Raw genomic sequence first — 72,089 nt, forward strand, 5'->3', positions numbered from 1 at the left:
TCGGTTAAGGTGTCAGGGGGCACCTCTAAGGTGCCCTCTGGGGTGTATGTTACAATAAAATGTACACTGGCATCAGTGTGCATTTATTGTGCTGAGAAGTTTGATACCAAACTTCCCAGTTTTCAGTGTAGCCATTATGGTGCTGTGGAGTTCGTGCATGACAGACTCCCAGACCATATACTCTTATGGCTACCCTGCACTTACAATGTCTAAGGTTTTACTTAGACACTGTAGGGGGACAGTGCTCATGCACTGGTGCCCTCACCTATGGTATAGTGCACCCTGCCTTAGGGCTGTAAGGCCTGCTAGAGGGGTGACTTATCTATACTGCATAGGCAGTGTGAGGTTGGCATGGCACCCTGAGGGGAGTGCCATGTCGACTTACTCGTTTTGTCCTTACCAGCACACACAAGCTGGCAAGCAGTGTGTCTGTGCTGAGTGAGGGGTCCCCAGGGTGGCATAAGATATGCTGCAGCCCTTAGAGACCTTCCCTGGCATCAGGGCCCTTGGTACCAGGGGTACCAGTTACAAGGGACTTATCTGGATGCCAGGGTGTGCCAATTGTGGATACAAAAGTACAGGTTAGGGAAAGAACACTTGTTCTGGGGCCTGGTTAGCAGACAATCAAAACCTAGCATCAGCAAAGGCAAAAAGTCAGGGGGTAACCATGCCAAGGAGGCATTTCCTTACACAACCCCCCCCCCCAAACGAAAGAGGAAGAGACTAACCTTTCCCAAGAGAGTCTTCATTTTCTAAGTGGAAGAACCTGGAAAGGCCATCTGCATTGGCATGGGCAGTCCCAGGTCTGTGTTCCACTATAAAGTCCATTCCCTGTAGGGAAATGGACCACCTCAACAGGTTTGGATTTTCACCTTTCATTTGCATTAGCCATCTGAGAGGTCTGTGGTCAGTTTGAACTACAAAGTGAGTACCAAAGAGGTATGGTCTCAGCTTCTTCAGGGACCAAACCACTGCAAAGGCCTCCCTCTCAATGGCACTCCAACGCTGCTCCCTGGGGAGTAACCTCCTGCTAATGAAAGCAACAGGCTGGTCAAGGCCATCATCATTTGTTTGGGACAAAACTGCCCCTATCCCATGTTCAGAGGCATCTGTCTGCACAATGAACTGCTTGGAGTAATCTGGAGGTTTTAGAACTGGTGCTGTGCACATTGCTTGTTTCAGGGTGTCAAAGGCCTGTTGGCATTCTACGGTCCAGTTTACTTTCTTGGGCATTTTCTTGGAGTTAAGTTCTGTGAGGGCTGTCACTATGGATCCATATCCCTTCACAAACCTCCTGTAATACCCAGTCAAGCCAAGGAATGCCCTGACTTGACTCTGGGGGTTTGGAGCTGCCCAGTCCAGAATAGTCTGGATCTTAGGCTGGAGTGGCTGAACTTGGCCTCCACCTACAAGGTGTCCCAAGTAAACCACAGTTCCCTGCCCTATCTGGCATTTGGATGCCTTGATAGAGAGGCCTGCTGATTGCAGAGCCTTCAAAACCTTCTTCTGGAGCTAAAGACAGCAGTATCGTTAAGATAAGCTGCACTAAAGGACTCCAAGCCAGCAAGGACTTGATTCACCAACCTTTGGAAGGTGGCAGGGGCATTCTTTAAACCAAAGGGCATAACAGTAAACTGATAATGCCCGTCAGGTGTGGGGAATGCTGTCTTTTCTTTTGCTCCTGGTGCCATTTTGATTTGCCAGTACCCTGCTGTTAAGTCAAAGGTACTTAAGAATTTGGCAACACCTAATTAATCAATCAGTTCATCAGCCCTTGGAATGGGATGGGCATCTGTCTTGGTGAAAGAATTAAGTCCTCTGTAGTCCACACAAAACCTCATCTCGCTCTTTCCATCTTTGGTGTGAAGTTTGGGGACTAAGACCACTGGGCTAGCCCAGGGGCTGTCAGAGTGCTCAATGACTCCCAATTCCAGCATCTTGTGGACTTCCACTTTATGCTTTCCTTAACTTGGTCAGACTGTCTGAATATTTTGGTTTTGACAGGCATGCTGTCTCCTGTGTCCACATCATGGGTACACAGGTGTGTCTGACCAGGGGTTAGGGAAAAGAGCTCAGCAAACTGTTGCAGGACCTTCCTACAATCAGATTGCTGTTGGCCAGAGAGGGTGTCTGAATAGATCACTCCATCAACTGAGCCATCTTTAGGGTTTGTGGAGAGGAGATCAGGGAGAGGTTCACTCAGCTTCCTGGTCCTCATCTGTTACCATCAACAGATTCACATCAGCTCTGTCATGGAAGAGCTTAAGGCGGTTCACATGGATCACCCTCTTGGGGGTCCTGCTAGTGCCTAGGTCCACCAGATAGGTGACCTAACTCTTCTTTTCTAGCACTGGGTAAGGGCCACTCCATCTGTCCTGAAGTGCCCTGGGAGGCACAGGCTCCAAAACCATTGCAGCCTTTTGGTCATACCAAAACTTCTGGAGCTGTTGGCTGGCCTCAAGGTTTTTACTTGCATTTTCCATGTACTCTGCCATCCTTGAACGTAGGCCAAGTACATAGTCCACTATATCTTGCTTAGGCTCATGAAGAGGTCTCTCCCAGCCTTCTTTCACAAGAGCTAGTGGTCCCCTTACAGGGTGGGCAAACAGAAGTTCAAAGGGTGAGAACCCTACTCCCTTCTAAGGCACCTCTCTGTAAGCGAAAAGCAGGCATGGCAAGAGGACATCCCATCTCCTTTTGAGTTTTTCAGGGAGCCCCATGATCATGCCTTTTAATGTCTTGTTGAATCTCTCAACAAGGCCATTAGTTTGTGGATGGTATGGTGTAGTGAATTTGTAAGTCACTCCACACTCATTCCACATGTGTTTCAGGTATGCTGACATGAAGTTGGTACCTCTGTCAGACACCACCTCCTTAGGAAAACCCACTCTGGTAAAAATACCAATGAGTGCCTTGGTTACTGCAGGGGCAGTAGTCCGCCTAAGGGGATTTGCTTCAGGGTATCTAGTAGCATGATCCACTACTACTAGTATGTACATGTTCCCTGAGGCTGTGGGAGGTTCAAGTGGACCCACTATGTCCACACCCACTCTTTCAAAGGGGACCCCCACCACTGGAAGTAGAATGAGGGGGGCCTTTGGGTGTCCACCTGTCTTACCACTGGCTTAACAGGTGGCACAGGAGACACAAAACTCCTTGACCATGTGGGACATGTTGGGCCAATAGAAGTGGTTGACTAGTCTCTCCCACGTCTTGGTTTGTCCCAAATGTCCAGCAAGAGGAATATCATGGGCTAAGGTCAGTATGAACTCCCTAAACTCCCGAGGCACTACCACTCTCATAGTGGCACCAGGTTTGGCTCAGTGTAAAGGAGTCCATCTTCCTAATAGACCCTATGTGTTCCTGTTTTCTTGTCATTGGACTCTTCAGCAGCTTGCTGCCTAAGGCCTTCAAGAGAGGGACAGGTTTCTTGCCCCTTACACAACTGTTCCCTTGAGGGTCCCCCTGGGCCTGGGAGCTCAACCTGATAAGGTTCTAACTCCAGAGGCTCAATTCCCTCAGAGTGCAGAACTTCTTCCTGGGAAGAGAGGTTCTCTTTTTGTTGTTGTGTTGCAGCTGGTTTCCCAGTTGTCTTTCCTTTTCTCTTGGTAGGCTGGGCCCTTTTTCCAGGCTCCAACTCTACTTTTTCACCCTGACCCTTGCACTGTGCCCTTGTCTCGACACACACCAGTTCAGCGATACCCAGCATGGCTGCATGGGTTTTTAGTTCTACCTCAGCCCATGCTGAGGACTCCAGGTCATTTCCAAGCAAACAGTCTACAGGGATATTTGAGGAGACCACCACCTGTTTCAGACCATTGACCCCTCCCCATTCTAAAGTTACCATAGCCATGGGATGTACTTTAGTCTGATTGTCAGCGTTGGTGACTGGATAAGTTTGTCCAGCCAGGTATTGACCAGGGGAAACCAGTTTCTCTGTCACCATGGTGACACTGGCACCTGTATCCCTCAGGCCTTCTACACTTGTCCCATTAATTAAGAGCTGCTGCCTGTATTGTTGCATGTTAGGGGGCCAGGCAGCCAGTGTGGCTAAATCCACCCCACCCTCAGAGACTAATGTAGCTTCAGTGTGACACCTGATTTGCTCTGGGCACACTGTTGATCCCACTTGGAGACTAGCCATTCCAGTGTTAGCTGGAGTGGAGTTAGAAGTGGTACTTTTCTTGGGACAGGCCTTGTCTCCAGTGTGGTGTCCAGGCTGATTACAGCTACGACACCAGGCCTTTTTGGGATCAAAGTTTTTACCCTTGTACCCAAAATTGGATTGTGAAGAGGCTCTGGGCCCACCCTCCTGTGCAGGTTTTTGGGGGCCTGTAGAAGACTCTTTACTATTTTTACCTTTGGATGTCTCAACACTCTTCCCCTGTTGAGGCTTTGTGACCCCTTTCTTTTGGTCACCCCCTGTGGAAGTCTTGGTCACCCTAGTCTTGACCCAATGGTCCGCCTTCTTTCCCAATTCTTGTGGAGAAATTGGTCCTACGTCTACCAGATGCTGATGCAGTTTATCATTTGAACAATTACTCAATAGGTGTTCTTTCACAAATAAATTGTACAGCCCATCATAATCATTTACACCACTGCCTTGAATCCAACTATCCAGTGTTTTCACTGAGTAGTCCACAAAATCAACCCAGGTCTGGCTCGAGGATTTTTGAGCCCCCCTGAACCTAATTCTATACTCCTCAGTGGAGAATCCAAAGCCCTCAATCAGGGTAGCCTTCATGAGGTCATAAGATTCTGCATCTTTTCCAGAGAGTGTGAGGAGTCTATCCCTACACTTTCCAGTGAACATTTCCCAAAGGAGAGCACCCCAGTGAGATCTGTTTACTTTTCTGGTTGCACAAGCCCTCTCAAAAGCTGTGAACCATTTGGTGATGTCATCACCATCTTCATATTTAGTTACAATCCCTTTAGGGATTTTCAACATGTCAGGAGAATCTCTGACCCTATTTATGTTGCTGCCACCATGGATGGGACCAAAACCCATCTCTTGTCTTTCCCTTTCTATGGCTAGGAGCTGTCTCTCTAAAGCCAATCTTTTGGCCATCCTGGCTAACAGGAGGTCATCTTCACTGAGGCTATCCTCAGTGATTACAGAGGTGCTGAACTAGGAGACGAGTGAATCTCCTACAGTACCACTAGTGTCATATGCACAATATCATAAGAAAACACAATACACAGATATACTAAAAATAAAGGTACTTTATTTTTATGACAATATGCCAAAAGTATCTCAGTGAGTACCCTCAGTATGAGGATAGCAAATATACACAAGATATATGTACACAATACCAAAATATGCAGTAATAGCAATAGAAAACAGTGCAAACAATGTATAGTCACAATAGAATGCAATGGGGGCACATAGGGATGGGGCAACACAAACCATATACTCTAGAAGTGGAATGCGAACCACAAATGGACCCCAAACCTATGTGACCTTGTAGAGGGTCGCTGGGACTGTAAGAAAACAGTGAGGGTTAGAAAAATAGCCCACCCCAAGACCCTGAAAAGTGGGTGCAAAGTGCACCTAAGTTCCCCAGAGAGCACAGATGTCGTGATAGGGAAATTCTGCAAGGAAGACCAACACCAGCAATGCAACAACAATGGATTTCCTGACGAGAGTACCTGTGGAATAAGGGGACCAAGTCCAAAAGTCACGATCAAGTCAGGAGTGGGTAGATGCCCAAGAAATGCCAGCTGTGGGTGCAAAGAAGCTGCCACAGGATGGTAGAAGCTGTGGATTCTGCAAGAACGACAAGGGCTAGAAACTTCCCCTTTGGAGGATGGATGTCCACGTCGTAAAGAGTCGTGCAGAGGTGTTTCCGTGCAGAAAGACCGCAAACAAGCCTTGCTAGCTGCAAGGGTTGCGGTTAGGGTTTTTGGATGCTGCTGTGGCCCAGGAGGGACCAGGATGTCGCCAATTGCGTGAGGGGACAGAGGGGGTGCCCAGCAAGACAAGGAGCCCTCTCAGAAGCAAGCAGCACCCGCAGAAGTGCCAGAACAGGCACTACTAAGTGGAGTGAACCGGAGCTCACCCAAAGTCACAAAAGAGGGTCCCACGCGCCGGAGGACAACTCAGGAGGTCGTGCACTGCAGGTTAGAGTGCCGGGGACCCAGGCTTGGCTGTGCACAAAGGAAATCCTGGAAGAGTGCACAGGAGCCGGAGTAGCTGCAAAACACGCAGTTCCCAGCAATGCAGTCTAGCGTGGGGAGGCAAGGACTTACCTCCACCAAACTTGGACTGAAGAGTCACTGGACTGTGGGAGTCACTTGGACAGAGTTGCTGAGTTCAAGGGACCTCGCTCGTCGAGCTGAGAGGAGACCCAGAGGACCGGTGATGCAGTTCTTTGGTGCCTGCGGTTGCAGGGGGAAGATTCCGTCGACCCACGGGAGATTTCTTCGGAGCTTCTAGTGCAGAGAGGAGGCAGACTACCCCCACAGCATGCACCACCAGGAAAACAGTTGAGAAGGCGGCAGGATCAGCGTTACAAGGTCGCAGTAGTCATCTTTGCTACTTTGTTGCAGTTTTGCAGGCTTCCAGCGCGGTCAGCAGTCGATTCCTTGGCAGAAGGTGAAGAGAGAGATGCAGAGGAACTCTGATGAGCTCTTGCATTCGTTATCTAAAGAATTCCCCAAAGCAGAGACCCTAAATAGCCAGAAAAGGAGGTTTGGCTACTTAAGAGAGAGGATAGGCTAGCAACACCTGAAGGAGCCTATCAGAAGGAGTCTCTGACGTCACCTGCTGGCACTGGCCACTCAGAGCAGTCCAGTGTGCCAGCAGCACCTCTGTTTCCAAGATGGCAGAGGTCTGGAGCACACTGGAGGAGCTATGGGCACCTCCCAGGGGAGGTGCAGGTCAGGGGAGTGGTCACTCCCCTTTCCTTTGTCCAGTTTTGCGCCAGAGTAGGGCTGGGGGATCCCTGAACCGGTGTAGACTGGCTTATGCAGAGATGGGCACCATCTGTGCCCATCAAAGCATTTCCAGAGGCTGGGGGAGGCTACTCCTCCCCAGCCCTGACACCGTTTTCCAAAGGGAGAGGGTGTAACACCCTCTCTCTGAGGAAGTCCTTTGTTCTGCCTTCCTGGACCAAGCCTGGCTGGACCCCAGGATGGCAGAAACCTGTCTGAGGGGTTGGCAGCAGCAGCAGCTGCAGTGAAACCCCGGGAAAGGTAGTTTGGCAGTACCCGGGTCTGAGCTAGAGACTCGGGGGATCATGGAATTGTCTCCCCAATGCCAGAATGGCATTGGGGTGACAATTCCATGATCTTAGACATGTTACATGGCCATGTTCGGAGTTACCATTGTGACGCTATACATATGTCGTGACATATGTATAGTGCACGCGTGTAATGGTGTCCCCGCACTCACAAAGTCCGGGCAATTTGCCCTGAACAATGTGGGAGCACCTTGGCTAGTGCCAGGGTGCCCACACACTAAGGGGGTCATTCCGACCCTGGCGGTCAAAGACCGCCAGGGCCGCGGATGACAGAAGCACCGCCAACAGGCTGGCGGTGCTTCCTTGCCCATTCTGACCTCGGCGGTAAAGCCGCGGTCAGAAAACCGGGGCCGGCGATTTCCCGCCGGTTTACCCCCGGCTCGGCGAATCCGCCATGGCGGTGCTGCAAGCAGCGCCGCCATGGGGATTCTGACCCCCTTACCGCCAGCCTGTTTCTGGCGGTTGTCACCGCCAGGAAGAGGCTGGCGGTAACGGGTGTCTAGGGGCCCCTGGGGGCCCCTGCACTGCCCATGCCACTGGCATGGGCAGTGCAGGGGCCCCCTAACAGGGCCCCATTAAGCTTTTCACTGTCTGCTTAGCAGACAGTGAAAAGCGCGACGGGTGCAACTGCACCCGTCGCACCCCCGCAACACCGCCGGCTCCATTCGGAGCCGGCTTCTGTGTTGCAGGGCTCCTTCCCGCTGGCCCGGCGGGCGCTACCTTGGGTAGCGCCCGCCGGCCCAGCGGGAAGGTCAGAATGGCACCAGCGGTCTTTTGACCGCGGTGCGGCAAATGGCGGTTCCCGCCAGGCGCGCCGGGGTCAGAATGACCCCCTAAGTAACTTAGCACCCAACCTGGCAGGGTCCCAGTGACACATACAACTAAAACAACATATATACAGTGAAATATGGGGGTAACATGCCAGGCAAGATGGTACTTTCCTACAAGGACACCTTAGGGGCTGTTCTGACTGGCCAGTGACTCCTCCTTGTTTTTCTCATTATCTCCTCTGGCCTTGCCGCCGAAAGTGGGGCCGTGGCCAGAGGGGGCGGGCAACTCCTCTAGCTGGAATGCCCTGGGGTGCTGTAACAAAGGGGGTGAGCCTTTGAGGCTCACCGCCCGATGTTACAGTTCCTGCAGGGGGAGGTGATAAGCATCTCCACCCAGTGCAGGCTTTGTTACTAGCCACAGAGGGATAAAGGCACTCTCCCCATGTGGCCAGCAACATGTCTGGTGTGTGGCAGGCTGCTAGAACTAGTCAGCCTACACGGGTAGTCGGTTAAGGTGTCAGGGGGCACCTCTAAGGTGCCCTCTGGGGTGTATGTTACAATAAAATGTACACTGGCATCAGTGTGCATTTATTGTGCTGAGAAGTTTGATACCAAACTTCCCAGTTTTCAGTGTAGCCATTATGGTGCTGTGGAGTTCGTGCATGACAGACTCCCAGACCATATACTCTTATGGCTACCCTGCACTTACAATGTCTAAGGTTTTACTTAGACACTGTAGGGGGACAGTGCTCATGCACTGGTGCCCTCACCTATGGTATAGTGCACCCTGCCTTAGGGCTGTAAGGCCTGCTAGAGGGGTGACTTATCTATACTGCATAGGCAGTGTGAGGTTGGCATGGCACCCTGAGGGGAGTGCCATGTCGACTTACTCATTTTGTCCTTACCAGCACACACAAGCTGGCAAGCAGTGTGTCTGTGCTGAGTGAGGGGTCCCCAGGGTGGCATAAGATATGCTGCAGCCCTTAGAGACCTTCCCTGGCATCAGGGCCCTTGGTACCAGGGGTACCAGTTACAAGGGACTTATCTGGATGCCAGAGTGTGCCAATTGTGGATACAAAAGTACAGGTTAGGGAAAGAACACTGGTGCTGGGGCCTGGTTAGCAGACAATCAAAACCTAGCATCAGCAAAGGCAAAAAGTCAGGGGGTAACCATGCCAAGGAGGCATTTCCTTACACAACCCCCCCCCAAACGAAAGAGGAAGAGACTAACCTTTCCCAAGAGAGTCTTCATTTTCTAAGTGGAAGAACCTGGAAAGGCCATCTGCATTGGCATGGGCAGTCCCAGGTCTGTGTTCCACTATAAAGTCCATTCCCTGTAGGGAAATGGACCACCTCAACAGGTTTGGATTTTCACCTTTCATTTGCATTAGCCATCTGAGAGGTCTGTGGTCAGTTTGAACTACAAAGTGAGTACCAAAGAGGTATGGTCTCAGCTTCTTCAGGGACCAAACCACTGCAAAGGCCTCCCTCTCAATGGCACTCCAACGCTGCTCCCTGGGGAGTAACCTCCTGCTAATGAAAGCAACAGGCTGGTCAAGGCCATCATCATTTGTTTGGGACAAAACTGCCCCTATCCCATGTTCAGAGGCATCTGTCTGCACAATGAACTGCTTGGAGTAATCTGGAGCTTTTAGAACTGGTGCTGTGCACATTGCTTGTTTCAGGGTGTCAAAGGCCTGTTGGCCTTCTACGGTCCAGTTTACTTTCTTGGGCATTTTCTTGGAGTTAAGTTCTGTGAGGGCTGTCACTATGGATCCATATCCCTTCACAAACCTCCTGTAATACCCAGTCAAGCCAAGGAATGCCCTGACTTGACTCTGGGGTTTTGGAGCTGCCCAGTCCAGAATAGTCTGGATCTTAGGCTGGAGTGGCTGAACTTGGCCTCCACCTACAAGGTGTCCCAAGTAAACCACAGTTCCCTGCCCTATCTGGCATTTGGATGCCTTGATAGAGAGGCCTGCTGATTGCAGAGCCTTCAAAACCTTCTTCTGGAGCTAAAGACAGCAGTATCGTCAAGATAAGCTGCACTAAAGGACTCCAAGCAAGCAAGGACTTGATTCACCAACCTTTGGAAGGTGGCAGGGGCATTCTTTAAACCAAAGGGCATAACAGTAAACTGATAATGCCCGTCAGGTGTGGGGAATGCTGTCTTTTCTTTTGCTCCTGGTGCCATTTTGATTTGCCAGTACCCTGCTGTTAAGTCAAAGGTACTTAAGAATTTGGCAACACCTAATTAATCAATCAGTTCATCAGCCCTTGGAATGGGATGGGCATCTGTCTTGGTGAAAGAATTAAGTCCTCTGTAGTCCACACAAAACCTCATCTCGCTCTTTCCATCTTTGGTGTGAAGTTTGGGGACTAAGACCACTGGGCTAGCCCAGGGGCTGTCAGAGTACTCAATGACTCCCAATTCCAGCATCTTGTGGACTTCCACTTTATGCTTTCCTTAACTTGGTCAGACTGTCTGAATATTTTGGTTTTGACAGGCATGCTGTCTCCTGTGTCCACATCATGGGTACACAGGTGTGTCTGACCAGGGGTTAGGGAAAAGAGCTCAGCAAACTGTTGCAGGACCTTCCTACAATCAGATTGCTGTTGGCCAGAGAGGGTGTCTGAATAGATCACTCCATCAACTGAGCCATCTTTAGGGTTTGTGGAGAGGAGATCAGGGAGAGGTTCACTCAGCTTCCTGGTCCTCATCTGTTACCATCAACAGATTCACATCAGCTCTGTCATGGAAGAGCTTAAGGCGGTTCACATGGATCACCCTCTTGGGGGTCCTGCTAGTGCCTAGGTCCACCAGATAGGTGACCTAACTCTTCTTTTCTAGCACTGGGTAAGGGCCACTCCATCTGTCCTGAAGTGCCCTGGGAGGCACAGGCTCCAAAACCATTGCAGCCTTTTGGTCATACCAAAACTTCTGGAGCTGTTGGCTGGCCTCAAGGTTTTTACTTGCATTTTCCATGTACTCTGCCATCCTTGAACGTAGGCCAAGTACATAGTCCACTATATCTTGCTTAGGCTCATGAAGAGGTCTCTCCCAGCCTTCTTTCACAAGAGCTAGTGGTCCCCTTACAGGGTGGGCAAACAGAAGTTCAAAGGGTGAGAACCCTACTCCCTTCTGAGGCACCTCTCTGTAAGCGAAAAGCAGGCATGGCAAGAGGACATCCCATCTCCTTTTGAGTTTTTCAGGGAGCCCCATGATCATGCCTTTTAATGTCTTGTTGAATCTCTCAACAAGGCCATTAGTTTGTGGATGGTATGGTGTAGTGAATTTGTAAGTCACTCCACACTCATTCCACATGTGTTTCAGGTATGCTGACATGAAGTTGGTACCTCTGTCAGACACCACCTCCTTAGGAAAACCCACTCTGGTAAAAATACCAATGAGTGCCTTGGTTACTGCAGGGGCAGTAGTCCGCCTAAGGGGATTTGCTTCAGGGTATCTAGTAGCATGATCCACTACTACTAGTATGTACATGTTCCCTGAGGCTGTGGGAGGTTCAAGTGGACCCACTATGTCCACACCCACTCTTTCAAAGGGGACCCCCACCACTGGAAGTAGAATGAGGGGGGCCTTTGGGTGTCCACCTGTCTTACCACTGGCTTAACAGGTGGCACAGGAGACACAAAACTCCTTGACCATGTGGGACATGTTGGGCCAATAGAAGTGGTTGACTAGTCTCTCCCACGTCTTGGTTTGTCCCAAATGTCCAGCAAGAGGAATATCATGGGCTAAGGTCAGTATGAACTCCCTAAACTCCCGAGGCACTACCACTCTCATAGTGGCACCAGGTTTGGCTCAGTGTAAAGGAGTCCATCTTCCTAATAGACCCTATGTGTTCCTGTTTTCTTGTCATTGGACTCTTCAGCAGCTTGCTGCCTAAGGCCTTCAAGAGAGGGACAGGTTTCTTGCCCCTTACACAACTGTTCCCTTGAGGGTCCCCCTGGGCCTGGGAGCTCAACCTGATAAGGTTCTAACTCCAGAGGCTCAATTCCCTCAGAGGGCAGAACTTCTTCCTGGGAAGAGAGGTTCTCTTTTTGTTGTGTTGCAGCTGGTTTCCCAGTTGTCTTTCCTTTTCTCTTGGTAGGCTGGGCCCTTTTTCCAGGCTCCAACTCTACTTTTTCACCCTGACCCTTGCACTGTGCCCTTGTCTCGACACACACCAGTTCAGCGATACCCAGCATGGCTGCATGGGTTTTTAGTTCTACCTCAGCCCATGCTGAGGACTCCAGGTCATTTCCAAGCAAACAGTCTACAGGGATATTTGAGGAGACCACCACCTGTTTCAGACCATTGACCCCTCCCCATTCTAAAGTTACCATAGCCATGGGATGTACTTTAGTCTGATTGTCAGCGTTGGTGACTGGATAAGTTTGTCCAGCCAGGTATTGACCAGGGGAAACCAGTTTCTCTGTCACCATGGTGACACTGGCACCTGTATCCCTCAGGCCTTCTACACTTGTCCCATTAATTAAGAGCTGCTGCCTGTATTGTTGCATGTTAGGGGGCCAGGCAGCCAGTGTGGCTAAATCCACCCCACCCTCAGAGACTAATGTAGCTTCAGTGTGACACCTGATTTGCTCTGGGCACACTGTTGATCCCACTTGGAGACTAGCCATTCCAGTGTTAGCTGGAGTGGAGTTAGAAGTGGTACTTTTCTTGGGACAGGCCTTGTCTCCAGTGTGGTGTCCAGGCTGATTACAGCTACGACACCAGGCCTTTTTGGGATCAAAGTTTTTACCCTTGTACCCAAAATTGGATTGTGAAGAGGCTCTGGGCCCACCCTCCTGTGCAGGTTTTTGGGGGCCTGTAGAAGACTCTTTACTATTTTTACCTTTGGATGTCTCAACACTCTTCCCCTGTTGAGGCTTTGTGACCCCTTTCTTTTGGTCACCCCCTGTGGAAGTCTTGGTCACCCTAGTCTTGACCCAATGGTCCGCCTTCTTTCCCAATTCTTGTGGAGAAATTGGTCCTACGTCTACCAGATGCTGATGCAGTTTATCATTTGAACAATTACTCAATAGGTGTTCTTTCACAAATAAATTGTACAGCCCATCATAATCATTTACACCACTGCCTTGAATCCAACTATCCAGTGTTTTCACTGAGTAGTCCACAAAATCAACCCAGGTCTGGCTCGAGGATTTTTGAGCCCCCCTGAACCTAATTCTATACTCCTCAGTGGAGAATCCAAAGCCCTCAATCAGGGTAGCCTTCATGAGGTCATAAGATTCTGCATCTTTTCCAGAGAGTGTGAGGAGTCTATCCCTACACTTTCCAGTGAACATTTCCCAAAGGAGAGCACCCCAGTGAGATCTGTTTACTTTTCTGGTTGCACAAGCCCTCTCAAAAGCTGTGAACCATTTGGTGATGTCATCACCATCTTCATATTTAGTTACAATCCCTTTAGGGATTTTCAACATGTCAGGAGAATCTCTGACCCTATTTATGTTGCTGCCACCATGGATGGGACCAAAACCCATCTCTTGTCTTTCCCTTTCTATGGCTAGGAGCTGTCTCTCTAAAGCCAATCTTTTGGCCATCCTGGCTAACAGGAGGTCATCTTCACTGAGGCTATCCTCAGTGATTACAGAGGTGCTGGACCCTCCTGTGAGGGAAGCAGCATCTCTGACTATCACATTTGGGGTCAGGGCTTGAGGTGCCCTGATCTCCCTAATTAGGACTGGAGGGGGGGAATTCTCCTCCAAGTCACTAGCTTCATCCTCTGGGAGGTCATCCTCAGAGGGGTTGGCTTTGTCAAACTCTGCCAGCAGCTCCTGGAGCTGTGCTTTGGAAGGGCTTATGCCAACTTTTTTTTTTTTTGATTTTGCATAGAGACCTTAGCTCCCTCATTCTAAGATGGAGGTAAGGTGAGAGGTTGAGTTCCATCACACTCTCTTCTGCATTAGACATTATGGGGGTTATTACGACATCCCGCCAAGATCTGACCGCCATGCGGCTGCCAATGCGGCCGCACCCCCGCCGCAGCCATTTGGAGATTCCCGCTGGGCCGGCAGGCGGAAACCTGGTTTCCGCCCGCTGGCCCAGCGGGGATCACGGCCGCAACATAGGAGCCGGCTGCAAATGGAGCCGGCGGTGTTGCGGCCGTGCGACGGGTGCAGTTGCACCCGTCGCGCTTTTCACTGTCTGCACAGCAGACAGTGAAAAGCCGCATGGGGCCCTCTCAGGGGGCACCTGCACTGCCCATGCCAGTGGCATGGGCAGTGCAGGGGCCCCCATGGGCCCCACGACTCCCCGTACTGCCAGCCTTTTCCTGGCGGTTCAGACCACCAGAAAAAGGCTGGCGGTCGGGGACTCGTAATCCCCTGGGCAGCGCTGCAAGCAGCGCTGCCCTGGCGGATTATATTCGCCGGGGCCATTGTGGCGGTAAACCGCCGGCCCCGGCGGTGCGACTGCGGCGCTACCGCCGCAGTCAAAATACGCCAGGAGGAACCGCCAGCCTGTTGGCGGTCCTCCCGTCGTTTTGGCCCTGTGCTTATAATACCGCTAGGGTCATAATGACCACCTATGTTTCTAAAAGTTGGAATACTTTTTAAGAATCTAAAACTATCTCTAGAACTTAATTCATACTTTCACAAAACTTTTAAACTCTAAAAGAAATGCAAACAGGGACTAACACAAGGCCCTAGCAGGACTTTTAAAAATTTAGAAAAATAGCTCAAATTGCAAAAATCAGTTTCTAATGACAATTTTTGGAATTTAGTCGTGTGATCAGGTATTGGCTGAGTAGTCCAGCAAATGCAAAGTCTTGTACCCCACCGCTGATCCACCAATGTAGGAAGTTGGCTCTGTATGCACTATTTCAAAGTAAGGAATAGTATGCACAGAGTCCAAGGGTTCCCCTTAGAGGTAAGATAGTGGCAGAAAGAGATAATACTAATGCTCTATTTTGTGGTAGTGTGGTCGAGCAGTAGGCTTATCAAAGGAGTAGTGTTAAGCATTTGTTGTACATACACAAGCAATAAATGAGGAACACACACTCGGAGACAATTCCAGGCCAATAGGTTTTTGCATAGAAAAATATAGTTTCTTAGTTTATTTTAAGAACCACAGGTTCAAGATTTACATGTAATACTTCAAATGAAAGGTATTGCAGGTAGGTACTTTAGGAACTTTGAATTAGCAAAATAGCATATACAGTTTTCACATAAATCACATATAGCTATTTAAAAAACTAGACACTGCAATTTTCAACAGTTCCTGGGGGGAGTAAGAGTTTGTTAGTTTTTGCAGGTAAGTAAACCACCTACGGGGTTCAAGTTTGGGTCCAAGGTAGCCCACCGTTGGGGGTTCAGAGCAACCCCAAAGTTACCACACCAGCAGCTCAGGGCCGGTCAGGTGCAGAGGTCAAAGTGGTGCCCAAAACGCATAGGCTTCAATGGAGAAGAGGGTGTCCCGGTTCCAGTCTGCCAGCAGGTAAGTACCCGCGTCTTCGGAGGGCAGACCAGGGGGGTTTTGTAGGGCACCAGGGGGGACACAAGTCCACACAGAAAGTACACCCTCAGCAGCACGGGGGCGACCGGGTGCAGTGTGCAAACACGCGTCGGGTTTTCAATAGGTTTCAATGGGAGACCAAGGGGTCTCTTCAGCGATGCAGGCAGACAAGGGGGGCTCTTCAGGGTAGCCACCACCTGGGCAAGGGAGAGGGCCTCCTGGGGGTCACTCCTGCACTGGAGTTCGGATCCTTCAGGTCCTGGGGGCTGCGGGTGCAGTGTCCCTACCAGGCGTCGGGTTCTTAGAAGCAGGCAGTCGCGGTCAGGGGGAGCCTCGGGATTCCCTCTGCAGGCGTCGCTGTGGCGGCTCAGGGGGGGCAACTCTGGCTACTCACGGTCTCGCGGTTGCCGGGGAGTCCTCCCTGAAGTGATTGTTCTCCACAAGTTGAGCCGGGGGCGTCGGGTGCAGAGTGTCAAGTCTCACGCTTCCGGCAGGAAACGCAAGGTGTTTGCAAAGTTGCTTCTTTGTTTCAAAGTTGTAGTCTTTGGTGAACAGAGCCACTGTCCTCAGGAGTTCTTGGTCCTTCTAGATGCAGGGCAGTCCTCTGAGGATTCAGAGGTAGCTGGTCCCTGGGAAAAGCGTCGCTGGAGCAGTGTCTTTAGAAGTGGGGAGACAGGCCGGTAGAGCTGGGGCCAAAGCAGTTGGTGTCGCCGTCTTCTCTGCAGGGTTTTTCAGCTTAGCAGTCCTCTTCTTCTTAGGTTGCAGGAATCTGAGTTCCTAGGTTCTGGGGAGCCCTTAAATACTAAATTTAAGGGTGTGTTTAGGTCTGGGGGGTTAGTAGGCAATGGGTGGGTACACCCTCTTTGTGCCTCCTCCCGAGGGGAGGGGGTCACATTCCTATCCCTATTGGGGGAATCCTCCATCTGCAAGATGGAGGATTTCTAAAAGTCAGAGTCACCTCAGCTCAGGACACCTTAGGGGCTGTCCTGACTGGCCAGTGACTCCTCCTTGTTTTTCTCATTATCTCCTCCGGCCTTGCCGCCAAAAGTGGGGCCCTGGCCGGAGGGGCGGGCAACTCCCCTCGCTGGAATGCCCTGGGGTTCTGTAACAAAGGGGGTGAGCCTTTGAGGCTCACCGCCAGGTGTTACAGTTCCTACAGGGGGAGGTGATAAGCATCTCCACCCAGTGCAGGCTTTGTTACTAGCCACAGAGTGACAAAGGCACTCTCCCCATGTGGCCAGCAACATGTCTGGTGTGTGGCAGGCTGCTAGAACTAGTCAGCCTACACGGGTAGTTGGTTAAGTTTCAGGGGGCACCTCTAAGGTGCCCTCTGGGGTGTATGTTACAATAAAATGTACACTGGCATCAGTGTGCATTTATTGTGCTGAGAAATTTGATACCAAACTTCCCAGTTTTCAGTGTAGCCATTATGGTGCTGTGGAGTTCGTGCATGACAGACTCCCAGACCATATACTCTTATGGCTACCCTGCACTTACAATGTCTAAGGTTTTGCTTAGACACTGTAGGGGCACAGTGCTCATGCACTGGTGCCCTGACCTATGGTATAGTGCACCCTGCCTTAGGGCTGTAAGGCCTGCTAGAGGGGTGACTTATATATACTGCATAGGCAGTGTGAGGTTGGCATGGCACCCTGAGGGGAGTGCCATGTCGACTTACTCGTTTTGTCCTTACCATCACACACAAGCTGGCAAGCAGTGTGTCTGTGGTGAGTGAGGGGTCCCCAGGGTGGCATAAGATATGCTGTAGCCCTTAGAGACCTTCCCTGGCATCAGGGCCCTTGGTACCAGGGGTACCAGTTTCAAGGGACTTATCTGGATGCCAGGGTGTGCCAATTGTGGAAACAAAAGTACAGGTTAGGGAAAGAACGCTGGTGCTGGGGCCTGGTTAGCAGGCCTCAGCACACTTTCAAATCAAAACTTAGCATCAGCAAAGGCAAAAAGTCAGGGGGTAACCATGCCAAGGAGGCATTTCCTTACAGTGGGCGTGTCATCCACTTGAGAGACTGTGGCCCTGCACTCACCAGGACCAAGCACAGGGCATGTTGCCCCCTCCAGAACCAGTGGGCAAGTCACCCACTTGAGAGACTGTGGCCTTGCACTCTCCAGGACAGAGCAATGGGCATGTTGTCCTCTCCAGAACCAGTGGGGAAGTCACCCAATCAAGAGACTGTGGCCTTGTACTCCCCAGGACCAAGCACAGGGCATGTTACCCCCTCCATAACCAGTGTGCAAGTCACCCACTTGAGAGACTGTGGCCTTGCACTCCACAGGACAGAGCAATGGGCATGTTGCCCCCTCCAGAACCATTGGGGAAGTCACCCACTCGAGAGACTGTGGCATTGCGCTCCCCAAGGACCGAGCACAGGGCATGTTGCCCCCTCCAGAACCAGTGGGCGAGTCATCCACTTGAGCGACTGTGGCCCTGCACTCACCAGGACCAAGCACAGGGCATGTTGCCCCCTCTAAAACCAGTGGGCAAGTCACCCACTTGAGAGACTGTGGCCTTGCACTCCCCAGGACAGAGCAATGGGCATGTTGCCCCCTCCACAGCCAGTAGGGAAGTCATCCACTTGAGAGGCTGTGACCTTGCACTCCCCAGGACCAAGCACAGGGCATGTTGCCCCCTCCAGAACCAGTGGGCAAGTCACCCTCTTGAGAGACTGTGGCCTTGCACTCCCCAGGATAGAGCAATGGGCATGTTGCCCTCTCCAGAACCAGTGGGGAAGTCACCCACTCGAGAGACTGTGGCCTTGCACTCCCCAGGACCAAGCACAGGGCATGTTGCCCCCTCCAGAACCAGTGTGCATGTCACCTACTTGTGAGACTATGGCCTTGCACTCTGCAGGACAGAACAATGGCTGTGTTGCCCCCTCCAGAACCAGTGGGCGAGTCATCCACTTGAGCGACTGTGGCCCTGCACTCACCAGGACCAAGCCCAGGGCATGTTGCCCCCTCTAAAACCAGTGGGCAAGTCACCCACTTGAGAGACTGTGGCCTTGCACTCCCCAGGACAGAGTAATGGGCATGGTGCCCCCTCCAGAGCCAGTGGGGAAGTCATCCACTTGAGAGGCTGTGGCCTTGCACTCCCCAGGACCAAGCACAGGGCCTGTTGCCCCCTCCAGAACCAGTGGGCAAGTCACCCTCTTGAGAGACTGTGGCCTTGCACTCCCCAGGATAGAGCAATGGGCATGTTGCCCTCTCCAGAACCAGTGGGGAAGTCACCCACTTGAGAGACTGTGGCTTTGCCCTCCCCAGGACAGAGCAATGGGCATGTTGCCCCCTCCAGAGCCAGTGGGGAAGTCATCCACTTGAGAGTCTGTGGCCTTGTACTCCCCAGGACCAAGCACAGGGCATGTTGCCCCCTCCAGAACCAGTGGGCAAGTCACCCTCTTGAGAGACTGCGGCTTTGCACTCCCCAGGACAGAGCAATGGGCATGTTGCCCCCTCTAAAACCAGTGGGCAAGTCACCCACTTGAGAGACTGTGGCTTTGCACTCCCCAGGACAAAGCAATGGGCATGTTGCCCCCTCGAGAGCCAGTGGGGAAGTCATCCACTTGAGAGACTGTGGCCTTGCACTCCCCAGGACCAAGCACAGGGCACGTTGCCCCCTCCAGAACCAGTGGGCAAGTCACCCTCTTGAGAGACTGTGGCCTTGTACTCCCCAGGACAGAGCAATGGGCATGTTGCCCTCTCCAGAACCAGTGGGGAAGTCACCCACTCAAGAGACTGTGGCCTTGCACTCCCTAGGACCAAGCACAGGGCATGTTGCCCCCTCCAGAACCAGTGTGCAAGTCACCCACTTGAGAGACTGTGGCCTTGCACTCCGCAGGACAGAACAATGGGCATGTTGCCCCCTCCAGAACCAGTAGGGAAGTCACCCACTCGAGAGACTAGCATTGCGCTCCCTAGGACCAAGCACAGGGCATTTTGCACCCTCCATGACCAGTGGGCAAGTCGTCCACTTGAGAGACTTTGGCCCTGCACTCACTAGGACTAAGCACAGGGCATGTTGCCCCCTCCAGAACCAGTGGGCAAGTCTCCCACTTGAGAGAGTGTGGCCTTGCACTCCCCAGGACAGAGCAATGGGCATTTTGCCCCCTCCAGAGCCAGTGGGGAAGTCATCCAGTCGAGAGACTGTGGCCTTGCACTTCCCAGGACCAAGCACAGGACATGTTGCCCCACTCCAGAACCAGTTGGCAGGTCATCCACTTGAGAGACTGTGGCCTTGCACTCCCCAGGACCAAGCACAGGGCATGTTGCCCCCTCCAGAACCAGTGGGCAGGTCACCCTCTTGAGAGACAGTGGCCTTGCACTCTCCAGGACAGAGCAATGGGCATGTTGCCCTCTCCAGAACCAGTGGGGAAGTCACCCACTCAGGAGACTGTGGCATTGTACTCCCTAGGACCAAGCACAGGGCATTTTGCCCCCTCCAGAACCAGTGTGCAAGTTACCCAATTGAGAGACTGTGGCCTTGCACTCTGCAGGACAGAGCAATGGGCATTTTGCCCCCTCGAGAACCAGTGGGGAAGTCACCCACTCGAGCGACTGTGGCATTGCACTCCCCAGGACCAAGCACAGGGCATGTTGCCCCCTCCAGAACCATTGGGCAAGTCATCTACTTGAGAGACTGTGTCCCTGCACTCACCAGGACTAAGCACAGGGCATGTTGCCCCCTCCAAAAGCAGTGGGCAAGTCACCCACTTGAGAGACTGTGGCCTAGCACTCCCTAGGACCAAGCACCAGGCATATTGTCCGCTCCCGAACCAGTGGTCTGGTTTCCGCATCTGGCTTATGTGCCCCCCTTCTCCTGAGGTGCCTGCCTATTTGCCAACCGATGCCCCTGCAGTGTTCTCTCCGTATTGATGCAGGCAACACGTGGGGCCTTGGACTTTGTCCTGTGGCTATGTGGCCCACGCGAACTGAGGACTGGGCAGTGTCCCTTTTTTGTACATTTGTACATATCTGTTGCAATGGCAAAATTATTATTTCTACTGTGTTGATCTTATTACAATCACTTTGGTCAATTCCTGTTGTCCTTGCATTATTCAGACGATTTACGAGGATTAACTTGTTTTCTTGGGCAGCTAGTTGTGTGTATGGTGTGTGTGTCTGGGGTGTGTATGGTGCGTGTGTGTGTCACTCTCGTTTTCCTCCCCCCCTTCCTTGTGTGCTAGGTGGCTGTACACACCGTCGTCATCTTCGCCGGCGTTGGTGTTTGTGGTGGAGCAGGACATAGAATATCATCGGGAACACTTGCAGTTCTGGTTCCATGGTGCTGTGGTTCTTCCCTGTGTCTCCAATGGGGACTCCTTTCACTTCTGTGCAGTTTTTCCACCAGGCTTTTGATGTCATTGGTAACGCCCCGGAAAAGTTTGCAGATTGTGTTGTGGTAATATGGTGTGCGGAACTTTGACTTCCGCCTGGCTTTAGGTGGCTACTGCGTGGTGCCTGTTGTTTCCACCCTGGTGGTCGGTGTGGTACATTGGCTGTCTTTCGAAGATCTATCTGCCGTGGTCATAATTTGGCAGTAGTTACCGCCAGCCTGTTGGCAGTATTACCTCCACTTTATCACCGACCGCCAGGGTCGTAATGAGGGCCTCAGTCTTTTTGGACTTGTAGTACTTTTGTAGTCCTGAGAGAGGATTTGGCTGTGGCTCCAGGGATTCCTTTGCTTCTGTGACAAATGCTTTAAAATACTATTTCACTGTCACACTTGTGAGAGTGGTTCTCCATCTGTTTACTATTGCCGGAGCTGGCTTAGGCCCCCAGCACCCTCGCTGCTCTTGTTGTCTGCACTTTCAGAAGTAGAGAACTCCTTTTGTACATTTTGGACACCCAACCAATGCCACATTGATCACAAGGTCACAGGCTAGCTGAGAGCTGTCTTGGGTTGAGGCCCCTGAAGTTTGAAGCTAGGCTGGTGTGAGAAATTAGCCTCTTTATAGCATGGTTATCCCATTTTTGGCCTATTTGTCAGTGTTTGTCAGTGTGTTATTACTGTCTCACTGGGATCCTGCTAGCCAGGACCCCAGTGCTCATAGTTTGTGGCCCACATGTAAGTATGTTTTACTGTTTTGTCAGTATGCTTGACTTGTCACTTGAGTCCTGCTAACCAGAACTCCAGTGCTGATGCTCTCTCTGATTCCAAATTTGTACTTACATACTGGGAAACCCAGTATTCCACTCCAAATTGGCATACTGAACTCCCCTTATAAGTCCCTAGTATATGGTACCTAGGTACCCAGGGCATTGGGGTTCCAGGAGATCCTTATGGGCTGCAGCATTTCTTTTGCCACCCATAAAGAGCTCGTACAAACACTTCTTCAGGACTGCCAATGCAGCCTGAGTGAAATAGTGCAAGCTCTATTTCACAGCCAGTTTCACTGCACCAGGTAACTTATAAGCCACCTATATGTCTAACCTTCAGTTCCTGAAGGCTAGGTACAGTTACTGTGTGTGAGGGCACCCCTGCACTAGCAGAGGTGCCCCCACATTGTCCAGGACCAATTTCCCAGACTTCGGGTGTGCGGGGACACCATTAGAAGCGTGCACTACATATATGTCAATACATATATGTAGCTTCACAATGATAACCCCGAATATGGCCATGCAAGATTCCAGCAGTACTCCTCTGCGACCTCTGCTTCACCCTCTACCATTGGATCAACGGCAGAACTGCTCCAGGAACTCTACAACTTGCAACAAAGTATCCAAGAAGGCTACTGCAACTCTGTAACTTCAGCTCCTGCCAGCAACCACAACAGTTTACAGGTTGTGCACTCTCCGAGGACTGCCTGTCTTCATCCTGCACCAGAAGGACCAAAGGACTCTCCTGTGGAGTGACTGAGTCACTTCCCTGCTTTAGTAGGCACCTCTCAGCAGTGACGAACGGTACTCTGGGACCCCTCTCCTGACAACGAGCATGGATCCTGGAACACAGGTGGTGGACCGAAGCGACCCTGACTGTCCAAAGCTCTAACTGTCCAAATTTGGTTGAGGTAAGAGCTTGCCTCCCTGAGCCAGACAGTACCCCTGTGCACTGTGTGTTTTGCAGCTCCTAGGGCATCTGTGTGCTTCCCCATGGAATCCTTTGTGCATAGTTCAGCCCAGGTTCCCAGCACTATATCCTGCAATGCTCAGCTCCCTGAGTTGTTCTCCGGCAGCTTGGTATCCCTTTGTATAGCGATGACTGTGATTTGCAACTCCTTTGTCCCTGTGTCCTGGGACTCCTGTGGGTACTGCTGGGTCTTCTGAGGGCTCTCTGAAGTGCTGAGAGCCCCCTCTGTCTCCCTCTCCTGGGTAGAGTCGACCTGGTCCTGCCTGGACCCGGCCAGAGCCAATTTTATGCGAAACACATGTTTTGCATTTACCTAGGCTTGTTGGTGGAATCCAGCGACGCAAACTAGACTGCATTCATCCATTCAGCATGGGACATCTTAGGCACTAACCAGGAACCCACATCCATCTTCTTTGGTGCAATACTGACTTTGTCTTCTCACTGGTGGTTCTCCTTTTGCACCTTCATCCGGGTTAGCAGGGGCTCCTGTTCTCCCTGAACTCTTCAGTGCTTCTTGTACTTGTCCCCTTCTTTCACAGGTCTTCAGGTCCAGGAATCCATTGTTGGTGTCTTGCAGTCTCTTCTGGTTCTTGCACTGTCTTTTACCACAACTTCTAGTGTGTTTTAGGAAACTTGCTTTGTTTTACTCCTGCTTTCCTGGGCTCTGGAGTGGGGTATTTTACTTACCTTTGGTGTTTTCCTACACTCCCAGTGTCCGTCTACACACTATGCTTGCCTATATGGGAAACCACATTTTGCATTCCACTATTTTATATGATTTGTGTTCCCTGCAGGTCCATTGCAACCTATGGTGATTTTCACTATTTGCACTATTTTCTGACTGTTTACTTACCTATTTTTGCTTACTAGTGTATATATTGTGTAATTTACTTACCTCCTAAGGGAGTATAGTCTCCAAAGTATGTTGGCCTTGTGTCGCTAAAATAAAGTATCTTTATTTTTGGTAACACTGAGTATTGTCTTTCATGTGTGTGAGTATTGTGTGACTACAGTGGTACTGCAAGCGCTTTGCATATCTCCTAGTTCAGCCTTGGCTGCTCTACCTACAGCTACCTCTGGACAGCCTAGCTTCTAGACACTGCTTTCATTTCACTAATAAGGGATACCTGGACCTGGTATAAGGTGTAAGTATCTGAGGAACCCACTACAAACCAGGCTAGCCTCCTATAAAAGGCTACTATGCACAGTAGCCATGGTGCTAGTCATCACTTAAAACATGTGAAAGCTAACAAGTGTCTCCTTAACAGTGTACCATTTGGAAGGAGAAAAAAACAAAAGGGCACAAACCCTTCTTAACAATCATGGCGATTCTTGATTACAGATGTTGGAAGATACAATGATTGGTGAGCAAGGCACCCAACATATCTTGAGCCAGGATGGAGAAATACCTAGGCATATGAACATTAGAGCTAAAGAACCCAAATAATGAATAAGGTTGTCGAAAAATAATGCAAAAATCAAGGACAAAAAGCTTCAAAGTGTGTGATGAAGATGATGAAAAATTAGGGAATTAATGTGTTGGCGTATATCCATCAAAATGCAAAGCCTCCTTACATTTTGTTCAAGCAGGGCATGAAATCACAGGAAAAGAGGTTAGAAACATCTTGGTTTGTGAACTTTAGACAGCGAACACTGGGAAGGCATTCTCCTTTGAAAGGCACAGAATTAAAGCTAATTGCTCCTTCTCCTTTAAGTGACTTGCATCTTTCTTGTCTGACAAGAAAGACCCTCTGTTTGGCATCCTTTCCAAGTTCACACACCTTATCCAATGCACTACCAAGCTGGTGTCCTCACTGCCCACAGGACAGCTCTCTGACTGGCTGTGATGATGCCAACAGTGATAGAACACAGTGGAAGAAGACACCACAACCTGCACTGAGTGTGAGAACCAGAGACATATCAAATCCTCCATGAACACAGAACCCTGTGAACTCACCACTCCTTCTGGTATATCTTCAGTGCAGTCATAAGAAGATCTATCAATCTGGTCAACATAAGTGTGTGGTATGTTAGTAGTAGAAAGATGAGTGCTACATATGTGTCATTACACCAAGGAGGGTAAAGATAGTATTGAACCTGGCCCTATTTGTAGGGTCTCCCCCAGATTTTTGCCTTCTGTTTCCCAACTAGTGTTTGTTGGCATTAAGCCTCTGTAAATAGTTTGCCTGCTAACCAGTGGTAAAGTGCTTGTGCTTTCTCCCTAACAAATACTACACATGGCATATACCTGATTGGCATATTCATTTCTTAGTAAATCCCTAGTAAATAGTACTACAGGTTCCCATATTCTGTAAATTAAATGCTGCTAGTGGGCAGCAGCACTCATTGTTCCATCCACTAAAGAAGCCTTGTGAAACATGTCATAGGCCTGCTACTGCAGCCTGTAGTGCAGTTTTAAACTGGCATTCAGACATGGCAAAAAAACACTTTTGCAGGGCTAGCGCTTCCTTTTTAATACAGGTAGGTCACTCCTAAGGTAGACACTAATAAACTCAAAGGACAGAGTGCACTCTATTTAAAATGTAGAACATGTGTGCTTAGGTTTTACATGATCTGGTAGTGAAAATCTCCTAAAGCCTATGTTCACTGCCTTAAGTCACAATTCTCCCTAACACTGGTGTACTCTATTAGATTTAATAATTGTGACTTTTGATTTGGAGCAGGTAGAGATGTGCTTTCTATACTCAATGAATTGAAATGTAAAATCCTCTTTAATGGTAAAGTTGGATTTTAAAGCTGAGTTCTGAAAATGCCACTTTTATGAGCAGGTTCAAGACAGATTTTCATATGGTTGGGTCCAAACTGGAATGGCAATGCAAGCAAAAAAATGATGGATTTAGATCCAGATCTGTGACTGGGGTAAATGTTTGACATTTTTCAGAATTCTGTCCATCATCTGTTATCTTTCGAATTCAAGCTAGCTTGGCTGGTAAGTGGTGATACCCCAAAACTGCTTTCAGGTTGCTTGTTCCTGGTCCATGGAGGACCTGGCCTGGCAGTTCGGGCTGGATTGTTCTGTGGCTTGAATGTGAATTTACCTAAAAAAAAACTTTCTCTTGATGTACATCCATTTACAGTAGGTTTTTATGCATTTCTCTGAATACCATAAATCAATAAACACATGACTTTCTTGGGTAAAAATGCATACAGTTGTCATGGAGTCATAAATACAGTTCCAGATAATGAATGTAGGTAGGACTTGACCTTGTGTGGACACAATGTAGGCCAGTGAGTATGTGTTCAGCTGTCTGGCCCGAGGGATGCGTGGTTGTTGCGTGTGCTGTGTGTGCTTTGTGTACTGTGTTCTGATTGGTTAAGTGTACCTAACTATATTTGGCATCTAATTTTATGGTGTTTTTGGGCATGCACGCACCCCTCTAGCCAAGTGTGTTTTATTGGGGCCAATCCTCGTGGACCATTGTGGTGTTGCTGCGCCTATTTGTGGGATCTGATCTAAGTTTTCCTGTTTGTGTGTGTGTTTGTCTGCCAGCTATGTGTTACCCCGCCTGTCACCTGCCAGTCAGTAACTTCAGGCCTAGATCTCACAGCCCGCCTGACCATGTACCTACGTGCCAGAGTTGACGGAGAGTTCACAACAGGGGAATCAAATAATGGTGATGTAACTTTCTTCATGTATATGAATCTATTACTCCAATATTAGCCATTCCCAGAGGAGCAGCGCCAAGACAGATTTGCATATGGCTGGGTTCAAACTGGAATGGCATGGCGAGCAAAAAAATGATGGATTTAAGCCTAGATCTGTGACCGGGGTGAATGACATTGTTCAGCGTTCCATCCATCATCTGTTCTTTTTGCACGTTTACAAAGTTGGCATTTTCTTGCCCTAATCATTCCTGCCTTCTGCCAGTGTGCTGAGCCACAAGACTATGAATGGCTCTGGTGTTGGGATTTGTGTATTCCTCCCAGACAGGGGCATAAGGGGATAGGTGTGAATAGGATAGGTCATCCTGCCAGGATGGCTGAGGGCAGAGCTGTTTCCTGCTCCACTTAAACACATCAAAAGGCTTGCCTCCAGGATACACAGAATAACCTGACACCAGCCTTTTGTCACCCCAGACTTCTTGGAGCCTTGATAGGGAAAGGGAAGAATTTGTAAATATTGGACCTCCAGAGCCACTCTTAAATACACTCCAGGACCTGTGTTCATTACAGAAGAAAGACTGCTTTGCTTCCCAGAGCACTGCCCTTCTGCTACAAGAAGCATGTCTTGCTGCTTGAGGATTGCTTTGCTCTCTGAGAAGGAAGAGATACCTTACTCCCTTCATTCCAGGCTAACCTGAGTGACTTAATGAGTTAGTTGGCCGACCTCTGGTCTGAGCTACAGAGACACAACAAGCTCCAGAGGCATCATTGCAACTGCCCAGCTGACCTGCTACACTAGACTGTGCCTGCAACTGGACCGGCTTGAGCCCTAATGGCCTCTGCTAGAGTAAGCCGCTGATCACAAGTAGTGCCTCCCCAGGTACTGATCCTTAGGTTGGCATCCGTTGAGCTCCTCCTGTGAAGAAAGGTGAAATCCTGAAGGTCTGGGTTCTTCGTGACCATGAGCAGGCCACTTCACATCAAGACTCTGCCACACCTGACGACTGCCATTGCGAAGCTATGGTCAACCTGATTCTTTGCGCTAAACTGATCGCCACCAATGACTGACAACACGAAAGCTGCATTTCCTGCTACAGAAACCACAGCCTGTGGTGACTGCCTATGTGAACCTCCAGCAACAACCGTTTGTAATACCCAGCTTTCTATTTGCACTACAGTGGCAACCATCTGTGACATTTTACCTTACTCCTCGCAGCCTCCTCCAATTGAACAGAGCTCTTCACACCGGCCTTTGAGAAGGTAACATTTTCAGCATGACTAACCTGCTCCATGTATCTGACCCATGCTTCATAGCGGTAAGCTGTGCTTGTGAGTCTCCTGTGGTTTAGCACAGCCAGATGACCAAGAGTAATACTTTTTGCTTTTAAGCGCTATATCTACAGTGTTACCGATTGAATTTTTGTCATCCCTGTCTCCTTTTATTTATTACAATTTTCTCTATTTTCTCTAATTTTTACCTAATTTAAGATTTTTCTTGTGTTTCCACTTTATTACTGTTTGTGTGTTGATTACATACTTTACACATTGCCTCTCCGTTAAGCTCCTCTGCTTTGTGCCAACCTAGCAGAGGGTTAAGCACAGGTTAATTTATTCACTTTTGTGAAACATTCTGACAAGGATTGTGGTTGTTGCTTGAGTGGGACATCCAGTCCCCTCAACCAGTAACCCAATTTCTTACAGGTAGGTTGGTCACAAAGACAGGAGTATTTCAGCACCTTTTTAGGAGCAATTTATCTAAGCAGAGGCAAGGACCAAATGGATGTTTACATTATTTAGAGTTTCCCAGTGTGTCAATGGGAAATTGTAGGTGAAAGTGCTCCTAATGACACATTTGACTTTGTATTGGTAAAAAGTAATGGCAGCCTGCTAGATACTTTTTTGTTTCACAGAAACAGACTCACATGGTGAGTATTGCTATCTGTAAAAAGAAAAGGCAATGGTCCTGTTAGGGTTATTGTTGTTCTTGTTCACTACCATTATGCATTTCAAAAACTGGCAAAATCAGATTTAGAAGGTCTGTCCTAAATAAGTAGGCCTTTTGATGCTGGCAAGCTAGCAGCCTAATTAATGAATGGACTGCCACCCGGGGTTTTCGATAGTGGAGCTAGCTAAGGCTCTACTGTCTCAGGTCAGGTGGTTCTACTAAAAGTTTCATGCCGCTTTACATCATATTTCATCTGCTGGGTCCCCTTAAAAGATATTTATATATGAGTAAAACATCACATTGGGCTGGACACCCATGATCAGGGGGCAGGGATGTGAAGTAAGGAAAAGAGAATGGATACCAATGCAATTACGTAGTATTAAAGAATCAGGCAATATAGGGAAAAGGTGGGAGGGATTGAAAGGAGCAGCACAAGATGGAGAGAGCAAGAAACATGTGCACCCCCTGAGAATGCTTACAAAAGACAGAAAAATTGTTTCCTACATGCAAGGTAGGTCAGCAGTATAAGAGTTCAAGTTACCTAATCATAACATTCTGAGACTGAAATGCTCCTATATGGTTCAAACACATGACTAGGATGAAACTCTACTGAATCGGGAGCTAGGAAGGTGGATAGTCATCAAAATCATCCAGTTATGAGCAAAGGACTGACCCAAAGGCTTCTTTCAGTATGTAGATTTGAAAGAATAGGTCTGGCCATCAGACAGCTAAAGCTGACTGCAGACGAGTCCTAATGAGAGCTGGTATCCGTGTATGTTTGTGTGTGTGTGTGTGTGGCATGCACTTTACCAAATCTAAACCTGTTGACTTTGCTGATGCTTGCTTTAGAGGAAAATTATATAATAAAAATGCAACCATTGTGCACTGGCCAGAATTGTGCACACGGTTTGACATAACAGACACGCTAGCATTTTGGATTAGCAAGTGTGTAACTAATACCATGGTGCTTTATTGCAATTGTGGAAAGGCTACAGCAGGCCAATGGCTGAAGAGGGCTTTCTCCAAAAGCTCCTGGAAGTACTCAAGTACAGTATATATATATATATATATATATATATATATATATATATATATATATATAGATATATATTATGGATCCTCCCTGATGACTTCGCAAATAATAATGAGCTTGTACATGCAGATGCAGAGCTCTGATTGGCTGCCAACACTTCAACCAGGAAGGGTTGACAGCCATCTTGGCACTCGGCTTCAGGACTAAAACAATCACCTTTTAAAAAAAAATGTTGCTGCAATTTTATCCAATGCAGAGGAGCAGCCTGACCCCCCTCCCCCACCCTCACGGCCCCAGGGGCTGCCACCTCCTCAGGGCTGATTTTGTAAATTAATGCAGGAGGGCTGCCTTGCCTCCCCGCAGCCCCAGCTACCGCCACCACCTCCCTAGGGCTTTAAACAAAATACATGCAGGGGCCAAGCAGGGAGCTGCTATTTAAAGCAGCTCCCTGCTTCTGAGGGCAATTTTGGCTCCGCAGGATGCAGGGAGCCAGCTAGGACGCTGGGGCCTTGAGACCCCCCCTGCGGTCCTGTAAATCTCTCACTCTCTCTCTCTCTTTCTCTCTCTTCCATCCCATAATGGAATGGAAGGGACAGAGAAATTGATTGTCATTGCAATGGTCTCTCCATACAATGGCCTCATAGAGTCAGACTAGCAAGATGTTTGGTACCAATGTTATAGTTACATTTGGATGCAGAGCTGAACAGAGTCACTTCTGGCCTAATGGTCAAGGTCTTGTGCTGTCATTCAGTAGGCTGAAGGTTCAAATTCTAGTATCCCCTGGCAGTGTGTCTGTTTTTTTCCTAGTGTTTTTACTGTTAAACATTCCTAGTGATGGAACATTGAAGACTCTTTACCCTCAAAATCTGTGGGTTGAATGTCATAGCTAAGTGTGAGCACTGCATAGTAAGGAGTCACCTCTGATCTAGCGGTTAGGGTGTCAGACTTCTCTCTCTCTCAGGATGCGGCCCACCCACCACGCACAGCCAAAGACCATGCGTGGCACAAGGTTGGGTGGTTGTAAGGGGTTGGCAACAGGGCCTGGCCTGAGGTCAGTCCTGGCAGCCAACCACCACCACCGCCAGAAGGCCATGCAGGGTAGTGGTTGGATTAAAGGACAGTAATGGAATTTACTATATGTTAAAATACATAGAAATTCACTAAAAAAAACAAAGGTTACAGGGACGTTATAGTTAGGAAATGGAATTGAAAAACAGAAACAGAAAAAACGTACAATACAATAGAAATTCACCTGTTATAGTTAGAGTTATCTCAAGTAGCTATAACTTATGCCCTAAGGTAACTATAAATCACAAATCACAGCACTCATGACACCTTTGATAACATCATTGATAATATCAATGTAATATTTGCAGTAACATTTTTGATGAAAAAACGGTGCTTGGTGGGTGCACAAGGCACTTTTGTTTCAGCCCTTTCTTGACTATCTGGGACCGCCAGGGAGCCCTTAAGGGCTCCCCGCAGGCCCTATTTATTTATTTATTTTTTATTTTACACAAAATGCCCTTCCGGGCTACCTGTCACTGCTGGGGAAGCCTTAATGCTTCCCTCGCAATGCCAATGCTTCAGCAAGCAGGGAGCTGCTTTAAGCAGCAGCTCCCTGCTTGCCAAAGCATTTCATCTCTGACCCCTGCCCGTGTGCAGGGGACAGAGATGAAAGCTTTTCATTTTGACAGAGGGACCTGCTTTACAGGTCCAGCTGTCAAAACCTGAAGTGTGTGCTGCCTCTTCAGCTCACTTTTGCAGCTTTCTACTTTCTCCCATTGTAACGCGTTTTAGTTTTTTTCTTCCTCCGTCTTTACCATATGTGTCTTTTAGTCGCAGCAAATGCTTGGGGCGGAAGAATAAGCACCGGCCCTAAAAAATAAGTGACGGTGCTCAGCACCGGAAAGAATAAGCACAAATTAAGCACTGGCTATGTCCCAGAGGTGGGCACCCCGGGACATAGCAGGAGCTGGCCCTGAGGGGTGGTGGTCCCCAGGGTCATGAGAGGCTCCTTGAGGGGGGATTATAGTTACTTGAAATAACTCTAACTATAACTGTTGAATTTCTATGGTTTTGTGAGAGTAAATTCAGAATCTAACTAGAACACCCCTGTAACCTTTGTTTTTTTAAGTGAATTTCTAAGGTTTTTATAATTATATTTCCTAACTATAACATTCCTGTAACCTTTCGTTTTTTCAGTGAATTTCATTTTTTTTTTTACGTAAAATACTTTTCATTACTATATACTAATCCAGGCCCTGCTACCAAAGCCCTAACCAACCAACCCCAGTCTGCGCATGGGCTTTGGCCATGTGCAGTGGGAGTTGGCCGAAGGGCCTGTCTCTCTGGGCGCAGGAATAGGTGTGAGAGGGTGTCTCTGGGTGTGAGAGTGGCCGTGAGAGTGTCTGTCTGGGTCTGAGAGGGTCTATGTGGATGTGACAGTGGGTGTGAAAGTGTCCATTTATGCTTGAATAAATGAAAGATTAATTCACCTTCACAAAGGATTTCAGATCATTTTTCAACAAGGAATCATGGAGTAAACACACTTGTTTTGCCTTCGCCATGCCCAGGAGTTAGGATAATTTGTCCTTTCCAGAAGTGGAGCTTCATCTGGGGCACGTGCTACATTTATATTTGTAAGTGCTTCCTGCTGAGGTTTAATTTCTGTGAAATAAGCATCATGGCCACAACAGAAGCTCACCTGCTACTTTAACCAACATGAGTCCACTGTTTGCACAAAATGTTTACCCAACTGGAGCACTTCCTACTGGTTAATTGATAATTGCTACCTCATTGGGTAAATGTGACCCCCCCTCCTCCAGGCCTACCTCGGACCCAGAGACTCCATCCCCTGACCTTCAATAAATGGAGGAGGGAAGATCGGTGCGCCCCTCCCGCGGCCGATCTTGGCCTAGGAGACCCCATCCCCTGGGGCCTGGCCATCTCTCCTGTGTCCCCCACGGGCCACCCAGTGTGTATTGGGACTATAAGGGGAGCCTGAAGGCCCCGTGGTCCCAGCCTGCTCACTGCCTGCTGTGGGAGCCAGCAATGCTGTCCCAGACAGGGAACTGCTAAATATGCAGCTCCCTTCCGCTGAGAGCCTCTCAGCAGGCTGGAAAACCTCTGCTTCCAGCAACCGAGAGCTGTTTGACCTCTCCTGCTTGTCAGTCAGAGCTAACAGCTACGTCCAATGGGGACGCACTCTGGGACATAGCAGAACCTGGTCCTGGGGGGTGGCAGTCCCCAGGGCCATCTATGGCTCCACCAGGAGGGCCGAACAGCCCCCTTCAATGTTGTATTTGCACCGGTGAGGTGGTAGTCCGAGCTGCCGGCGGACCCCCTTCATTCTTTAAATTCAGCCCCAGGGAGGTGGTGGTCCCTACTTAATTTATTTGAATAGCCCACGGAGGTGTCATTCCCCATGGCTGCGTGGGTGAATTGGCCCCCTGCATTCATTAATGCTTTAGCCCCGGTTGACGGATCTCCCCAAAACTTTCCAGACAGCAGCTGAGTGGGCATTGTATTTTTTCTTCAACCAGCGCTAAAGATATAGGCAAGTAAAAAAATATTTTTTCTAAAGAAACTAAGGCCCTCATTACAACCCTGGCGGTAAAGTCTGCTGACCGCCGCACCGACGGCTGCCAACATACTGTGTCCGCAGCAGAAATCCGCTACGGGTATTATGACCCACACTTAGAAATCCTCCACAATACAGACACCCACACAAGTCCACTACACCGTTACGCCAACAGGAATATGCCCACACTATCACAACCCATGAATCAACGCAGCGGTCATTCAAGCGCGGTAAACCACTGGCGGAACACACCGCCGATCTCAAAATACACACACACTTACAAAACACAACCACATTGGCCAATTCAAAATACACACACCTGCCACACATACACACACCACACCCACACACCCAATCCAATATAAAACACACACCCACATTACCCACAACCCCTTACAATGAAAATGTTTGAAGAAGCAGAGAGACAGAAAGGCAAAGACCACATCAGCATCCAGAGGCACATAACACCATCACTCATACACCATCCTCGCACAAAACACCACACACCCCAAAACATCAGCCCACACATCACATCACACATCACTCACACCACATCATGGCACCTCAAAGACACCCCAGGTTTTCTGAGGAGGAGCTCAGGGTCATGGTGGAGCAAATCATCCGGGTAGAGCCACAGCTATTCAGATCACAGGTGCAGCAGACATCCATTGCTAGGAAGATGGAGCTGTGGTGGAGAATTGTCGACAGGGTCAACACCGTGGGACAGCATCCAAATACACGGGATGACATCAGGAAGAGGTGGAATGACCTACGGGGGATGGTACGTTCCGTGGTCTCCAGACACCAGGTAGCCATACAGAGGACTGGCGGTGGACCCCCACCTCCTCCCCCACAACTAACAACATGGGAGGAGCAAGTCTTGGCAATAATGCATCCTGAGGGCCTCGCAGGAGTAGCAGGAGGACTGGACTCTGGTAAGGCAAATCTTTACTACTATATCCCCACCCTACCTGCATGCCACCACGAACACCTACCCCTACCCTCACACCATCACTCCATCACCTCACATATACCCCACCATCACAACCCACCCTTCCCAATACCAAGCCCTGCATGTTACACCAATGCATGGACACCCATCACAGACCTGCATGGACACCCATCACCAAAGCATGTCCAAGGGAGACACTCACCCAGGGCACACAATCACCACTCACACAAGGGCCCAGGCGATATTGCAAACACAGTAATAGAGGGAAACGCACTCATTTCAAAAGATGGCACACACAGATACAATAACAATGCATTTATACCCCAACAGGACCCCTACACAACGTCACCGGACAGGGGGTGCAAGCCATATCCAGTCACCCCACAGAAGAGGCCCACAGTGACGACAGCAGCTCTGCACGCCTGGATCAAGATGACCAGCCGGGCCCATCAGGGTCCTCTGGACAGTCGGTTCCCCTGCCACAGTCTCAACCCACCACAGACCCTCCCCCTCTCAGGAAACACCACCTCAGCACCCACCCAGCGGGCCCACCACTACAGGGACCCCAGGCAAACCCACTAACCCAAGCAAATCTGGGACTTGGGGTCAGTGGCAGTGGGAACACAGTTGAGGGGACAGAGGCACAGGATAAGAGGGGAGCTGGGAGGGCTGCTGTGCGACGGGGGAGGACAGGCCCAGGGAACCAACCCTCCACGAGGTACTATCAAACATCATTGGAGCATACCACCATTCCCAGGAGATCATGTGCACGGTACTGGCCAAGTTTCAGGAGACCCAGCGGCTGCAGGGGGAACAGTACCTGGGGATCAGGGAGGACTTGAAGTCCATTAACACCACCCTGGTCACCAAGGCAGGGGTGCTGGCAGACATGGCCAACACCATGAGGGACACAGTGGCATACCACCGGGCCCCTGACACCAGCCCAAACAATGAACAGCCTTCCACGTCCGCCGGCGCTAGTGGACAAGAGGTGCCACCACAGGACCAACAGGCCACCAGCACCCCACCCCCTGCAGAAGGAGAACCAGCCCGCAAACGGTCCCTGCAATCCAGGCTGCAGACAGAGAACATTGCCAAGACCCCAGCCAGGAAATAAAACTCTCCTGATTGTCACCCTTCTGTCCCACTCTGTCACCCTGTCCACCTTGAACTGACATTGCTCCTTTTATTAAGCCCCATTGGACAATGCGCCTGTGATACCGAGAGACTGGACTCTACTATTAACTTTCCTCCACATCACCCCAGCCCCTCCCACATACATCTATACACATTAGCCCATAAATAAACACCCTTGAATCACAAACCAATATGGAGTCAGTCTGTACTTTTACAAATGTATAATTACAACTTCATCCACAAATACCAATGTAAATGTTCCTTTTACACACCAATGTATGACAGTTGTTGGGCAGCAGTAAATATAGCAGAAGGCAGAATGAGGTACCCAGATCTGTGAAATGGAAAGCCAAAGTGAACTGCAGTGTCCATACACGGAGGTTAAGAGGCTGACTTATACAATGTCCTACAGTAGTCAGATATGAGATGAGCAGTGCCAGTCTCTTACCTGTGTGTCACTGGAAGTACTGCATGATGATGTTGTTTCGGTTGTCAATATCTTTTTCCTCTGCTTCCTCTTCCTCACTGTCCACAGGCTCCACGGCTGCCACAATACCATCTTCAGACCCATCCTCCTGCAGAAAAGGCACCTGGCGTCACAAAGCCAGGTTGTGCAACATGCAGCATGCCACGATTATCTGGCACACCTTCTTCGGTGAGTAGTATAGGGAGCCACCTGTTAGATGGAGGCACCGGAATCTGGCCTTCAGGAGGCCGAAAGTCCGCTCAATAATACGCCTAGTTCGCCCATGTGCCTCATTGTAGCGTTCCTCTGCCCTTGTCCTGGCATTCTTCTCTGGGGTCAGTAGCCATGAGAGGCTGGGATAACCAGAGTTACCTGCAAATGTCGAGGGAAATCTGTTAGACACACACTAACCTTTAGTGACTACCCCATACCCAGACATCTATTCATACTGTGTGGGGACCTTTGGCTCACCTATTAGCCACACCCGGTGCCTCTGGAGTTGGCCCATCACATAAGGGATGCTGCTATTGCTCAAAATGTAAGCGTCATGCACAGAGCCAGGATACTTGGCATTCACATGAGAGATGTACTGGTCTGCCAAACACACCATCTGCACATTCATAGAATGGTAGCTTTTTTGATTTCTGTACACCTCTTCATTTCTGCAGGGGGGGACAAATGCCACATGTGTACCATCAGTGGCACCAATTATGTTGGGGATATGTCCCAGGGCATAGAAGTCAGCTTTCACTGTGGGCAAATCCTCCACCTGGGGGAAAATGATGTAGCTGCACATGTGTTTCAGCAGGGCTGACAACACTCTGGTCAACATGTTAGAAAATATTGGCTGAGACATCCCTGATGTCATGGCCACTGTAGTTTGAAAGAAGCCACTTGCCAGGAAATGGAGCACAGACAGGACTTGCACTGGAGGGGGAATTCCTGTTGGATGGCGGAAAGCTGACATCAGGTCTGCTCTAATTGGGCACACAGTTCTCGGATTGAGGCACGATCAAGTCTGTAGGTGATAATGATGTGTCTGTCTTCCATTGTCGATGGGTCCACCAGGGGTCTGTACACCGGAGGATGACGCCATCTCATCCTCTGCCCCAGCGGATGTGCCCTATGGAGGAGAATGGTGAGCAGAGGGTCATGTACCACATGGGTTGTGTTGGAAAATGGGTTATTGGTAAGGGCAGGCAGGTACCTACACTTAGCAATAGGCCACTAACCTCCACTTAGGTCCAGTTAGGTCTCAGTAAATTAAACCCAGGACGAACCAGCAAATCAGGCCCGGTCGCGGTTGAGGCAAGGCGGCTAGAGTTGCCGCGGCGGGTCGGTCCCTCTATGGAGGTTTTTTTCAAAAGTTGTCCAAACTTCTGGGGCTTCTCCCAGATGTCCTTTTAAGGTTCTTTTGGGGTCCACAGCTCACCCCAAGGGTCTAGAAGTTCTGAGATGGTCCTTGGGGGGTGTGGACTACAACTCCCAGAATGCACCTTGCGCAAACTCCTTTTTGGCCACTGGACAGTGGTCAGCTGGTTGCTTTCTTCAGGAGTTGATGCAGGGGACTCTGGATAGCAATTTTTCACCTGTAGCAAACAGGGAGTCCCTCCTTGAACCAGTTGAAGCCAGGCAAAGTCCTTCTTGTGGTGAAGCCCAAGTGTGCAGCTGGTGCAGTCCTTCTGAGTGCAGGTTCCAGGTGCAGTCCAGGGGTCCAGCAGGGCAGTCCTTCTTCTTCTGTTGTTCTTCCTTGTTGGATGTGGTAGGGAACTGAGGTGTGGGTGCTGGTCTGCCAGTTTTATCCTTGCTCCTGGGTGAAAAGCAGGGGGGTCCTGGTTCTCCAATCAGGTGCAGGGTCCTTCCCCCTGTGATGACCACTTCCTGGGAAGTGTGGCAAAAATCAATCCCAGGAGGCAACATTCTCTAAAAATCCATCATGGCTGAATCTGATTTTTGGAGGTTACATCTGGCTGAGCCCACCCACTGGTGTGGCTAAAAATCATAAACACACCCCTCTCCTGCCCTCTCCTAATTTAATCAAGGGGGCACCTAGTTGTCTGGGGTTACAGGATGTGGGGGTGTTGCTGGTTGCTCCAAATGTCCTTCTCTGCCTTTGAAGACCAGTTTGGCAGCCCTCCCCCTTCCTGCCTCACCATCTGCTGAGGGGAGATTCCCTCCAACAGGCACATTCCTTTGTGTGAAGCCAGGCCACTTCACACCTAATCAAGGCAGCTTGGCCAAGCTTGCTAGATGCTGGCCAATCAGAGCACAGCAGCAAAAACAATGCAGGGCTGAAATTGGCAACTTTTTCAGGTAAAGTTGAAAACTCTTTACCTGAACAAGTTATATTAAATCCCACAACTGGAAGTTGTGGGATTTATTACAACAATTAATTTGATACCAAACTCTTGGTATGCATCATTTAAGGAGACTTACAAATTAAAATAAAGTCTCCCCATTCTAGCCTATGAAGGCCATTTATTACAATGAGGGAAAAACGAATTTGGCTGTTTTTACCTCACCAGGGCTTATAAAACTATTTTTATAAAGTCCCTGCTTATAGTTACATGGCACCCAGCCCTAGGGGCACATAGGGCACACCTTAGGGGTGACTTATATGTAAAAGTAAGGTAGTTTAAGACTTTGGAACTACTTTTAATTCCAAAGTCGAATTTGCATATAACTTTAATTTAAAAGCAGCCAGCAAGGCAGGCCTGCCTTTAAAATGACACTGGGCACCTCAGCAGTGCACCTATGGGTGCACCACCTATGCTATGGTCCCTAAACCTACATGCCCTACCATATACTAGGGACTTATAGGTAGGTTAACTTAGCCAATTATAATTAGCCTAATTTGTATATCCCTTTTACACAGAGCACAGGCCCTGGGACTGGCTAGCAGTACCCAGGGCACCATCAGAGTCAGGAAAACACCAGCAAAAAGTGGAAAATGGGGGCAAAAAGTTAGGGGGCCTCTGCAATCAGCCCTGTTTTCTCACAGGTTGCACAAGTGTTTTTGCTGTAATGTGAGTAAATCCGTGTGTGGCGTACTTTGTCCGTATTTCTGCCAAAATGTGCTGTGACGCAGTTAGGTGCCATGTGCTCCCCTGAAATGGCGGCTGCCTGACCTGTAAGGAGGAACAAGGGGAAATGAGGTAACTGCGCTGGTATTGTGCAGCGTCGTGGTAGGCGGTCGAAGACTGCCACGCAATTTAGCATTGGATATCATTGGGCCCTATGGGTTCCAGGAGCCAATGATGATGTACGCCAGTGGTGGCGGTGCGCACCGCCACGGATGTGACTGCCATTTTCTTGCTATTCACTCACTTGATACCTGACCTTCAACAGGAGAGAACCTACACTGCAAGTGCTTCTGAGACCTCAGTCTGGAAGCGACAATGGCTCATGTGTCTGGGGAAAGGGCCCCTGCCTTCACAGCGGAGGAGTTGGACAAACTGGTGGATGGGGTCCTCCACCAGTACACGCTACTCTACGGTCCTCCAGACAAACAGGTGAGTACACTGTGAGCATGATGCGTGGGCCATGAATGTATGGAGTGGTGCGGATGGAAGATACATGTGGGGAGGGGCTGAGGCCTGCATGTGAGGATGGTGAGTGTATGTGCGTCAGGGCATGGGTGTGAACTGGTGGGCAGCGAGGATGACAGTCCGGACGGGAGAGTAATTTCCTTTCATCCTGTACCTCTCCTCTAGGTTAGCGCACACCAGAAGAAGGGTATTTGGTGTGCCATCGCCAAGGAAGTGCAGACCCTGGGGGTCTATCATAGACGGAGCACCCACTGCTGCAAGAGATGGGAGGACCCGCGCCGCTGGAGCAAGAAGACAGCGGAGGCCCAGCTGGGGATGGCCTCCCAACATGGAAGGGGTGCACATGACCTCCCTGATGTTCCAGATCCTGGTGGTGGCATATCCGGAGTTGGATGGGCGCATGAGGGAATCATAGCAGCCACTAGGGGGTGAGTACAGTCTCATTCTTGCCCTGCCATAATGTCTTATCCGATTGTCACTCACAATGATTTTGCAAAGTATGTCATGTTTCTTTATTGCAAAATGCTAAAGAATTTTTTTTTGAAAATCATCCACTTCTTTTAAATTAGGCCATTCAGCTCTTCTTGCTTCAGGCAAGAATAGCGTTATTAATTGTGTGCATTATTAATATTTAAATCTTTCAGAGTTGCAGTTTTGGCTTTTCAGCGAATAGCATTTTGTTTAATTTAACCTGTATGTTTACATTTACCATTACATTTATAGGCTTATCAATTCTGTTGTGGAGAATGCTGTTGGTTAAAAAGCCTGGGATAGCTGAATGTGTCAGAGATGAGTTGGGACCAATATGAAGCTATTGCCTTGTGAGGAACAAGCATGCCAATAACTCACCTCATTTGTCATACTACTCACCTCTCTGTTACATATTTTAATAACTTTTGAATTATCCCGCAATCATGTCTTCCTCCTCCTTTCCTTCCTTTCTTGCAAGTGTTGGTCTCAGTGGTTCATATTTTGGAATGTGCTGTTGTAGGACTCTTACCATGGAGGCAAGACTGCTGGTTTCAGGCAGCAGCAGCACCACATGAAGGGGACTGAGTCCATCCTACACCATCAGGTAGCTGTCGACAGAAACCCTTCCAGCTATTGAGCAGCACCTCACCCAAACCTGAAAGGTAAAGTTGATTTGTGGCAGCCTAATGAATGACACTCTGACTCCTCAGGGAAGTCGTTGTTGGCAGATCCTGCCCTTTTCTCTCATTAGTACAAACCTCACACAAGCACAGGCAAACAAAGAGATGCAGGACAGTTTTCAATGTAGACTCCAATCTATGATAAAGTACATGAGCTGCAACTATTAGGAAGATGAAACATAGCACAGTTAGAATTGTTACAATAAGTGAGGAGCAAATTAACAATCCCGGCATATTGGAATAAACATGTGCCTAAGGATTTCTACCTATCCTTTTCTAGCGTCTACAAGAGAGCATAGCAGTGACAGCCCCTCTCTGCCCGTACTAGTCCATGGAAGGAACACCCACCCCTATGCCTGAAAAAAAAGGGTCTACCCGTCGTCTTCTCGGTTGGCTGTAGAAACTGGTCTGAGGTCAGCAAAGTGGCAATGAAGTGATGCACAGCATAGGATGACTCCTTTGGCTGGAATGACCTCTTTAACCTTCTTTTTGCCTCTGTGATGTTTTTATAACAAAATGTGTTGTGTTCGGAGAAACAAGCCTAATGTGGTAATGTGTATAGGTTGGCTGCACACTCTTGTGGCAGCAATACTAGATAGGTTATCATGTACAGCCCTGGGCAAAGGTACATGGTGAAATGTTGTGCAAGGAAAGTAATAACAAGACTTAGAAAAATAAAATATCCTGCTAAAAGTAAGCCATGCTAAAATGAATTTAAATGAGTAAATGAAAATTAATCATGTAACTAAGTAAAAGGGCACAGGCCGCAGGCCTTTGCTAAAATAAGTGTGTCCAAGCAAGGCACTAAAATGAACCCACAACACCCTCTCCATAGTGGGGACAAGAGTGCAGGGTCTCAGACCTACACTTAGAACTAGAATACTAAAAGGATACTAAAATATACATAAATGAGATAAAAAATGTTAAGCTGACAAGCAAATCAGGCAGAAAAGGCAGTACAAATTAAAAGAACAATTTGGAATTTAAATCAAGAAGTCCAAAGATCTAATTCAGCAATAGTCATGATCCTGCAGGAATTCTCAGATGTCATCAATGGAGATGGAAGCCAGGAAGGTCCCCACTTCGGCAGGTGATAAGGTGACCAGCTCGTCAGAGGTAAGATCTATGGAGCACACATGAAAAAGTGCCTCAGCCATAGATCCAGCTGGGGGGGCAGCATTCCGTGTAGTGCCAGATGGAGAAAGAGTGATGACATCCACAAGGGGCAGCTCAAAAGATGCCTCATGTATCAACTGCAGTCTCAATGGGTATGTCCGTGAATGAACCCTCATCAAGAACATTAACAGATTTGTGTCCAAAGAAGGTAGGAGCTGCACAGCAAGGGGCACTTTCGATGCACATTTAGATACGCTCCACAAGCAACAGAAAATTGGCTGAACAAAGGTGAGAACCAGACTAGATCATAGTGACCAATTCAATTCAAGTTCCTCTAGCAGTTACTCTCCGAAATACTGCATCATGCGGTCACAACACAGGTGGCCAGGTGGGAGCTCCAACACTCCGCTTTGTTGAGATGGGACAGCCATCGCAAATCAAAAATAGCAACAGCAGAATACTGCCAATTAGTGCCAAAGTTATTGGGAATCTAATAAGACACTTATAGTGAGTGAATGGTTGAAGGTATACCTCCAAACACGGTCTGGAAAGTGCTAGCAAATCCAGAACCAACAGCCTTTAAAAAATACACAATCCCAGCATTATTAGTTACATTAACAATCCTGCTTACCAATTCTCCAAAATGTTTGAGGAAGTTGATATCTAATAGGGACTGTATCTCTGTGGATGACCTTGCTGCTTGGAGGTCATAGGTCTCTGGGGCTGATGTCAGAGCCACATGTTTTTGAAACAGAAGAGCCTTCAGTCTGCTCAGCTTGCCAAAATTTACGTTGCAATGAGAGGCCACAATTCTGCTACATTTATCTCATTTTAGTGGGGGGGGGGGAGATAACACATTGCCACAGCAAGTGACAATTTGGGAAACTGAAAGCACACAGGTGATTCCAGGTTTCATACCACACCAGCCCTCATCACTCACCACTAAAAAGTATAAATTTGTAAGTATCTGAAACACTGGGCGAATCAATGAAACAGGAGTACCCTTCAGATTGCTAGCCAAGTTCACCACGGCAGCAACCAGAAGCCCTCCTAGATCCTCCTTTTCAAAAAGATATCTCCAAAAGTCTAACTGACTACTTTCTAACAAATAAAAATACAACCTCATCCCGTGGTGATAAGGGATCACTGCCTTTCGGCCACGGTAGGGGTCAGAAAGGTACTCATTAAGGAATTACAAGACTTAGAAACAAAGCTCCGAAACGCAGAGAATGCAAACGACAATAGTGAACCCGCACTAGCAACACTGCACCTGCTTAGGGCTACTCACAAGGAGACAGACAATAGATTGAGTAAACATGATCACAGACACTACATGGCCAGACAACACTCTGAAGGTGACAGATCTGGTAGATTATTAGCTTGGCTGACTCGGCAGCCATCACAACCAACACCCATTGGCGCAATACGCTTAAACTCCGACACCATCGTTAATACCCAAGCAGGCATAAATGACACCTTCTCCACATACTATCGCACCCTCTATACACCCCCTCCACAACCTCCAGAGCAACATCTTATCAACACACTATACCTGGTCCCCCAAAATCAACTTATCCTTGACAACACCGCCACCCTAGACGGCCCCATCACTATTGAAGAGCTGCGTCTTGCACTATCACAAATGGCACGTAAAAAAACACCCCGGTCAGATGGCCTACCGATAGAATATTACAATTCCCACGCCGCCCTCTTACTACACCCACTTACAGAAGTATTCAATGAAGCACACCATAAATTACAACTGCCGGACTCAATGTGCGAGGCACTGATAGTCGTCCTTCCAAAAACGGGCCGAGACCCTCTAGATGTCAAATCATACAGGCCGCTCTCCTTGCTGAACACAGAATGCAAATTATTAGGAAAAGTACTCGCAAACAGGCTCCTCTCCTATTTACCGTCCTTAATACACCATGATCAATCCGGCTTTATTCCTGGCAGAAGCACTTTCCTGAACATTAGGAGACTCTTACACATAATACACAGCAATACAAACCCGGAAGCAGTGGCCCTTTCCCTAGATATAGAAAAAGCATTCGACACACTCAGTTGGAACTATCTTTTACACACACTTAAAGCATTTGGTTTTGGTGCCGGTTTTATTAACTGGATCAAAACGCTTTACTCCAGGCCCACTGCCCGTGTCAAAAATGTACGAGTTATCTCTGAAGCATTCCCCATAGGCAGGGGCACCAGACAAGGCTGCCCATTATCCCCATTGCTATTCGCTATCGCTATGGAGCCACTAGCGATTAAACTACGGAGCTACGCACACATATGGGGTATCCCGGAGTCTAACTCCCACCACATTGAATCTTTGTATGCAGATGATGCCTTAATATATCTGCGCGACCACTCGGCCTATATGACAGAGGTACTGCAGATGCTAGACTCCTTCGCCTTCGCCTCTGGACTGCACGTCAACTGGTCCAAATCAAGCATATTCCCTATCTCTCCGTCCCCGGTAGCTCACCATACGACGCTACCGCAATATAAATTACCCTGGTCGTATATAACCTTTAAATATCTGGGAGTGCAGATCTATCACTCCATTACAGATCTAAAAGAAGGAAATATAGATAGGGTCCTTGGCTCCATTCGCGGCTCAATACCCTTCTGGTGCTCACTCCCCCTGTCTCCAATGGGCCGTGTGGCGATAGCCAAGATGGTCATCCTCCCAAGGTTTTTGTATTACTTCACAGCTCTCCCGCTGTGCTTACCACGCTCCTTTTTTAACAAGCTGCAATCAACACTAACTGATTTACTCTGGGGTAAAGATAGACGCAGAGTGGCGTTGTCAATAACGCAACACCCGTAGGAGATGGGTGGACTGGGAATGCCTAACTTTGAAAGATATTATGCAGCCGCTCAATTATCATGGCTGTCCACATGGTTACGAGACACCCCGTCGGTTGAAAGCAGGATGTTACAGACACACACAGCACCACAGGGTCTGCTGCTCTCGATACTAACTAGCAATCCCCATACGTCACCCAGACTAATATTACTAGAGGCAGCCCGATTCTGTTGGCGCAGATATGTCCAAAATAAGACCACATCTCTCCCCTACTTGCCTCTGTTGCCACTGCTTCAATTGCCGGGCACCCAGACCCTGTCAACACACCATGATACACGTGAAATGAACACGCTCCAATTAGGTGACTCTAGCTCCGCGATGCATACTTTCGCAGAACTGGTGACCGCAGGCATTATGCAAAATGGGGCCTTTCTAACATTTAATGCCATAAAGCTATTGCTCAACAATATCTGGGGCGTTGGAGACTCGGAACCTCCCGAGTCCTCGTTACTCACCACTATCCTAACCATTGGCAGTTCAAAGAGCATTTTTACCACACTATATAAAGCATTGCTCGAAGCAATATGCACAACACTGCCACACGCGAAGGCGCGCTGGAACTCTGTCCTTCCTATCCCACTACCACAGAAGACCTGGGTTACCGCCCTCGCAACCATCAAATCAATATCCCGGAACCCTCGCCTACATTACACCCAATTTAATTATCTTCACCAATCATATTTATCACCAGCCCGCATCCAAAAAATCTACCCCAATACAACACCAACATGTCCTAGATGCGCTACACCAGCAGCTGACTTCTACCATATGGTTTGGAGTTGCCATTCCATAAACTCGGCCTGGCAACGAGTGACGGAGATCACAGCAGAGATCTCATCTCACACCTTGGTACCCACACCTGACTCCTGCTTACTCGGCATACGACATCGAGCCAAAGCAGACAAATATACGCACAGGTTTATAGACCTGGCATTTGTGGTGTATAAACGTTTGATAGCAACACATTGGAAAGCTCCACATGCCCCCTCCCACGCGACATGGCTACATGATTTACATAGCCGATCTCAAGCTGAAGCCCAGACACTTCACTTGCTACAACACAGAGGTCTCATTCTTGCGTGCCCAGAGGTTTGGGACACGTTCGTGGTAGCAATAGAGGCCAGAGATGACATGTATTCCCCGTGAACAGCATACAATACACAAACACCACAGCTTGGGCTGACACTGTCAATACCTTAGCCACACGGCATCAACTCTGATTGTCCTCAAATGCACTCATCGCTAATATCCTCCTTCTTCCTCAAAAGATATCTCTTAGCTGTGCCCAGTCACACCCCACGTGTTAATACATGCATGTGACATACATTTATAACATGTAAAATATCCCTACCCCTGAACCTGTCAACACCACAGACACTTTTTATATCCTTGAGGTGATCTCCACCTTAGTTACGGATACCGTCAGTGATTGGCCAGACCCCTTAAGCTGCAATCAGTTCCCACAATAGCTCGCACGCTAAATGCTACTGTACCCTCCTTTTACCCCGCCCTTAATTTCTTCGCATTCTTAGGATTGGTTATAAAGGTTCTCCCTTCCAGTTATCCTCGTTCTCCTCTTTCCATCCTCCCTTCCCCTCCTTTCTCTGTGACACCTTACAGTGTAGCAATGCTGTGTAAAATGATACAAGTGTATAAACGGACTGCAAAATAACGTACAGCTATTGTATTGTTGTATGTAGAATGTGTTTAATAAACAGATTTAAAAAAAAAAAAAGTTCACCACGGCTGCATTACATATGCTGTGCAAGGACACCTGTTTACAGATCATAGAATGACTAACAGAAGTCTCACATTCGCTTCCCCTGAGAAAGACCTCTGTCTCACCATTGAGACAATCGAAAAGTAACCCCCACACCACATGAATGTAACTGTCTCCTAACCCCTCCAATTTGCCTACATGAAAATGATTTAAACACAAAGGGGGTCATTCCGACCCTGGCGGTCCATGACCGCCAGGGCCGGGGACCACGGAAGCACCGCCAACAGGCTGGCGGTGCTTCCAGGGCCATTCTGACTGCAGCGGTAAAGCCGCGGTCAGAAAAGGGGAACCTGCGGTTTCCCGCCGGTTTTCCCCTGGCCCAGGGAATCCTCCATGGTGGTGCTGCTTGCAGCGCCACCATGGGGATTCCGACCCCCTTCCCGCCAGCCTGTTTCTGGCGGTTTACACCGCCAGAACCAGGATGGCGGGAACGGGTGTCGTGGGGCCCCTGGGGGCCCCTGCACTGCCCATGCCACTGGCATGGGCAGTGCAGGGGCCCCCTAACAGGGCCCCATGAAGATTAGCAGACAGTGAAAATCGCGACGGGTGCTACTGCACCCGTCGCACCCCTGCAACACCGCCGGCTCCATTCGGAGCCGGCTTCTATGTTGCAGGGGCTTTCCCGCTGGGCCGGCGGGCGGCCTTTTGGCGGTCGCCCAGCGGGAAAGCCAGAATGGCATCCGCGGTCTCCTGACCGCGGAGCGGCCATTTGGCGGTGACCGCATGGCGGGCGGCGACTGCCGTCCGCCGCGGTCAGAATGACCGCCAAAGTGTGTTGGAAAGTTTAAATGGGCAGATCAATTACTCCATGTCTTACCCATATGGATGATGTACTTCCTGCCACAGTAAAAGGCAACTTTGCTAGCTTCTTGTTGTTAAACGTAATGTAACTTGCCTCTTTCTCAGTCATCATCTTTTGCTGATGTGTCAAATTAAATGCATCAAATAACTTCTTGAAGTTAATGTACTGCCAGGCACACAGCTACATTTAAGAACTTGTAAGGTCCACCCCAACTGAATAATGGACCTAGAATGACTCTGTCCATGATGTAAAAGTGACATGTCATTTTGAATGATGTCTATTGCAGATGAGACAATGTTATTCAGTGTGTAAATGTGGTTGGACAATGTGTTCACACCATTATTGACATTGGCTGGAGCATTCTCCATGTTTGCCTTATCAATCTGTCTTAAATGTGTAACTGCTTCCATTTGTGAAAGCTTCCATATCTCATTAAATATAGCATACAAAAATGTTTTGAGTGTGGGTTTCTAGGACCTAACAAAAAATCTTGTAAGTATAGATCTTCTGAACAGAGACTAAGGTGTTCTTTTACACCTGTCAATGTAGAAAAACGTAACCACTGTTGGCACAGTTTGCCCACACTATATGTTGAGTGTTGTGCAGTGATGTAACAAGGGTCTGGTTGGCTTGCTCTAAAATGCAACCAGTTTAGAGTTTAGAGTTTTCAAAATATGCATGACAAGCATTTGTGTCCACTGGCCACAATAAACACCTGTCGGGACGTGAAAGTGATGAATTAAAGGTACCATTCTGAACCCAACTATTGAACTGTTCTTTTGTGACATTTAAAAGCTTTTGCCAATTGTCAAATTTTGAAAAGGTGGAAACACTGGGCGCATTCAATTCTTTTATTTTTGCTAACCCAAGGCAAGTTGTTTCCTGGACGGTCATTTAAAAAGATCATTTGTAGAGGAATAAGACATGCCCTAAGTAAAGCTTCCCTACCCTGTATTTGCCAATCTTATGTTCCCCACAGACTCTTTAAATCAATAGATTGCTCCTAAAGCTTATAGCCAGATGGAAAACAAAGGAATCTGAATAAATCAATTTGGAGTCGGTTAGCCATATTTTCCTCCATTTAGAGGGAGGTAATTTATGATTCAGCATTCTTAGCATCATGCCCAGTAAAATATACAAACTTGTCTATGTATGTTTTGGAACTTCCCGCTGGTGGAGTTGGACAATGTTGCCATTGTGTGTAATTATAAACGAATCCTAGGGTACTAGCTTGGTGCAGAAAGTATTGTCCATAATGGAGATAACAGAACATTTCCCCATAATTTGCAGTTGACATATAAACATCTTCACTTTCAAATAAAGTATATTTTTCAAGCTCAAAAAACATAAAATCAACTATTTTTTCATCCCAGTCATCAGAAACAGCACCTGGTGTAATAATATCATTCATAGACACTTTGAAAACATATGGAATTTGAATAGCTTCGGTAGGGCCAAAGATATCATGCAGTACTTTATCCCAAACCATCCCATCGGGAATTGGAACAGCTGAACTGTTCACAAGGGACAAGTCTCTTCGGACCTTATGTGATGGCAGGGTCTCCGGGGATGCGGCCCAGGTGCTTGATAGGGCTGTCCCGTTGGATCCCACGTTGTTTCTACTCAATATAGTAGGGGAGGAGTCCTGGCCGAAGCATCAGGGACTGTGGTTGGCAATAGCAGCAACAGTGGTGAAGAGCAACATAGCGCGGGTGTGGGGTGCTGAGTCTCCGCCTGGCGCTTAGGAATGGCAATCAGCCCTGGACTGGTGCCGGGGTACAGAAAAAGTAATCTTCAAAAGTAGGGGTTGTTTGAAAAAGTGGGAAAAAATCTGGGGAGGGTGGGAAGCCTACAGGAATAAGGAGTGATTCTCGGTATGGGATCACATAGGTGGGTGGAAGGACTGTGGACCGGCTGTTTCAGACTATTTTACCTGGGTGCTTCCTGATCAAAGTGCTACACCTCTGATACATGACACCTATTGTATCTGTCTTTTAGTTGTAGATACCTGCTGTGTTCTTTATTGCTGCATTTTAGCATTGTGCAATGGCTGTTTTTGTTGCTTGATAAAAAGATTTTGAAAAACAATCTATGACCAAAACCTAATACCCTAACTGTTAAGGCTTGCTTTACGTCTTGTTTTTTCCAATCCACAACCAAATTTCCCACGGGATGGTAGGGAGACAAGAAATGCAGTTGAACATCCATTGTTGCCATTGCATCCTGAAGGCCCCGGAGGCAAAACCAGAGCCCTTGCCCGAGTTGAATGTTCCAACAGCATCTGTCCTGATAAAGACTTGCAAATCTTTAATAACAGTTCGAACATCAGCCAATCATTGTTGCCATATCCACAGAAATCTGGAGCATGAATATGATGTATTGGTATGCACCATCAGGTTGTAATTGACGCAATGGTCCAGGTACACACACTGAAGTGGTTTGTTAGAAATTAAGAGAGGTGTCTGTGGAATAAGTTTGATGGTGGACCTTTTAATTTGTTGGCAGATGTCACAGCACAGTCAAAGTCACAGATGGTCTGTTTGTATAGACCTGGCCGCCAGCAGTGTTTTCGCAAGAGTGAGATTGTAGCCGCCACACCAGCATGGGAAGAAGCAACACCCTCATGCACTGCTTTGATGAGATCTAATCCCTGGTCTTGGTTGGGAAGCACACGATCACCCACCAATGGTATTTTTGCAAATGCAATGTTTTGGGCACTTAAGGAATATTTAGCAGGAGATTGCCATGAGCCGAAGCCTTCACAACAGCCAATGTTAAATCATCCAGTCTCGTATAAGAACGGGTAATCACAGCAACAGAAGCCGTAGCAACTGCAGATTTGGCAGCTTCAACAGCTGAAGTGCTCCTAAAACATTTATACCTACACTTTGATGACCCAATGCATGAACTATATGAGCCTTTGGTAGCTTGTGTTTAAGGTCTGCTACCCTCCCCCACAGGAATTTGAGTTTGATGGTGTTCCCGTTTGAATCTCTGAACCCATTTAGGCACCAGTAGTGTAAATATTCATTGAAGGACTGGACACAGTAGTACGAATCACACACAATCAAAATAGAAAGTTCAGGATCCATATGTTCCAGTGCCAAATTAGAACCTAAAGCTCTGCAAGTTGTGCTGTACAGTCCCCTAGGGCCTGCACGTAGGTATGAAGAGGGTGGAATTCACCATCCCTCATTACTCCACTGACAGCTGTGCAAGCCACAGAGTATTGGTGTTTAGTACCTACAACTGGTTGTGCTGAACCATCAGTGTAAATGATGATTGGATATTGATCAAGAGGCAAGATGTTAGTGGACATGGGGTACTCTAGTTACTATTGAAGGAATTCTTGGATTAGAAGTTTTGTTTTTATTTGAGTTGAATTTAAAGTCTTGGGCAGCGAATCCCAATACCATGTGATCCACCACAGCTAAATGTGTGTTGAGGTTGTCATCTATGAGACAGATATCATAGGACAAAGCCTCAGAATCAATATCATGTAATATTGATGTCTCATGGGCAGAGAACAATCCTGGAATGTACTTATACCCCTGGGGGAAACCGCAAAATTTATTTTGTGAGCCAAACGCTGTGAAGGCGCATACGCTCCTGTTTTCAGGTGATAGATTTTGGCAGGAAAAAACTATTTGAAATATCCAAGGCTGTTTTATATTTTTTGCACACTATGGGCCTGATTCTAACTTTGGAGGACGGTGTTAAACCGTCCCAAAAGTGGCGGATATACCACCTACCGTATTACGAGTCCATTATATCCTATGGAACTCGTAATACGGTAGGTGGTATATCCGCCACTTTTGGGACGGTTTAACACCGTCCTCCAAAGTTAGAATCAGGCCCTATATTGTTAATAAGTGCTGTGCAGTGTGCATTTTGTATTGCAAATGTGCGTGTATGACTGTTTAAGTGTCTGTAATCTAACACTATTCTACAAAAAAGGTCCGGTTTTGCTACAGGAAACAAAGGGTTATTCATTGAGAACGCACAGGGTTCGACTATTCCTTGGCACTTGAGTTGTGAGAGTATTTCTCTCACTGGTGCTCATGTTTCATGGGGTATTGAGGCTGGATCTGTGATGTGGATCCTATTGGACTAATGTGGTAGGGGGAATCTTTATCCCACTCTACGTGGTTGCAGTACAGCGCTGGCACTTGCTCCGATGCCTAATCTGTGGCATAAGCTTCTTTTACTATGTCTAGAACTAGGACTGAGAAAGAAGGCAAAATTACATCTTCCCCTTGTGGGAGCACACAGACAAATTCAGGTGGCCAATCCTTTTCTGCCAATAATATATCATAATTTAGAGTTAGTCTTCTCCAGAAGATTACTTTAATGGTGTGTTCTATGTCGCCCTCAATCTATATGTTTAGTTTGAAAACCCTGTTGGGTTGGGAGAAACGCCTGTAGAAACGGAATCTTCTCCCACTCCGTGGGTGCTTTTCCCATTATTAAATGGAGAGTTTGTGGATTTATTCCTGTGACTGCCAATTGATTGATAGCTGTAGCAACCCTCGCTTCGGCGGTATGTAAGGTCTGCATTACGAATTGTATTAAGTATCTATATATACGAGGCCATTATATAATGTACGCACTTCAGCTTCTTGCATAACTTATACATTTAGATGTGGTGTATATGTTGCCAATGTTGGCCATGTAGGTCTATCATTTCTTAAGGGACCTAACCTAGCAGGTTGTATTACATGTGGGGGAGATCTTTTAAGCCAATCATGGTGTTCTTGATAAGTTAGAGGTATCTCTAAGTATTGGTATGCTCTGTATTGTTGTGGTACATTTGCTACTTCGAATGTGTAAAATGCATTTGAGTCTATGTTGACTGCAAGAAAAGAGAGCCATGAGTAGAATATTTCTGTTCTGTATGCGTCATGTGCCTCAACCACGAATTTAACATCCCCGCCCTCATTGGTTAGTCCATTGGCTAAGAGAAACTGTGTTACTGGTTGTCTACAGTTTTCTGGGATATTTACTGGCTGTGTGTTAGCCATATCAAAAAGATAGGGAACAGATTTGGGGAAATCATTTTCAGGTTCAAGCTTGAACACTCTACAGCCTTGATAGGTGCTACCTATTTAGCTGAGGAGGATTTTTCCCCGAAACCACGGACGTCTCCGTATAACGGTACTTAGGGTACCTTTGACATGTGTGAGAAAGAGATCATCAGGAGACCTGAAAAGTTAGTGCCTTACCAACGTTGGTGGGGCCATGTTGTACAACTCCTACCATGGAGGCAAAACTGCTGATTTCCGGCGGCAGCACTACAACGTGTAGGGGACTGAGATGATCCCACAACGTCTGCTAGCTGTCAGCCTAACCCATCTGGCTATCTAGCAGCACCTCACCCAAACCTGAAAAGTAAAGGTGATTAGTGGCATCCTAACATATGACACTCTGACTCCTTAGGGAAGTCGTGGTTGGCCGATCCTGCCCTTTTCTCCTTTTCGCTCATTAGTACAAGTCCCACACAAGCACAGGCAGACAAAGAGATGCAGCACAGTTTTCAACACATTTATTGAAAAGACTGCAATCTATGATGAAATACATGATCTGCAATTATTAGGAAGATAAAACATAGCACAGTTAGAATTGTTAACATATGTGAGAAGCAAATGAACAATCCCAGAATATTGGGATAACCATGTGCCAGAGGATTCTTACCTACACTTTTCTAGGATCTACAAGAGAGCATAGCAGTGATAGCCCATCTCTGTCCGTACTAGTCCCTGGAAGGGACACCCAGCTCCATATCTAAAAAACAGGGGTTTGTCTGTCATTTCCACGGTTGGATGTAGAGACAGGCTTGAGGTAAACAAATTGGCAATAAAATGGTACACAGCATAAAATGGTTCCTCTGGCTGGAATGACCTCTTTAACCTTCTTTTAGCCTGTGTGATGTTTTTATAACAAAACGTTGTGTTCTGAGAAACGGGCCTGATGTGGCAATGTGTCTAAGTGTCAAGGTTGGCTGCATTCCATTGTGGTGGAAATAATAGATAGATTATCAGGTACAACCTTGGGCAGAGGCACACAGTAAAATGTTTTGCGTGGAAAGTAATAACAACACTTTCGCAGAACAGCAGATGATTAGAGAAATAAAACACCCCCGCTAAACGCAAGCCATGCTAAAATGACTTAAAATGAATAAATGAAAATGAATCATGTAGCTTGGCAAAAGGGCACAGACGCTGGCCTAAGCAAAAATAAGTGTGCTCAATCAAGGTGCTAAAATGAACTAACGGCAGTGCTTTTGCTCTGAATATCCACCATTTAGTCTAATCCTGCCAAAACTGAGAAATACTTGCAAATCCATCCTAATCACCGTTAGTGTATTCTGAAAACTCTCAAACCACTTTTTAAATGTTTACCTGTGCCTAATATTGAGACAAGAAATGTAGCATACTTTTTTATCCAGCCCTAGCTAAATCAAGACATTTGTGGATTCTTAGTATCACTAACGCTCATGCTGTCTTAATGCATCTCATTTCAGACCTCAACATAATTGACATATAAGATTAAATACAGCAATATAAAAGAAAACCTTTTACTTGTCAGCTCACAAGCAGTCATCTTGCATAAACTATTCTGTGATCACTAACATACCTTTGACCTATGCTATGGATATCAGCACAGTATTTGTCTGGACAATTGACTTTGGAGTAGGGTAGCAAAAGGAAAATATCAAAGGGGAAAATAATCTCAACTCAGTACAGAAGGATGTTCTAGTGATATTAAAAAAAACAGAGAAGACTGCACACACTTAGCTAAGATTTAAAGGAATGAGGGAGTAAGATAAGGTAAAACTCACAAAGGAAAGCTGCAGAAATAAAGCATACGAAGACCAAGTAGATAGGTGTGATTCTAGGTAGGAAGGTCCATATCTCTCATGCCAGGAATAAAAGAAAAGCAATTAAAGATGAGAGAAATGGAGGATTAATGAGAGAACTTGAACATGATGAGATTGTTGAAGAATTCAGTTGTATTTCCTTTTCAGCTGAATGTGTATGACAAAATTATTCAAACTTACCTGAAATGGCTGGACCTTTCCAGATTGAAACATATGCAATAGGCATAACTCAAACAAATAAACACAATGGAACAAACTAAGAAAATGTCAAATAAATTTACCGGTGCAGAAGATCCAGCATCAATTTATTAAGAAATAATTTCTATAAAACCTAAATGAGCCTCCTCACTCCCACTTTGTAATGACAGTTCAAACCTTCATGTCAAGCAATACATCTCCAAAGAGTGGGAATTATTTATTGGTGATACATTACACAAAGGCGGGCCCATTCCAAAGGACCTGTCATTTTATTGGCCTATATTATCAATAGAACTCCTAGGGTACATGCTAATAGACACTAGGATGGTGAGAAATGTATTGTGGATGTGGAAACATTCTGTATTTAGTAACTCAAGAGTGATCAGGAGGTCTTAAGAAATGTTGGTATAGAAAGGAATGGTGCAAATTTGTGAATTATCCTCACTTTTGAAAAAATATATATATAGAACTACTGGTTCTAGAATTTCATAAGAAAAAACAAGATATTGTTATTGTTTCATCACAAGTGGGAAATGAAGTTGAAACTATGCTGGACATATTTTCTCTATTGTAAGAGGATCATCAGGTTATAAGGATATTTGGTGGTCCAAGAGGCATCAAAGGCTAGTAAAAGCATGACAGGGCCTGCTTCATAAATACAAATTATAGTGTAGAATATTAGCCATTAATAATATAACAACTATGCACATGTATAAAATTTGGATTTCAACAAATACCACAAAATGTATGCAACATTATGAACGTGGAGGCTTAATCAAAGCTATTCAAATCAAGAGGGTGACAATGTCCGCCAAGTTCTGAGTTTGTAAAATAAAAATACATTTATTTTCTGTTAGAACTTTGCAGCCTCATTAATGAGGTTTTGGCACAGGGCAGTGCCGAAAAGATTACTGTTGCGCTGCCCTGCGAAAAAAAAGAAAAGGGCAGGAATGCGCTGTATCTATGAGGTACAAAGGTGTAAGGGCGTCTGCATTATAGGGATTATTGTCCTATTATGTGTGCTGCAGAATGCAGCACACATAGAAAGAGGAAAAAACAAGGAGAAATAATGTTATTTCTCCTCTTTGCATCTCTATTACACCTCCCCTGGGGAAGGGTAGGTATTTGACACATTCCCAGGTTTATAAAATCATGTAAATCTGGGAATGGGTCAAAATCCATGGGTGTTGTGAGGAAAGGCCCACCACAACACCCACGGAACGCCTCCTTGAAATAAAGTGAGGCAATGCAGCGACTTGTGTTGCGTTGCCTGACTCCACATCTACAAGGCCATGAAAAGCCATTCAAAGTGGCTTTGTGTGGCTTTGTAGATATGGACCTACAGTCTGCACAGCGGGAGTGCCACAAAAAGTGATGCACCCACCACTTATGAAAAAAAGACCCTCGGTCTCTAGTTGCCAGAGGTATACACCCTGTCCAAGTAGGGACCATAATTCTAGTCAGGGTAAGTCACAACACAACTGAAACTATCCTATGTTCACCCTCTGGTAGCTTGGCACAGAGCAGGCAACCTAGAAGACGATTTGTTAAGTATTTATGCAATAACTCACACAGTAACACAATGGAAACAGGTTAGAAAAATAGATTATGATTTTATAAATAAAATAAGACTGGAATGACAAAAACCTACTTAGGTTAAGTCGAGATATGAATTTCCAAAGAAGAAATGCAAAATATCACTTAGAATCAAATAGCGCTCTTAGGGTTTTTTAGGTCGCACTAAACCAGGACAAAGTAAAAGTTCGGGCTGACCATGATGGAGCACATGCCGGCTACAGGATCCACAAAGGCACCGGGGAACAAAGTACCTTTCCTGCTCGCAAAAGAGAGATGCATGGGGCGATATGTTGATCGGGTCCTCATAGGGAATGGAGATGCATCAATCTGTCCCAATCAGTGATGATGATACATTGGTTCTGAAGACAAGTAGTGCTGGAGTGGAGGTACATTGGTTCTGAAGTGTAATGTGCTGGGTTTCTCCACTCACACAGTTGAGGGATGCATTAATCTCCATAGACTCCTGCGGAAGTGAAGAATGGGTCCGATATGTTGGGCTCTCAAGGCAATGCGTAGGTTCAAGAGCAATGCACCAATTCTGCCCCTGAACCTGGCCGATGTGCCGGTTCTGCTACACGCAGACAGGAGATGCATCGATTTCTGTGTTGCAAGTATCTGGGCCCACTTCCAGTTAACAGGCACAGGAGTGGGGGTAGAGACTTTGATATCCCTGAGTCTCAACCAACAGGAGGCAAGCTAGAAAGCGAGATCAACTGCTGATTTCCTGGACCCGAAGACCTGCAAAGGAAGGGGACCAAGTCCAGAAGTCGAAAGAAGTTCCAGGGTGGACAGGAGCCCCTGCCAACCCAGAAGAGGGTGCAAAAGAAGAGTCCACAGTTAGTCGAAGACTGCAGAAATGCTCCCTAGGAAGATGCCTGCGGGTTCCTGCATGATGCAAACGATGTCCCACAACATGAAGATTGTTGCAGATGTGATTTCATGTTGGAAGTCACCAACAAGCCTTGGCTACGACAAAAGTGCGTTTTGCATTAAAATGGCGCTGGATGGAACCAAGAGGGACCTGGGGACCTCAACTCTGTATGAGGAGGAGAAAGGGGATCTCAGCACTTTAGAGAGCCCTTGGGATGCCAGCCAGCACCCCCGGAGGTCCCAGGACATGGGGACAAAGGAGGTGCAAAATGCAGTTGATGCAGCACAACAACAAAAAGTCCCACACCGCCAGAGAAGAAGTCAGCAAGTTGAGCGTCACAGGATGGACTGCTGGGGACCAGGGCCAGGCTGTGCATGAAGGAATTTTGCAAATTGTGCACAGAGGCCTCAGGAGGTGAAGAAGATGCAGTACACAGGGGTACCGTCGTTCTCAGGGAAGGCAAGGTCTTACCTCCTCCAAATTGCGTCAGCAGGACCTCAGGACAGTGTATGTCGATGATGGCCACCCTCTGTGTCCTTATGAGAATGCTCGTCGCTGTGAGAGGAATCCAAGGGTACTGGTCATCGTCTTGGAAGGTGTCTGCTTGGAGCAGGGGAGTGACTCTGTCAATCCACGGGGGATTTCTTTGGCCATTCTGGTGCAGGATGAAGACAGGGAGTCCCCAGAGCGTGCACACCATGGGCACTGTTGCAGTTGTTGACTTGGAGCTGAGGTTGCTGAAGAAAAGTATCTCTGGTGGATACTTTGTTGCAGTTACAGCGTTTCTTGGAGCAGGCTGCGGTTGATCTGAGGTCAGAGGAAACTGAAGTTGTTGTAGAGGATTCCTGAAGAAAACTTGCAAGCAGAATCTGAAGAGAACCCACAGGAGAGACCCTAAAAAGCCCTGAGAGTGGGATTGGCTACCTTATCAGGTATGAATCTATCAGGAGGGGTCTCTGACGTCACCTGCTGGCACTGGCCACTCAGAGGCCTCCAGAGTGCCCCCACACCTTGCAAAGCAAGATGGCTGAAATCTGGGACACACTGGAGGAGCTCTGGGCACCACCCCTAGGGTGGTGATGGACAGGGGAGTGGTCACTCCCCTTTCCTTTGTCCAGTTTCGCACCAGCGCAGGGGACAGAGGGGTCCCTGAACCAGTTTAGACTGGCTTATGCAAGGAGGGCACCATCTTTGCCCTTCTAAGCATTTCCAGAGGCTGGGGGAGGCTACTCCCCCCCAGCCTGTAACACCTATTTCCAAAGGGAGAGGGTGTAACATCCTGCTCTTAGAGGAAATGCATTGTTCTGCTTTCCTGGGACTGGGCTGCCCAGACCCCAGGAGGGCAGAACCCTGTCTGTGAGGTGGCAGCAGCTGTAGCTGCACTGCAAGCCTCAGAGAGTGGGTTTGGCAGTACTGGGGGTCAATGGTGGAGCCCCCAGGATGCATGGAATTGGCTCCCCAATACCAGATTTGGAATGGGGTGGGGGGACAATTCCATGATCTTAGACATGTTACAAGGCCATATTCAGAGTTACCATTGTGAAGCTACATATAGGTATTGACCTATTTGTAGTGCACACGTGTAATGGTGTCCCCGCACTCACAATGTCCGGGGAAATGGCCCTGAACTATGTGTGGGCACCTTTGCTAGTGCAAGGGTGCCCTCACACTTAGTAACTTTGCACCTAACCTTCAGCAAGTGAAGGTTAGACATATAGGTGACTTATAAGTTACTTAAGTGCAGTGAAAATGGCTGTGAAATAACGTGTGCGTTATTTCATGTAGGCTGCAATGGCAGGCCTGTGTAAGGGTGTGTCTGAGCTCCCTATGGATGGCAAAAGAAATGCTGCAGCCCATATGAATCTCCTGGAACCCCAATGCCCTGGGTACCTAGGTACCATATACTAGGGACTTATATGGGGGGGTCCAGTGTGCCAATTGAAATTGGTAAATGAAGTCACTAGCCTACAGTGACAAATTTAAAAGCAGAGAGAGCATAAGCACTGAAGTTCTGATTAGCAGAGCCTCAGTGACACAGTTCAGCACTACTGACAACACACACATTATGCCACATTAGGCCACATACTATGAGCACTGGTGTCCTGGCTAGCACAATTCCAGTGAGACAGGCAAAAACATACTGACATACAGGTAAAAATGGGGATAACAATGACAAGGAAGATGGTACTTTCCTACATCGGTACGAAGTGTCGGGTCCTTGCTGCTGAGCAGTGGAGATGAGGTAGAGTCAGTGCGAAATGTTGGTTCCTTAAAGTCTGGTGGGGGTCAATGTCCTGCGGGTCGAGATTCGGTGGGGTGACCTCACTGGATCGCGGTCATGCCACGGGGCTGCAAGCACCGTAGTGAAGTCCGGTGTCACGGAGTCGGTGACACGGCACTTGGGACTCACAAAGTCACGGGATGTCAGCAGGGCAGTGGCAGGCCTGCGATGTCAGTTGGGGTCTTCGCATTCCAGAGGGGACCAAAGTTTCAGTTGCAGGTGGAATTGCAGGGCCAGGTAGCGGCGTCACTCCTGGCGTCCTCCAGCATCCTCCAGCGTCAGTGCACTTGGTTGTTCTTAATTTTCAACCAGCTTTCACTCCCAAGGGCCCAGAAACTGGAATAGGCACCACCGGACGAGTTGGGGTCCACAGCAAGTGAACCAAGTGGCTGGTAGGTGAAGTCTTTGCTGTCCCTGAGACTTCTTAACAGGAAGCAAGCATAGTCCAAGCCCTTGGAGAAACTTCACAAGTAGGATACACAGCCAGTCCAGTCTTTGTCCCCTCTAAGGCAGAAGCAGCAACTGCAGGCCAACCCAGCAAAGCACCCACAGCAAAGGGGCAGTACCCCTCCTCCAGCTCTTCTCCTTGGAAGAGGTCCTCTTGATCCAGAGGGTTCTAAAAGTCATGGGTCTGTTACTTATAGCTATTTCTGCCTTTGAAGGAGGCAAACTTCAGAAGAAATTCTCTGTTGTTGACAAGATCCTGCCTTGACCAGGCCTGGCCCCAGACACACACCAGGGAGTTGGAGACTGCATTGTGTGAGGACATGCACAGCCCTTTCAGGTTCAGGTGTCAGCTCCTCCCTTCCCACTCTAGCCCAGGAGACTCATCCAGATATGCAGGACACTCCCCAGCTCCCTTTGTGTCAGAGGGAATTCACAAATGGCCCAACCGTCAGTCTGACTCAGACGTGGATTCCACAAGCAGGCAGAGGCACAGAATGGTTAAGCAAGAAAATGCCCAATTCTAAAAGTGGCATTTTCAAACTGACAATCTTAAAATCAACTTTACCATTAGATGTATTTTTAAATTGTGAGTTCAGAGACCCCCAAACTCCATATCTCTATCTAGTCTCAATGAGAAACCGCATTTAAAAGACATTTAAAGGAAGTCCCCAAGTTAACCTGTGGGAGAGACAGGCCTTCCAATAGTGAAAAACAAATTTGGCAGTATTTCACTATCAAAACATGTAAAACACACTAGTACATGTCCTACCTGTTAAATACACTGCACCATGCCCATGGGGCTACCTAGGGGCTACCTTAGGGGTGCCTTAAATGTACAACAAGAGAAAGTTTGGGCCTGGCAAGTGGGTACACATGCCAGGTCAAATTGGCAGTTTAAAACTGTACACACAGACACTACAGTAGCAGGTCTGAGCCATGTTTACAGGGCTACTCATGTGGGTGGCACAATCAGTGCTGCAGGCCCACTAGTAGCATTTGATTTACAGGCCCTAGGCACCACTAGTGCACTCTACTAGGGACTTACTAGTATATCAAATATGCCAATAGTGGAAAGCCAGTTACCAATACAATTTACACAGAGAGCACTTGCAGTTTAGCACTAGTTAGCAGTGGTAAAATGCCCAGTGTACCAAAACTAGCAAAAATGAATTCCAGCACACAGTCAAAAATACAGGAAGCACAGGAAAAAAGACGGGGCAAACCTCGCCAAGGGTGCCAGGTACAAAAGACTCAATATATGTTTTTTAAACCGGCAAGACTGAAAATTATGCTGGATCGCAATACCACTTTATTCACTGAATCCACAGAGGTGTGGGACTGGCTGGGCACTTTCAAGGCAGGAGCTAGTGGGTCGCATGGTAGAGATCCTGCTGCACTGAAATGGAAGTACACCCTACAAACTCGTCGCAAGGAACTAAGAACCCTGTGTGGGTTCACGAAAAAGAGAGTATAGTGGTGGTGTTGGGGATGCCGCAGCCTTAGAAGGTCAGGGCAAAAGCTCTGGGGGTTGTCAATACCATGCCAGAGGTCTGAGGAGAGGATTCTGAATAAGACCTACTGACTTAGGAAGGAGATGCTCCACCAACCCTCTCACCCAGAACAGCGGACAATCTGTAGGATTAGGCAGATGGAGGTGTCACACGAATGGTGTACAATCATGTGAAAATGCAGTATGAGTAGGCTGGAGTGGTGGGGAGCCCATCTCTGGGCTGCTATGGGGTCCTGTTGTGCCCAGTGTATATGTAATACCGGCACGGGCCACTGCAGGAATAGTGGGGAGTTCTTTGAATTCGGTCTGCCTGGGAACGGTGGAGTAATATGAGGCAGTGACATGCTACACGATCCCCATCTCTTCCCCAAGTAGTGGAGAGGAAGAGCAAAACTAAACAAGTTGTGATTGGGTATTTTTGTGGATGGATGACTGTTTGCTGTTGGCCCTGGGGACAGGGTGTTGGGAAAAGTTATGGTTTAAATATGTTTAATTCCCTGGCTTTGTGACCACTAGGAAAACATGCTGCCTGCAGAATCAGTGGCACAATGTGTGTGAGCGCCGCAACCCTCCTCCTCAGTGACAGTCTTGTGTGCTGGTTATGGATTAGAAAAAGCCACTTTGGTAAGGAAACCTAAGTAGCTGCCTGAGTATCTGCCTCTGACCAATCACACCCTAAATGGTTACGGGGTGCAGGCACCTTTCCCGTAAAATAACAACAGGCAACGCTACGTCCCCCTGATCCAAGTAGGACACTACTGCCAGTTTGGAATCATTGTTTGTGACAATGCTCTCACAGAAACACAAGGAATACGTTTCAGCTTCAGTAAGTGTTTAATTATTCGCTTGTGAGGCGACAGTCAGAGTACATGATCATGTGTGATGAGTCTTGCACTGCTTCTAAGCAGGGGCGGCTCCTCCATAAGGGCGGAGGAGCGACTCCCCTACGCCAGCAGCGGCAGCTGCAAAACCTTTAAAAGAAACCGATAATAAACTCTGTTTATTATCGTTTTCTTTTAAAGGGGCGGGCCACAGGGGTGACGAGCAGTCAGCATGAGTGCTCAGCCCTCCCCTCAGAGTGCATGTGCGTTTTGCCGGCTGCCTCGGGCCGGCCAAACACACATGCGCAGTGGGGTCTCTCCAGCCTGGCACTGTGTTGCCGGGGTGGAGGGAGCCTGCACAGGCTCCCAGTCTGCCTGGGAGCGCCCTGGCTGGGCACTCCCAGCCAATCCTGACACTGCTCAGAGCAGTGTCAGGATTGGCCACAGGGCAGGCTGGGAGCCTGTGCCTGCAGCGATGGAGTTGCTTATTTCAATTTTACCCTCGCGCTCGCCACCCGCCCCTTCTTTTTGCTGCTAGCCGCTCCTGCTTCTAAGTGACCAAGTGAGGCAGTTTGAGCACACTCTCTGCACAGCACACTTATTACCAGCAGGAGCGCTGCTTAATGCAGCTCCTGGTAAAGGACACCTTGTAGGGAGGTCGGATGACGCCATAATGCGTGACTAGTGCACCTTAGTGCAGTGATGCGGGCACAAACACTCAAATGCATTAATCTAAGCCCTGATGTGTGGCTCTCGGCAGAGCAGTATATCTGGGTTCCAACAGTTGTCAGTTGTTTTTATAATAACTGCCTATTTCTGGGGTATGGTACCAACATTTTTGTTAGAATATCTCCCAACGTAAGTATCATATCCTAAATATCATCTACAAAAAAACTGCTTCATTGCATTAAATAACTGAAATTAATAATTACTGTCAGACGTTTTCCTTACTCCAGAGAGGACGTCTAATGCTGGAAAAACAACTCTGATGCAGACAGATAGATAGTGGTTTTAAAGGATTCATCTAAAACCATTTATAGTTGTGGTCATAAACACATCTGTCTCAGAGTAAAGCAGTAAAGAACAGGGAGTCAGATTTACTAATATTAGGAATACCAATTTCCTATTTGAGATTCTGTCCGAATCGCAATTAGGAAATCGCTATTCCTAATGGATGAAACTCTTGAGTTTCATTAGCGATTCCTAGTGGGTCGCAAACCAGCCTACATCATGCATAATGATGAGGTAGGTCACAATTTGCCTTGAGACCAGTATGCCTCTGTCTGCTTTTTAATAAAGCAATTTTTTTTCTTTTTTAAATGCAGCCAGTTTTCCTTAAAGGAAAATGGGATGCACTTAAAAATGAAAAATAAAAACTACGCGGTTTCATTTTTTAAGAGTAGGCAGTGGTCCATGGGAACATTGTCTGCTCTTAAAAAATAATATTTTGTTCATTATCAGAGGGGAAGGGGGTCCCTTGAGGACCCCCTTCCCCTTTCCAAACAGTTTACCACCAGTTTCTAACTGGTGGTAAAGTATTACTGTTTTGTGACCGGAATTCGGTCACAAAACAGTAACATATGCCATAATGATTCAGTATTTGGAAGGGACGCCCTAAACACACCTGTTCCATATACCAGATCGCGAATGCAAAATGCGATTAGTTAACAAGTTACCCAATCGCATTTTGCATTTTGTACAATAGAAAAAATATTTTTCCAGTTGCAAACAGCCGGAATCTGTGAATTGGGCAGTTTGCAACTGGAAAAATGCTTTGTACATCTGGCCCAGAAGAATTCCTTTGTTAAACATGTATCCCTATTGCACACCTGTGACAGTGAGACCTCAAGAGCAGACCTGCTTGGAGGCATTTATTTTACTTTCCCAAATTAAATGTAAGCTTAATTCCTTATTTTATATTTCTTATTTTAATCATATATGTAGGAGGGCTATATTATTTTAGTTATCACCTCTAATCTTATTTTCATAGGATTATCAGTTGTTTTAGTTTGATTTTGGTATCCCAGTAGTGCTCTAGCAAATTGGTGGTCTGGTATCCAGTTTTTTAACAGCCCTCTTTTTACCACGCCTACTGAGTCAGGCTCCAAGGAGGGGTCAGGCCCCTCCTTCCTCTTTTCAGCCTCTACTCTGAGGCTTGTCTTTTTAACTAAGATGCAGGCTTAGGAAGGCAGGAGATTCGTAAAGCAGATGCCTGCAGTGGGTGCACTAAAGGCAAGCCAACCTGCACACCGCCATGTGCAGGGTACACCAAACTGGCCCATTCCACATCAAGCAACTTCACAAGGATTTACTCTAGGAAAGTGGCCTCTTTCTAATATTGTTACCCCCACTTTTGGCCTGTTTGTCAGTGTGTTTGACTGTGTCTACTGGGATCCTCCAAATCAGGACACCAGTAGTTATGCTCTCTCCCTTAAATGATGGTGGTAGGATACTGGTAATCCAGTATTTCACCCACAATTGGCATACTGGTGTCCCCTTATAAGTCCCTAGTATATGGTACCTAGGTACCCAGGGCATTGGGGTTCCAGGGGATCCCTATGGGCTGCAGCATTTCTTTGCCACACATGGGGAGCCCATGCAGGACTGCCACTGCAGCATGTGTGAAAAGGTGCATGCACCCTTTCACTGCCATTTACACTGCACCAGGTCACATTTAAGTCACCCCTATAGCAGGCCCTTCAGCCCTGAGGGCAGGGTGCAGAGTACCTGTGTGTGAGGGCACTCCTGAACTAGCAGAGGTGCCCCCACGACCTCTGGGACCAATGTCACAGACTTCGTGAGTGCGGGGTAACCATTGTAAGCGTGTACTGGACATAGGTCACTACCTATGTCCAGCCACATCATGGTAACTCCGAACATAGGCATGTTTGGTGTCAAACATGTTGGAATCATACCCCAAGGCTTTTGCAAGCATTGGTTGTGTGATTCCATGCACTCCGGGAGCTCCTTAGAGGACCCCCAGTATTGCCATTGCAGCCATCTGAGGTTTTCCAGGCAACCCAAGTTGCTGCCACCTGTCAGACAGGTTCTGCTCTCCTGTTGCTTGAGCAGCTCAAGCCGAGGAAGGCATGACAAAGGATTTCCTTTGTGAGATGGGTGTTACACCCCCTCCCTTTGGAAATAGGTGTTACAGGCTCAGGAGGGGTCTCCTCCTCAAGCCTCTGGAAATGCTTTGAAGGGGACAGATGGTGCCCTCCTTGTATAATCCAGTCTACACCAGTTCAGGGACCCCCAGCCCCTGCTCTGCCGTGAAACTGGACAAAGGGAAGGGAAGTGACCACTCCCCTGTCCCTCACCACCCCAGGGGCGGTGCTCAGAGCTCCTCCAGAGGGTCCCTGGATTTTGCTATCTCGGATTCCAACTTGGCAGGGCACTCTGGGAACATCTGAGTAGCCAGTGCCAGCAGGTGACGTCAGAGTCCTCCCCTGATAGGTGCTTACCTGTGTAGCTGACCAATCCTCCTTTCAGGGCTATTTAGGGTCTCTCTCATGGGTGGTTCTTCAGATTCGGATTGCAAGACTCCAGCAGGAATCCTCTGCATCCTTTACTTCACCTTTTCCAGAAGAAACTTAATCTGGACCCACCAGGAATTCTAAAACTGCAACAAAGAAGCAAAGATGACAACTGCAACAAAGAAGCAAAGACGACTTCTGCAACATTGTATCTTCAGCTCCTGCCAGCAACTGCAACTGTTTCCCGGTCGTGCATTCTCAGAGGACAGCCTGTCTTCAGCCTGCACCAGAAGAACAAAGGAATCTCCCTTGGATTGAAGGAGTCGCTCCTCTGCTTCAGCAGGCACCCCTCTGCAGTGACGACCAGTAGCTCGGATCCCTTCTCCTGACAAAGTGCGTGGATCAAGCTTCACGGGTGGTGGATTGAAGTGGTCCCGACAGTCGTGACATCCAACTGTCCAACTTTGATGGAGGTAAGAGCTTGCCTCCCCACGCAAGACAGTACCACCGTGCACCGCGTGTTTTGCAGTTGCCAAGGCTTGTTGGCATCCTTCCACGAAGTTCTTCGTGCACCTCCGGCCCCCAGCACTCCTTCCTGTGATGCACAGCTTCATGAGTGGTTGTCTGGCGGCGTGGGATTCTTGTGTAGTGCTGCGTGGGCCTCCTTTTGCACCTTCTTTGTCCCATACTAGTGTATATAACTTGTGTATTACTTACCTCCTAAGGGAATATAGTCTCTATGGTATTTTTGGCATTTGTGTCACCAAAATAAAGTACCTTTATTTTTGTAACACTGAGTATTTTCTTTCATGTGTATGAGCACCGTATGACTACTGTGGTATTGCATGAGAGTTGCATGTCTCCTAGTTTGGCCTTGGCTGCTTATACACACTACCTGGCTGGCTGCATGGCTTCTAGCCACTGTCTACATTTCACTAATAAGGTATAACTGGACCTGGTATGAGGTGTCAGTACCTTAGGTACCCACTACAAACCAGGCCAGCCTCCTACTTTGGTGGTGCAGTGTAGGAAAGTACCATCTTTCTTGGCATGTTACCCCCAATTTCTTCCTGATTGTCAATGTGTTTTGACTGTGTCACTAGGATCCTGCTAGTCAGAACCCCAGTGCTTATGGTTTGTGGCCTACATGTCAGTATGTTTTACTGTTTTGTCAGTATATTTGACTGTGTCAATGGAGTCCTGCTAATCAGAACTCCAGTGCTTATACTCTCTCTGTTTCCAAATGTGTTACTATGGTCTGACTGGTGACTACATATTTCATTCCAGATTGACATACTGGACCTCCCTTATAAGTCCCTAGTATATGCTACCTAGGTACTGTAGGAGCTTGGCCTGGCTTATAGTGAGTACCTTGTGGTACTTACACACTGTGCCAGGTCCAGTTTTCCATTATTAGTAGAATAGAGGTGTTTCTAGCAGCTTAGGCTGATAGAGGTAGCTGTGGCAAAGCTGCTTAGGCTGAACTAGGAGTCATGCAAAGCTCCTACTATACCACTTATATCATATAGCACAATATCATAAGAAAACACAATACTCAGAGTTACTAAAAACAAAGGTACTTTATTTTAGTGACAATATGCCAAAAGTATCTCAGAGGATACCCTCACTTAGGAGGTAAGTAATATACATAAATTATATGTACACAAACCCAAAACAGGTAAGTAACAGTAAGAAAAGTAGTGCAAACAATGTAGAATCACAATAGGATGCAATAGGTAGACATAGGTCTAAGGGCAACACAAATCATATACTCCAGAAGTGGAATGCGAATCACGAATGGACCCCAGACATATGGGAAGTTGTAGAGGGTCGCTGGGACTGTAAGAAAACAGTAAGGGTGTCCAAAATACCCCACCCCAAGACCCTGAAAAGTAGGAGTAAAGTTACCCTACTACCCCAGAAAGACAGTACAGTTGTGATAGGGTATTCTGCAAGAACCACAAGCACCAGCAAAACACTGAAGACGGATTCCTAGACCTGAGGACCTGTAAAGGAAGGGGACCAAGTCCAAGAGTCACGAAAGTGACCAGGGGGGCAGGAGCCCACAAAACCCCGGATGAAGGTGCAAAAGGGCTGCCTCTGGGTGGAAGAAGCCAAAGATTCTGCAACAACAAAAAGGGCTAGGAACTTCTCCTTTGGATGGAAGATGTCCCACGACCTGCTGGAGGTTGAAAATGTGTTTCCAGGCAGAAATACTGCAAAAAAGCCTTGCTAGCTGCAAGAGTTGCAGTTGAGGATTTTGGGTGCTGCTGGGGACCAGGAAGGACCAGGATGTCGCCCCTTGGAGGAGGAGACAGAGGGTCGCTCAGCAACTCAGAGAGCCCTCACAGAAGCAGGCAGCACCCGCAGAAGTACCCCAACAGGTACTTAGAAGATTAGTGAACTGGAGTCCACGTGAAGTTACAAAGGAGGGTCCCACGACGTCGGAGGCCTACTCAGATGGTTGTGCCCTGCAGGACAGAGTGCTGGGGACCCAGGCTAGGCTGTGCACAAAGGAAATCCTGGACGAGTGCACAGGAGCCGAAGCAGCTGCAAATCACGCAGTTCACAGCTTTGCAGTCTAGCGTGGGGAGGCAAGGACTTACCTCCACCAAACTTGGACTTAGAGCCCCCGCAGAGGCAGACAGCACCCGCAGAAGCACCAGAACAGGCATGTAGAATATCTGAGGACAGCAGTCGACTCAGAGTCACAAAGGAGGGTCCCACGATTTCAGAGTCCAACTCAGCAAGTTGGGCAATGCAGGACGGAGTGCTGGGGACCCAGGCTAGGCTGTGCACAAAGGAAGTCTTGGAAAAGTGCACAGAAGCTGGAGCAGCTGCAAATCACGCAGTACACAGGTTTGCTGTCTGGCGTGGGGAGGCAAGGACTTACCTCCACCAAACTTGGACAGAAGGGCCACTGGACTGTGGGAGACACTTGGACCCAGCTCCTGTGCTCCAGGGACCAAGTTCGTCAGGATGAGAGGGGACCCAGAGGACCGGTAATGCAGAAGTTTGATGCCTGCGTTGGCAGGGGGGAAGATTCCGTCGACCCACGGGAGATTTCTTCTTGGCTTCCAGTGCACGGTGAAGGCAGACCGCCCTCAGAGCATGCACCACCAGGAAACAGTCAAGAAAGCCGCCAGGATGAGGCGCTACAATGTTGCTGGTAGTCTTCTTGCTACTTTGTTGTGGTTTTGCAGGTGTCCTGGAGCAGTCAGCGGTCGATCCTTGGCAGAAGTCGAAGAGAGAAGTGCAGAGGAACTCTGGTGAGCTCTTGCATTCGTTATCTGAGGAATAGCCCAGAGGAGACACCCTAAATAGCCAAAAAAAGGAGGTTTGGCTACTAAGAAAGGAGGCTTGGCTACTGAAAGAGGCAAGCACCTACCAGGAGGGGTCTCTGACGTCACCTGCTGGCACTGGCCACTCAGAGCAGTCCATTGTGCCCCAACACCTATGAATCCAAGATGACAGAGGTCTGGGACACACTGGAGGAGCTCTGGGCACCTCCCCTGGGAGGTACTGGTCAGGGGAGTGGTCACTCCCCTTTCCTTTGTCCAGTTTCGCGCCAGAGCAGGGGTGGGGGATCCCTGAACCGGTGTAGACTGGCTTATGCAGAGATGGGCACCATCTGTGCCCATCAAAGCTTTTCCAGGGGCTGGGGGAGGCTACTCCTCCCCAGCCCTTCACAACTTTTTCCAAAGGGAGAGAGTGTAACACCCTCTCTCAGAGGAAATCCTTTGTTCTTCCTTCCTGGGCCTGGGATTCCCAGGCCCCAGGGGGGCAGAAACCTGTCTGAGGGGTTGGCAGCAGCATCAGCTGCAGTGGAAACCCCGGAAAGGCAGTTTGGCAGTACCCGGGTTCTGTGCTAGAGACACAGGAATGCATGGAATTGTCCCCCCAATACCAGAATGGTCATGGTACAGTTCCAAACTCAGCAGTTTCAAGTGTGTCTGCATCGGCATCTATCAGAACGAAAAATTGAGTTAATGTATTTCCACAGAAAATACACTACTCTGTGTTAAAGCTAGGAGAAATTATAACTCAGGCGTTTGCAAAGCTAGTACTACCTACCATTCCAAATGCATTTTTCCAAAATTACAAAAAATACTTTTTAAAATTGTCAAACATCTATCCCACCCCCAGTGGGCTAATGAAATGTGTGGGGGCCTCTCTGCAAATTATGCTGAAGGGGCCTCCCACTCTAACATCAGTAGGGGCTGAGGGGTCCCCCTCCAGTATTGATAAGCCTGGACCCCCCTGCGCCACAGGGGTTATGGAGGCTTCTGTAATGCCCCTGCCCACCCTTTGTTGGATTCAAAGGAAAATTCGACTGTTAAAACTTTCAGTGAGAAGCTGATGAACTAAGTAAAAAGAAAGCCAGACTGTGGTAAATGAGGTGCAGGTACATTCACTTAAATATAAACAATATTCAAAAGGGCAACAGTGTAAGGAAGCTACCTCTCAGTCCAACAGCTGCCTCCGACTTGACTTCACCTGGTCATTCCAGAATCTATGATCTCACCTACAACATAAATTCTGGATTGGTCAAGACGGGTAGCCCGGTTAAAGGATGGCATAAAACACAGCCCATGATATTTATCACATCTCCTTTTTTCCATGCAGCAACAAGAAGTCAAAAGAACACAAAGTAACGAGAAAATAAAATAAAAACAAAATCATTTAAAAAACAAATTAAATCCTAGAATAAAAAAAAAACAGTAATCTCTCACATTGACATAGCAACACAGTTTTTAAAACACAGTCAAAATATAAACAAAACTGTACTGACTTCTCAAGATGTAATAAAATCTTTCAACTCGATAGGCAGGTACCTCTCGCGTTTAAGTCGCAGCTGCCTCTCATTTTGATGTTGCATAACTTTCTTTAATGGGAAAGTCAATGAGGTGACCGAATCTGCAGTGACTCCTCTTTAAGACCCTTTTCTTAAGAAGTACATCCAGCATTTTCTTTTACATTACCTACCTTTACCAAACATTTACAGTTCCACCATTGTCCATTTGCCAACTTCACACAACATTGGCACCTTTTTTCTGCAATCTTGTGCACTGGACTAAATTTAAATTTCCTTTTCGTAACAGGGCAGTTTAATACAAAATAAGTCACCGATCGACCAGGCTTTGCTCTTTTCATGCCTACTGTTACGCCTCATCTGTTGCCTCAGAATTTTGACTCTCAACCCCCAAGGATTTTACCTTCTTCACACTCCAACAACACTCCCAACGACCCTTCATTTCTACACAACCACTTAGGAATCAGCATGTCACTGGCCACTCTAACCCGCAATGCGACATATGGCATCATACCAGTAACACTGTGAGGAGTGCTGCGATATGCCCACAGCATTGACCGCAAAGAGTTCCTGTGGTGCATTCAATCACTAACATATTCATCTTTTCATCATGACCTTCACTTTGCGGATGATATACATCTCTTGTGTTTAATTCCAGCATCCTCAAGAAACTCCTTCTTATCACATGAGATAAACTGCACTTGATTATCAGAAAGAATTTCAGATGGAAAGCCGTTTTTAGGAAAAACATCAGTGGAGAACTCTGTCATAGACCTGGTGTTTGACTCTTTCACAAAGTTAACTTTCAGCCACTTTGACTCATAAACTGCCAAGAGAATTCCTGTTGAATTGGCAACACTTGAAATTAATCTGGCCACACATGAAATTAATCTAGAAAATCCACACTCAACCTCTTCCAAACATTGTTAGAGCACATTAATTCCTTCATCAGAGTATTTCTGCACTCAAACGTTTGTCACTACTGCAACAAACACCACACTTTTCAATCTAAAGCTTAACTTCCCTCTCCACGGCAGGCCAACAAATCTTCCTCCCATTCTTTTCTTATCGGATGTCATACCTAAATGCTCTTTATAACTGATTTCAAGCAACCTCCTTCTGACATTGGGGACCATCCTCCAAAGAAAGTTCATGCTGGACTTTGCTATATGTTTAAAAATAATGTGGTAACAATTCTCAAGTCACCAACACTTCATCACAAACCGGGTAAGTTTATTCATCATGCTGTCGCTGGTAAATTCTTCTCTTCATTCAGACTCATTCACATGCTTGATTGTGTACAACAAACATTGACAACCAAAACATTCATCGTTCTCATCATCCTCCTATTGAGCATAGCCAGTTTCATCAGTAACAAGTAAATGGGAACGCCCTGCCTTCTTATTTTCATCACCTGGCAAATGTTCAACCTTAAAATGTTCTCTAAAAGTTAAGAACTAAAACGCAAAAACAGTTGGCTTGGTGGAGATAATATTACAACCTTTCAGCATTAAGGCAAGTGGCTTGTGATCTGTATGTAAAAGAAACTTTGTATCCAACACTTAAGGTTTGAATTTCTCAAGTGCCCACGAGCTGGCAAGCATTTCTTTTTCAATGACATATTATTGGCATTCAGAGTCTTCACTTCAATGTATGTGATGCAAAAACAATGTTGTGGTAGTTGCTGCCTTTCCTTGTGAAAGAACAGCCCCCAAACCCATGTTGCTAGCATCAACAGTGATATATAACTTTTTCCCAGGACTTAATGGTGCCTGCATGAGCATGCATTTAACAGATAAAAAAAGCTAATTCTTATTCATGACCCCAAACAAATTGGGCATTCTTCTTCAACAATCTATACATGGGTTCAGCAATGGTGTCAAAACATTTAGTAAACGTCAAGTAGAACTCATATATCCCCTGAACGTGAAAAACTAGTCATGACTTTCCAGTGCAGGATGGAGGTCTTTTTGGCAGACTGCTGTGCTGGCTGCCACCAAAAGACTGCCAGTGATGGCGGTACAGTGACCGCTGTATTACGAGACATAAACTGAAGACTGCCCAAATACAGCCACAAATCCTAAACTGCCAGGCCGACCAAGGTCGGGAGAGAGACGGTCCCACCACCAGTACCTCCACACCAACAGCACCCCGCCCTCCATATTATGACTCACAAATCAGCACTGCAGTCATTGCACGGCGGTAAACCATTGGCAGTGTGAAATCGCCGCTGTCAAAACATCACTCCCACCAAAACCTGACACCACATTGGATAGTCTAAATGCCCCACACCTGACACACACCACACACACCTGCTAACTGCACTATATAACACACCCTCACACCCCGCCATAATCCTTTGCAGCCACTACTTCCAACAGAGAGACTGAGGAGCACAACAATGGAGGACACTGCACGTCTAAACCATAGGCACAACACACTTCCCAATCATCACACACCACACAACTGCACCACCAAGACAATACATGCATCACCACTACACACATACTCCATCTACCACCAGCACACACAACCAAACACCCCCACTCCACCAACCACCCTACACTGCATCCTACACACACAACACTTCCCCCCAACACAACCACCATGTCCCGTCAGAAGCACCCACGTTTCACTTA

Source organism: Pleurodeles waltl, chromosome 1_2 (genome assembly GCF_031143425.1).
Source record: "Pleurodeles waltl isolate 20211129_DDA chromosome 1_2, aPleWal1.hap1.20221129, whole genome shotgun sequence".
Lineage (NCBI taxonomy): Eukaryota > Metazoa > Chordata > Amphibia > Caudata > Salamandridae > Pleurodeles > Pleurodeles waltl.